At 34.8% G+C, this 72,089-nt stretch overlaps 1 long non-coding RNA gene across 1 annotated transcript; it reads left to right on the forward strand.

Moving 5' to 3' along the window:
* The first annotated feature begins 29,041 nt into the window (after nucleotides 1-29,041).
* LOC125612496 lies at nucleotides 29,042-53,602 on the forward strand. Its single transcript, XR_007342855.1, has 3 exons — nucleotides 29,042-29,055; nucleotides 38,212-38,218; nucleotides 53,454-53,602. It is a non-coding gene; the product is annotated as an uncharacterized LOC125612496 (long non-coding RNA).
* Nucleotides 53,603-72,089: the final 18,487 nt, after the last annotated feature.

Below are 72,089 nucleotides of genomic sequence, written 5' to 3' on the forward strand. Positions count from 1 at the left end.
TAAAAGGGAAACTTTTAAGGAAACTAAGGTATTTAAAAATAGTTATGTGTACCGGCTAATTGGGGGGAAATAGCACAACCACAGGAGCAAGGAAAATATGTACTCAGGATATACCTTAGAAGACATTAAAATCCCTAGAGATATTCTCTTGCAAAGATCCAGATTGCAAAGATTGAGAGAAGTGACAACTTCTTTTATTTGAAAGTTCAGTTTTCAACAAAAGATCACATGGCATACAAAAAATGGAAATATATGGCGGGGGGAGGTAAAATAACTTCAGAAACCATCCTTGAAGAAATGCAGCCTTTGGTCTTACTAAACAAGCACTTTAAACAAAATATCTCAAATATCCTTAAAGACCTAAAGGAAAACACAGATGAAGAACTCATGAAAATCGGGAAAACTATATTTTTAAAAGTACCCTAAAAATAACATCAGAAAGGCAGAAATTACTACAATGAACCAAGCTTAAAAGTACTGTGACTGAACTGAAAAATTCACTAGAGATATTCAAGAGTATGCTCAGACAGACAGAATACATCAGTAAAGGAACTTATGGGATACCATCAAGTGGCCCATTTATGCACAATGGGAAGAGAAAGGGGTTGGGGAGAGAGGGAGGAAGGACAGAGCTTATCTTAAGAATAATGGCAAAAATATTCCCCAATTTAAAACAAAAATCATGTAGTATAGAAAAGTACAAGAAGCTGAATGAATTCTTTATAGTATAAATCCAAATAAGCTCAAACTGAAACACATCATTATCAAACTGTCAAATAACAAAGACAAAGAGAATTTTCAAAGCAGTGAGACTAAAGTAACTTGTCATATACAAAGGATCATCAATAAGATTATCAGCAGAATTCTTAGCAGAAACCTTGTAGGCCAGAAGGTAGTAGAAAGATATTCTAAGAGAAAAATAAATCTGTCATGTAAGCATGCTATATCTCACAAAATTTTCCTTCAGGAATAAAGGAGAAATTAACATATTCCCAGGTAAACAAAAACCTAGGGAGTTTGTTACCACTAGACTGACCCTACATGAGATATTAGAGAATTCGTTGATGTGAAATTAAAAGAAACTGGGTAGCAATTTGAGGCCATATTCTGGTAAAGATAAATGCATAGACAAATATAAGAATATGTGAGATTATAATTTTTTATAAGATTTAAAAGTCAAAAGCATTAAAATATAACTCTATTCTAATGAATACATTATAGATATTTCACTGGTGACAGAATAGCATATAATTGGCTGGAGTACAGCTATAAAGTAGTAATTTCAGATCTAGTTGAAATTACATGGTTAATAGCTTAAAATAATTCTTATAACTTTAGAACATTTTATGTAGTTCCCTTGATAATCACTCACAAAAATGTGTCCCTGAAAATAATCAAACACAAAGGAAGTCAATCATATAGGAGATAAATGACAAAAACTTTTAAGACATACATGAAGTAAATCAATAACAAAATGTATATAGAAAATCCTTTCCAATCAATTATTACTTTAAATGTAAATCGGTGAATTTCCCCAAACAAAATATAAATATTGACATAATGCATAAACAAGAAGAACAGGAACATGGTTCAACAACATTCTGTCTGCAAAAAACTTTCTTTAGATACATGAACACAAGTAAGTTAAAAATGAAAGAATGGGCAGGATATGGTGGTATATGCCTGTAATCCCAGCAGCTTGGGAGGCTGAGGCAGGAGAATCACTAGTTCAAAGCCAGCCTCAGCAATTTAGCCAGGTCCTAAGCAACTCAGTGAGATCATGTCTCTAAATAAAATACAAAACAGGGCCAGGAACGTGGCTCAGTGGTCAAGTGCCCCTGAGTTCAATCCCTAGTACAAAAAAAAAAGTAACAGAATGGAAAACATTCTTTGAAAGTAGTCAACAAAAGACAGCAGGTGTGGTTTTTTTAATGTCAGACAAAATAGACTTTGATTAACCTATTTCAAGTGGCAAAGAAGGACTTTCTATGAGGATCAATTCACCAAGAAGAAATAACAATTATAAGCATACATGCACAACCCATGGAGTTTCTAAATATACAAAGCAAACACAAAAATAAAGGGATAAATAGACAGCTGTAATGATAGTAAAAGACTTCAATATCCCACTTTCCATTTGGTACTTGAGAATCATACAGGAAATCAATACAAGAAAAAAAAACTTCAACAACTGTAGACCAAGTGGACCTAATCCTCACAAGCTGATGCTATGTAAAAGCAGTGGAATACACACATTCTCAAGTGCACATGGCAAGGAGGTGGAAAAATTGGAGGTCTACTGCACTGTGGGTTGACATATCAAATAGTACAGTCACTCTAGAAAACAATATGATGCTTCCTCAAAATTAAATTATGATTTTAATTTTATTCAGCCATCCCACTTCTAGGTATATACCCCAAATAATTATAATACTTACTGAAAGAAATACTTGTGTGTTTATGGTCATACCACCAAATTGTGGAAGAATTCCCAGGGTTCACTGATGAATATATAAGCAAAATGTGATATGGAGGTATCTATCTCTTTACCTATCTACCTATCCATGATTGATGATTATGCAATCTTAAGTAGAAGGGAGATTCTGACACAAACTACCCCATTGATCAAACTTGAAATAAGCAAGTCACTGAGGGACAAATACAGTATGATTGCACAGAGATAAGTTATACAGAATAGTCAAGTCAGAGAGACAAAAGGTAGAATGGTGGTTCCTAGGGCCTGAAGTGAAAAGGGCAGAAATCCTTACTGTGTAATGTATATGGGTTTTAGTTAACAAGAGGAAAAGAGTTCTGGAGATGAATGATAGTGAAAGGTACACTTATGTAGCTTATTTTATAGAACTGTACACCTAAAAATGATTAAATGCTAAGTTTTATATTTTGCCACAAAATATCAAAATAACCATATAACTATGTAGCAATATACAAAAGTCCACTTTTTAATATGATAATTAAAAACAAGAGTAGATTTACATGCATATTCTTAAAAATGAACTGTCAGTAATATTAGTTCATAAATTAATGTCATTACAGGTTATATTTTTGAATTAGGAAAACAAGACTGAGATGGGCTTAAATGCTATTACTGTTTCCATTTCCTTGCTATTAAAATTATGAATATATTTTATTTTAAAACAAAAATTACTCATTAAAATATTCTACCCCATTCAAAACAAAATGTTGTGTTAGCAATGTGATTTCTTATTTACACTAGATAAGAAATGACTCAGTTGAACGCAATTATGAGAGTTTGCTTTGAAAACAATGAAACACTTTGGAATTTATTTTCTTATTTGATTTAGAGAAGAGAAAGTATTTGCCATTGGAAATGTATGAGATCATGATTTGTGTGTGTGTGTGTAAGTGTGTGTGTGTGCATGTGCGCGCACACACACATGGACATCCATGGGTTCATATTTGCTGTTCATGTGGGATTCCATATAACTATGGAAGCCAGCAATTATCAACTAGAAATTTGGGCTGGGGATGTGGCTCAAGTGATAGCGCACTCGCCTGGCATGCGTGCGGCCCAGGTTCGATCCTTAGCATCACATACAAACAAAGATGTTGTGTCCGCCGAAAACTAAAAAAATAAATAAATATTAAAATTCTGTCTCTCTCTTTCTCTCTTAAAAAAAAGAAATTTGAACACTAAAAAGTTTTACCTGTTACAAACATCAGTTAGCAAACTGAGAAAAGGGCAGAACTTAGATTGTGTCTACTCTGGTCTCTTTTTCAGGTCTTAAAAGTAATTTTCCAGCACCCTTAAGTCTTCACAACATTGGGTTATAACCACAGATTATTCTTATGGAGATCCCCACACCACATGGTAGAGTTCTAGGCTAACAAATCTCAAACTTGAGGAAAAGTACAGGTAAGGAAAAGGTAAAAGAATTTGAGATGAGGCTGGTTTGTGCTGGATGGGGTTTCTATGAAAGGTAAACGGAGATCTGTCTTACAGAGTGTATTAATAGAGGTTCCAGGAAAATTTGTTTAGAGATCAATGGGTAACGTGATAATGGTGTAGCAGTTTGAAGTCAGGCACACAGTCTATTTTGGAACAATATCATTTAATAGTGTTGGTGATCTTCTCGGGTATAAGTAGACCAGACATTGACAGCTTCACCAAGTTCAATGAGAAACAAAACTGCATCCAGTTACAAGAAGGACCCGTGATGCTCTAAGGAAATAGTATATGTGCTATGTGCATCTGTTGGACTGCTGAGTTGCTGCTTTCCAGTCCTCCCATTATCCAAGACAACCCCAATTCCTTAGGGGACTACAGGCTGTCTGGACATAGCTCACTGCCAAACACCCAAACTGCAGTGCTGAGAGCTGTGACTCCTGATTCTTCTCCAGGTTTGAGTGCATTGCTACTCCTACCTACCTGCCTAAAAGTGCTAGGATAGGGGCAATTAAGCTTTATTTTGTTCTATTCATATAAAATGAGCCTTTGTGCTTTTTAATTAGGAGGAAGAAATACTCTTCTCAATTCTGTTTTTGGAATAGGGAATTTAGTCTTTACCCAGTATAAAACTTAAAGGTTAAAAAGTTACTGCACTATCAGAAAAAGAGGACCCTTGAGACCAAGATAGCTACCCAGGACCTAAGGTGTCACATACTGCTCTTTTGCCATTGTCATTACTATTGTTTGGTTCACTATGAGGGATTGTCATTCTCCTGATTATTGACCACTTGACTTATGTCAAGAGTGATCTCATGGCCCAGACTGAATGCAGAGTTAAGATTTTCCTCTGAACACAGTACTGTGATTAATTGTGGTTATTTTTATTGATTCAGTCAGCATAAAGTTGGTTTATTATGTGTTAGGTACTTTTTCAAACATTTACAAATATTAACTAATTTAATACTTCATAGCAGAAAGTGGAGTTCAACCCAGATAGTAGAGGAGACTCTAACGAATGGATTATTCACTTACTCACTTGTGCACAGGGCTTAAGGACAAACCAGGAATATGATGCATCAAGGACCAGAGAGAATGAATAGCTTTTGCAATTTACAGGTCGAAAAGGTCATGAAAGAAATTGTGTTAATATAGCAAAGTAAGACCTAGAATCATGGAGAACACAGCCAGTGGCAGGAACATGGTCCACAGCAGGAAGGAAATGAGGCCAAAACACCACTATCTGTGTTCTTCCAGCCCTCCATTCTTCTCTCAAGACTTCCCAAGATCAAGCCCAACTGGAAACCCTAAGACAAGGTAACCAAGATCAGATGATCCATAGGGATTAACTTCCAAGGTCAGAAAGCTTATTAGAGTGGATTTGCAGTGGGTTAAATATAGAAAATAATCAGTAGAGAACAAATACCAAAATTATAAAGTAAATACAAATTATTTTTATTCTAATCCTGACTGTTCAAACTACCCACTTCCTCCTTGACCCTTATAAAAAATTGAAGTTATAAACTGTAGGTGAGTATCTAGCATCCCCAGTGTTAGGATTCAGCAGAGAATCCCAACATCCCAGAAACAAAGTCACACAGTCAGTTGATTAGGCAAAGATTTTGCATTTGCCACTTCCCTTTGCCAGATAATTCTAGGGTTAATCTAAAGCTCTTGCTTGCTCTCTCACCAGCTCAGCGTGTGATATTGACACTTAAGAAACACAGGGCTGTTTATATTTTGTTGGAGAGCTCATACTATCAATTTGCACATTAGTGAGTCCAGCTATTGCTCTCTTCTATCGGAATCTATTGAGTGGCGGCTAGAGATATCTGCTGCTCAAAAAAAAAAAAAAAANGTGATAAAATGCCACTCTTTTTTTCTTTAAATTTTAAACTTCTCAAAAACAAAGAGTCTTAGATTTTATTCTAAACTAAATTCCCATTTGAAGGGGCTTAAAAATACTTAGCTGTCTGATGAAATGTTTTAAATGCATAGGGTTCACCTTGGGGTTGGCTGCTGTTCAGATTTTATCCATTAATAACACACAGGGCTGCCTCTGTACTCTCCAGGGCTGATAGGAAAAATAGTACTACTTACAGGTCCTTGCTTTGCCTGAGGGAGGATATTCCAAATGCAGGCAGTGGTTCATGTACACACACGTACGTGTGCAAATTCAGTTCACTTGCATGCAATGGTGCTTCCTGACTTTTGAAAATGAAATGCCACATAGAGGATTTTTTCATTACATAATATTTTTTGAGCATGTCATGAAAGAAGAGAACAATGTATGTCAGTGTAGATACCTAAGCATATGTTTTACACTGATATACAGAGCTGGAAAACATCTTCAGTTGCTTCAAGCCATTTGACATCATGTTTGGAAACAGGAGGAGAAGGGAAACATTCAAACTGATCCTCTTTCACTTTGTATTTTATCTAATTGAAAGCTGATATTTGATTCTAAAATGGGATAATTAAAATTGCTTTAAGAAGCCAATATATACGTATTACCTTGCATTATTGGTTAGCATTTATGTTTATGACAAGCTATCCTCTTTATTGCATTTCGTTTTTTTATTTATTTTTTAAATATTGATTTTTTAGTTGTAGTTGGGCACAATATCTTTATTTTATTTATTTTTATATGGTGCTAAGGATTGAACTCAGGGCCTTGTACGTGCTAGGCAAGTACTCTACTGCTGAGCCACAACCCCAGCCCTATATCTCATTTTTTTCTTTTGGAAGCATTGAGAAAGTGGTTTAAACAAGAGTGTCTAGTTGATTAGATTTCTGCTACAAGTTGGTCTTCAGATGCAACCTGCAATGAAGAATTTGACATTATTTTTCTCAGAAAAGTATCTGTTATCGTTTGGATGTGAGATATCCCCCAGAAGCTCATGTGTGAAACAATGCAAGTTTAGAGGAGGAATGGTTGGGTTATGAGAGCCTTAACCCAGTGAATTAATACCTTGGTGGGGTTAACTGACTGGTAACTGAAGATGGGTAGGTTGTGGCTAGAAGTGATGGGTCATCGGAAGCATATCTTTGGGGTATATATTTTGTATCTAGTGAGTTAACTCTCTTTCTGGTCATCTAGTGAGCTGTTTCCCTCCACCAGACTTTTTCTCCATGATGTCCCGTCTCACTTTGAACCACAAAGAACAGAGTCAGCTGTCTATGGACTGAGACCTCTGAAACTGTGAGCCCCCAAATAAACTTTTTTATTCTCTAAAATTGTTATCAGGTCTTTTAGTGACAGCAGCAAAAAAACTGACTAAAACAGTGTCTATGCACAATTCTCTGAGCATTAATGATAGAAATATCTGACCTGTTTTAGCCAAATACCATTTTGATATGAAGAAAAGATTTTAAATATTATATAAGGTCATGAATCTTTAGTGTCAGAAAGCATATAAATGGAGGAGAATCCTTAAATTAAGGAGGAAAACAATCCCTGAATTGTCCTCCTCCCCCAGGATATTTTGCTACACAATTTCACAAACAAGAAGGGGGAGTGATGTTAGCACAGAACAAGTGAGAAATAATTTTCTAACTTTTTTGTTATATCTCAAACTCAATGGCTTCAACTTGATTAAAAACTTTTCATTGAATTATTCTGAACTGAATATTTATCTGAAGCTCTGCCACCAACTCTAAAAATATTGAGGGCTGAAGTTAAGCAAAGAGCTGCATCCCCTTCCTTCCCTGGGATGTAACTAACTGATTATCTCAGAGAAGTTACATTAGATACTAAGTAAGTTGTTCACCTTTGATAATGTTGGATTAAGCATTTTATTTCATCTCATCTACTCTAAAAGATTAGTCTCAAGCTAAATTGCCCCATTTTGCCCTGATTTAGCATGGGCCAGTAAGTGCTGACTTTGCAACTAGAATTGTTTGTGAATAAGGTTTATGAAACACCTAGTTACAAGTTAACTAAACCTGGTAGTAATTCTGAATGGCTATAATGCCTTAGTAATTATTTCTATATTTACCACATGTCTCTTTTAAAATGTTATTTATATATTTTTTTTCCAATAAATTGGAGAAGCACAGCTGAATTCTTGACTTTAACTGTGGGTGACCTTGGCAAACCACATCCCATTTTAACTGTCAGCTTTTTATTGTAGTTATTGTTGTTGATTTATCCAGTGATCACATTAAGTGTCTCATAGGGATATATGGGGATCAACAAGTGAGCTAAAATATATCATCTATAAAAAGCTTTTGATAAACTGTCCAAGAATAATTGGTTTGCAATGTGAAAGAACATGACCATATTAAAAATGAACTAGTTTGAGGTTAAAAAAAAAGTTCATTTCCTTGTATGGTCTTTCAATGTAAAATATCATTGGAACCATGAGTAAAGACAGGAGCCCGGTGGTGAAGTGATTAAAGTTCAGTTCAAATCAGAGAAAGCTGAAGATAATGGAGGCAGCCTGGCTGCTTATTGCCTTATTACACTACAAAACAAGACAAAACAACACAGAAAGGAAAAAAAAAATTAAATAAAACCATACTCAGCATAACATTTAAAAAGGCCATACATAACCTTCCAAATCACTGTGATGAAAAAAACAAATTTCCAGCTTAAGATCTCTTACACTCTTGCCATGTCCCTACCCAATGTAAGGGTCTACTGTGGGGAAAGACAGAAGATGCAATTTGGCTAAGGAACCTAAATTTGATCTTAGACTATTTTATATTCAAGAGTATGCCAGTGTAGTACTGGGAGTTTTCCGAGTATGTGCAATTAACCTTATTTAATCACAGATCATCATAACAAAACATCTCCTCATAATCCACAAATGATATATCAGTTAAAAGTAATGTGTATTGATATTTTAAAATTAAAATGTCCAATTAAATTTAACAGGACAGTTGAAATTCAAAGTGACAGGTATAAATTAATAGCATAGTTTAGGAGAGAAAAAAGAGAAAAGCACTTTTTGGCAACTGGTATTAAAAAAATAAAATGAGAATATTTAAAAAGGGATTTATGAAATACAAAATTGAAAGTTGAAAGAGAGCTATAAAATAACAATTTCTATTGTACTCCAACCACGGGTGGGGGGTAGGGGAAGAAGAGCCAAAATATCTGGGATTTGCCATGTTGATTAAACTATGTGAGTGTTATTAAACTATGAATCATATTAAGTGTCCAGACACCATAAAAGTGGGCAAATGTAAAATAAAATCTATACAAAGTTATTGTAGAAAATCAGGAAACAAAATCTAGTATGTATCAACTCAAGAGCATTTCGTTAGGGTGGGGCAGGTGATGTTGAAATTGAAGAAAATCCTCTAATGAGTACTGTAAGCCCATAAAGAATACTCAAGCAAGCAGTAAGTATATGAAAATCCACCACACACCAGAAATTTAAAAAATAAAAACAAAATGGACAAAACAAGAAGAAATTTGATTTAATTTAGAAAATAAACAGGAGAAAAATTTTTAAAATGTCTCCCAAATTAATAATACATCACCAGTAGTAGAGGAAGAATAGACTTAAATAATAATAAGAGACATGAAAGAAAGACAAGAAAACAATCAAGGGAATGAAAATAAAAGGTCGGAAAGAAAACATTAGAGTGGGATGTTGGGAGAAGTGGAAGAGAAACAGAGAAGGGATAATATTTATTTTACAGAAATCTTTGAAGAAGAAAAAGGAAATAATGGAACTGAGATCATGTTTTAAACTATAATACAAGAAAACTTCCCAGAAGTAGAAATAGCAAGTTCAAAGTTCATATAAGTGTTTGCTGAACATCTGGAGAAATTAATCCAAAAATCATATTTATAGCTTGCTATTAGAAGGGACAGTTGACTTTATAGAAAAGTACTATTTCTCCCTATTTTCATTGAGTTTCCTTTTTTGAAATGTTGCTCATTATTGTCATACTTTGTATTTGGCTTAGAAAAAAATCACCTGATGCTCATTTATTTTTTTTTTTATGATTTATGTGATTTCTTTGGTGTGGAAACCTTAGAAATTGTTATCTTTATCTTTGAAGTTCATACTTTCTTTAGTAATTGATTATTTTTAGATTGATTATTTCTCCACTTTTGAGTGAAAAGAGAAATATAAACTAAAAATACACATAAGAATAATTACATATTATAAAAAACAACAAATTCACTTCATGTCAGAATTCATGTAATATATATATATATANCTTCAGACCTGCTATAAATAAAGAGGAGCATTTTTATTCCTCAACTGGAAATCATCCCATTATAAAATCTGGGCTTTTTAATCAAATGTTATACTCTTAGTAGAGAAAAAGAAAAACTAAAAAAGAATCATAAACTTAAATATGGAGATCCTTTTTATTAACTGACAATACTTTTTATAATTAGGATTGTTATTAAATTTAGCACTAGTTTGTAAATAGGCAAACAAGAAGAGACAAAGATAATAGACATTTTAAAAATAACTAACCCAATGATGAAAAATAAGAAGCTGGCATACTATGTAATTCCATGGATTCTAATACTTGAGCCTACTGAATTGAACAAGCTTAGAGTGAAAACAGCATAAAAGGACTCACAACTAATTCACAAGTCATTTTAAATTTAAATTATTTAGAATGAATCTAAAACAACAAAAAGAGTTTCTGAGAAATGTTAGGCAGGAAAAAGGTACAGACTTCCACAGTACAGTGTCCGGGAATGACCCTTAGAGGATTTTTGCATTCTGAGTCTCTATAGTAAATTCTCAAGATGAACAAACAATGTGAAATTAACATATTAACTGATCATTTCAAAACTCATGATTTTGCGGTTTGACAGAGTGAACCATGGGATTATGAATTTCCTTGTCATTCTGATGGTGAAATACCAAATTCAGTTTACTCAGCCTTGATCACTCTCAAAATAGTATGGATATTCTACTTTGCTCTTTGGTGACCAATTAATTCTTGATTGTCAACAGGCACTGACTAGTTAACTAGAGTGACTGAAAACAGTGGTAAGTAAATGAGAGGTGTGAGGCATGATGGGACAGCCAGAGAGGAGGTAGGAGAGGATCATGGGAGGTGAGGCAGTGGCCCAGAAAGCCATTAGCACACCTCCGAACAATCCCGCTGGATCATTGTGCATTATTGGCTGAATTTAACTTAAATTCTCTGTATTAGCATTTTACTTAGTATTTTTGTTTTGTTGTATGTGGGGAAATATTCACCTTGGTTTTCTTTTTGTATTCCATTTATAAGATTTATATATCAGTCTTATATTTGCTTAAAATTAATTATTATAATTTTTTTTCTTCCTTTTCAGTCTTTTGACGCCATTTATAAAACAACATTCTGGTCGTTGAATATGTGGTAGCCATCTGGACTTGGTGTTTGTTATTCTTTTAATAAATGTTTTGTTTGTTATTTATTTGGATATAATTATAGTATCTGTAGAACAAATTATTAAACATAACTTCAGGAATTACTATATTTTCAGTGTAAATTTTAGAATGTAATCCATTTATAATTTGATTTGAGTTAAAGAGGCAATAGTAATAAAGCTTTATTATTATTACCTCTATTATTCTATAAGCATCAATGCCAAGATTGTAGTAGGAGAATATTTTTCTAGAAGATTTAAAGGAAAAGGTGTTTTCTGATCTGTAATTTGTACTAATTAAACAGGCTTATAAACCTCCCTTCCTTTCATTCCCCTTTGTCTAATCTGCTGAACTTTTCTTCTTCTCCTCCCCTCCATTATTATGGTTTAGCTTCCACATATCATCAAAAAATTTAACCTTTGGATTTTGGAATTGGCCTATTTCATTTAGCATTATATTCTCCAGATCCATTTATTGACTGGGAAATGACTTAACGTCATTCTTCTTTATGGCAAAGTAACCCTCTGTTCTGAATATATATACCGTAATTTCTGTATTCATTCATCTGTTGATGGGCATCTAGGTTGGCTGTATAACTTAAGATATTGAAAATTGTGCTGCTATAAACATTGATGTGGCTGGTCCATTTCTTAAATAGCATTTTCTACACTTTCTATAGAAATTGATCTTTTTAAAATTTCCAAATGTATGATGGGGTAAATTTCAGTTGAAGCTATTTTCATAGGTAATTATTTTTTTTATTGAAATTTGCATAGAAATATGCAAGGTAGTCTCTTATGACTTCTAAAAAACTTTCTTTCCTGGGCTTATTTCCTCCTTCTTATTTCCTATTTGATATTTCCCTGTTCTTCTGGATAAATTTAACTAGAATTTCATCTATTTTGTAAATTTTTCTTAAATCCATAGCTCAGACTTATAATTATATAGACTGTTTTTTCTATCATTGACCTCATTGATGTCATCTTTATCTGTATTATTTTTATTCTTCTATATTTTCATTGTTTATTTTTGTTCTAGTTTTTCAACTGGACATTTAATTTGTAATTTTCATTCTTTCATTTTTTACTGATGTTTAGTATTAGGAATTCTCTTCTAGCCATTGATATATATATATATCAATGGCTAGAAGAGAATTCCTAATACTAAACATCAGTAAAAAATGAAAGAATGAAAATTACAAATTAAATGTCCAGTTGAAAAACTAGAACAAAAATAAACAATGAAAATATAGAAGAATAAAAATAATACAGATAAAGATGACATCAATGAGGTCAATGATAGAAAAAACAGTCTATATAATTATAAGTCTGAGCTATGGATTTAAGAAAAATTTACAAAATAGATGAAATTCTAGTTAAATTTATCCAGAAGAACAGGGAAATATCAAATAGGAAATAAGAAGGAGGAAATAAGCCCAGGAAAGAAAGTTTTTTAGAAGTCATAAGAGACTACCTTGCATATTTCTATGCAAATTTCAATAAAAAAAATAATTACCTATGAAAATAGCTTCAACTGAAATTTACCCCATCATACATTTGGAAATTTTAAAAAGATCAATTTCTATAGAAAGTGTAGAAAATGCTATTTAAGAAATGGACCAGCCACATCAATGTTTATAGCAGCACAATTTTCAATATCTTAAGTTATACAGCCAACCTAGATGCCCATCAACAGATGAATGAATACAGAAATTACGGTATATATATTCAGAACAGAGGGTTACTTTGCCATAAAGAAGAATGACGTTAAGTCATTTCCCAGTCAATAAATGGATCTGGAGAATATAATGCTAAATGAAATAGGCCAATTCCAAAATCCAAAGGTTAAATTTTTTGATGATATGTGGAAGCTAAACCATAATAATGGAGGGGAGGAGAAGAAGAAAAGTTCAGCAGATTAGACAAAGGGGAATGAAAGGAAGGGAGGTTTATAAGCCTGTTTAATTAGTACAAATTACAGATCAGAAAACACCTTTTCCTTTAAATCTTCTAGAAAAATATTCTCCTACTACAATCTTGGCATTGATGCTTATAGAATAATAGAGGTAATAATAATAAAGCTTTATTACTATTGCCTCTTTAACTCAAATCAAATTATAAATGGATTACATTCTAAAATTTACACTGAAAATATAGTAATTCCTGAAGTTATGTTTAATAATTTGTTCTACAGATACTATAATTATATCCAAATAAATAACAAACAAAACATTTATTAAAAGAATAACAAACACCAAGTCCAGATGGCTACCACATATTCAACGACCAGAATGTTGTTTTATAAATGGCGTCAAAAGACTGAAAAGGAAGAAAAAAAATTATAATAATTAATTTTAAGCAAATATAAGACTGATATATAAATCTTATAAATGGAATACAAAAAGAAAACCAAGGTGAATATTTCCCCACATACAACAAAACAAAAATACTAAGTAAAATGCTAATACAGAGAATTTAAGTTAAATTCAGCCAATAATGCACAATGATCCAGCGGGATTGTTCGGAGGTGTGCTAATGGCTTTCTGGGCCACTGCCTCACCTCCCATGATCCTCTCCTACCTCCTCTCTGGCTGTCCCATCATGCCTCACACCTCTCATTTACTTACCACTGTTTTCAGTCACTCTAGTTAACTAGTCAGTGCCTGTTGACAATCAAGAATTAATTGGTCACCAAAGAGCAAAGTAGAATATCCATACTATTTTGAGAGTGATCAAGGCTGAGTAAACTGAATTTGGTATTTCACCATCAGAATGACAAGGAAATTCATAATCCCATGGTTCACTCTGTCAAACCGCAAAATCATGAGTTTTGAAATGATCAGTTAATATGTTAATTTCACATTGTTTGTTCATCTTGAGAATTTACTATAGAGACTCAGAATGCAAAAATCCTCTAAGGGTCATTCCCGGACACTGTACTGTGGAAGTCTGTACCTTTTTCCTGCCTAACATTTCTCAGAAACTCTTTTTGTTGTTTTAGATTCATTCTAAATAATTTAAATTTAAAATGACTTGTGAATTAGTTGTGAGTCCTTTTATGCTGTTTTCACTCTAAGCTTGTTCAATTCAGTAGGCTCAAGTATTAGAATCCATGGAATTACATAGTATGCCAGCTTCTTATTTTTCATCATTGGGTTAGTTATTTTTAAAATGTCTATTATCTTTGTCTCTTCTTGTTTGCCTATTTACAAACTAGTGCTAAATTTAATAACAATCCTAATTATAAAAAGTATTGTCAGTTAATAAAAAGGATCTCCATATTTAAGTTTATGATTCTTTTTTAGTTTTTCTTTTTCTCTACTAAGAGTATAACATTTGATTAAAAAGCCCAGATTTTATAATGGGATGATTTCCAGTTGAGGAATAAAAATGCTCCTCTTTATTTATAGCAGGTCTGAAGTGAGAAATTTCTTTGAGAATTTCTTGCCAGGAAAATCTCTGTTTCCCTAAGAATTCCAGTACACTTTTTTTTTTCTTTTTGATGGTGAGACTATGTAAATTACTGTGTCACACATTTTTCCTTTACTCCTGAGAAAATACTGACTCTTATTTGATTCTTACTAATGGCAAAAATATTAATTCATAAGGTGGGAATATTATTTTCTTTTTCTTAATTTTTCTTTCTCTCCATATTATTTTATTGAATCCAGTCAACACTCTATATTAAATTAATTTAATTGAGCATGTATTTATGAAACATATTGCATAGGTTAGTTAAGAGCCAAGCCCTAAATGGTGTTTTGGTTAATTGGACATTTAACATATGGTTTAGAAAGCTAAAGGGGGAAAAAAAAGGTGTCAGCTAGATAATATTCAAACTGACCCCAGCAGTAAATAAATGTACTGCTGTTTTGCATGGCAAGCCATGGCCCTGATCTTGCCCATTTCCACAGCAGTAGAGACAATCAGCCTTCAGTATCCGTGGGTCCTACATCTCAAGATTGAACCAGCCGCAAATCAAAGATACTTATAAAACATCTGCATCTGTACAGAACATGTCAAGACTTCTTTTCTTGTCATAGTCCCTAAATAATACAGTGTAAGAACTACTTACATAACAGCGTATTAACTATCATAAGTAGTCTAGAGATATCTGGGGCAGCAATATCTTCCTAAGTCATGATTTTACACTTGGGGGAATAGGAAGAGGACAGTGAGGTGGGACAACAGAGGAATGGGAGGTCACAGCCACAGGACAGGCTATGTAGACCCTTTTCTACTTCCTCTTTTAAAAACTCTCACATTACAGAGCAGTTGTGTGCACAGCACTTGCATAAACTGTTGTGGAGACCTCATCCGCTTCCCTTGTTGTTGAAATGGTCATCAGTTTATTTGTTGTTGCAGTGCACCATGAGCACCACAGAGTGCACTGAGACACTGAGGCAGGGACACCTGAAGCTGGCAACTCTGACTGCATGGCCTAGAGAGGAAAGGACAGGGTTGCCATTGTCTGCATTGCTTGGCTCAATTTCCCTGCCTACTATGGACAGAGTCAGGGTCCAGCACAGGGATGCTTTTCCTCATGCAAGAAAGTTAAGATGATGAGGGACACTCACTTGCTTTGAAACACTGAAGAAACATATAGATTTCTTGATAGGATTTATTAAGTGTACAATGAGGGAGATGTCAGGAGGATTTACTCTTCAAATGTACAAAAATTGGGAGGGAAAAGTATGAATTTTCTTTCCTGTTATCTACAAAAACTTTATCTCATTCATATCCTGGGATCTGATGGGGCATTGCCAGTACCTCATTCATTTATTCATTCACTCACTCATTCAAATGTTTATTGACAATATGCCAGATGGGGTTTGGGAATTCAAGTTCAGAAATCCTCAGAGATCATGATAAACAAGAATAGTGACTGCAAACTGACACTACAAAGTCAGAGATGAGAGCTAGGATCCTGGAGCTGGCAGGGGATTTGTGTCAGCAACCCAGAATGATGGGGCCTGAGCTATCTTGTAGGAGCTGAGAGTCTTGCATTGTCTTACTACTGTAATGGTGGAACATTTCAGTTGTCTTTCAAGTGGAGAAGGCCTATTTTCCTGACTTATTAATAGAAAAGACATTTTGTGGTGGGTTTTGAGAGCTTTGGAGAAACTGGAATGAACTTGAAGAGAAGTATCAGAATGCCAGGGCACAGCATCTCTCATCAAATCAGCCAAATAAAGACTGAAACCCAAAAGCTGAAGTTCATGAGATAGACTATGGGAAAGAGTTTTCATTCTTTCTAATATTCACTCACATTTGACAACTCTGTATAGTTATAAAACATAGTAACTAGTTTCATAACTATTTTAGTAAGAAAAAAATATTAACATTTTGTGGGACAAGAGACTACTGAATCAGCCCATAGCACCATCATGATAACTTAAGCAACGCTAGTATTGACAAATTCAGAATAGCTACAACCACATCTTCATTAGTTCAACTCAGTGCTTATAATATCTATAGAGGGCTCTTTTTTTAAGAATAAAAATTTGAATTTCTTTGGCAGGAAAATAATTGTGAAATGTTTAAGTAAATGAAATGAGCTCTCTTTGCATTGAAATGTAAAGCTCCCGTTTCTTCTCTTTAAATGTTTAAAGGATATTTTTTGTCAGTTTCAGCATGAAGAAACATTAAAATTCATCTCACCCGAAACCTATAGTGGATTGAAAAAACAGGAGAAAGTGATGCTAAATATCAGCAAATTGATCTGATAATCTGCAGAGTATTTCTGCTGTCGGAGAAGGACTGTGGAATAAAAAACACATGTTCCAGATTTGACAACCCTTGGCATCTTGTAAATAGCCTATAAGAATCCACACCTTAAAACTGCCAACACCAGCAGAATTGTGCCCAAGTTTCTAGTAAGTTAAGCAAGCATAGCAGAGAAAGGAAATGTGGCTAGATTGCATATAAAAACCTAAGGACCCTGAAAACTGACCTCAAACTCATTTTGCCCAAAGATAATTCCCTGTACTTTTGCAGCCTTGTCCTTTTATTTATAAATCAGAGAGCATTTTGATATATATGATTGTATGAGTATGTAAGATTATAGAGAATAAACACATTAGGTGGGGCAGGGGAAGGTTAGTAGGAAGAATTTTTGTGTAAAAATTTGCTGAATAATAGAAAAATAAGCTTTTCTCATTATTAAAGTTTCCTGCTTCAAGAGAATATTAAAGTGATTCTTTGGGCTGGATTTCTCACATTTATATACCATCTTCCTGAAAGGGGAGAGGGAGTATATTTGTCAGTGGTTTTCACATTCAAAACCTAAAAAAAAAAAAAAATGTGTTTACTGCTAGAGTTTGAAGGTGCTTTCTAATTTCATGTCCAAATTTCAAGTGTGCTGGTCACAGAAGACTAAGCATCTGCCCCGTAACTGGGCTAAGCAAAGTTTGTAGTAACAATCTCCACAAACCAATATCCTTGTTTCTTCATGTTGTAGTCCTCTTTGTTGATGTATCAAGGGCTTGAGGTTGGTAATTTATAATGAGCAGTTCTCATGGTTTTGAAGGCTAGTTAGTCCAAGATCAAGATACAGTCATCTTCAGGGGGACTTCTTGCTGCATCATCCATGGCGGAAGGTGAAAGGTCCGGAGAAGATGAGAGAAAGAGAGAGAATGAACTTGCCCTGTTTTAACAAACCAATTCCTGAAAGAACAGCATTTATCTGTTCAGGAAAATGGTGACCTCATGGATAAATTACCTCTTTTTAGATCCTATCACCTGTTGCTGTGGGGACTGAGTTTCCAACACATGCTGTTTGGCATACACATTCAAACCATAGCACTCTTCAGCACTCAAACTTTTCAGAGATTTTTGCCACTGAAAATTTCTATTAGATAGTTCAATTCTTTCCCTAAATTATTAATCAAAGAAATTGGAAGTTAGGGCTTCTAAATATGTTGACATTACCTACTATGAGTTGTTATTTCACTAAAAACCAAAAAATAAAAAAATTTTTTTTTTTAAAAAAACTCTGAAATTTTATTGGAATAAATGAGCATTTCCATAGGGGGATATAGGGGTAGGAAGGAGGAAGGAATAAATCAGACATTAATTCCTTAGGTATATATATATGATGAAATGACTAGTGTGATTCTACAACATGTACAACTAGAAGAATAAGTTATACTGCATTTGTGTATGATGTGTCAAAATGCATTCTATTGTCATGTATAAATAATTAGAACTTTTTTTTCTAAAAAACTGATGATGGAATGTCTTAATAATGCATTGTATATTAGGTGATTTATACATATGATTTTATTTAATTTATATGGCAACTTTACAAGTCAGGAATTAAGGAAGATTAAGGTCCATAAAATAAAATTTTACAAATTTCATATACTCAGTGAGTTGCAAAACTAGATTTTGAACTCTGATCTGTAGATGCTAAAATTCATGACTTTTTTTACCCATCTTTAATAATTTTTTGACAACAGCTCAGTCAACCATACTGAACCACAAAGTTCAGCTTAGACGCATCTACTTTTCTGACATCCATGGAACATAGACATAGACATGATAAAAAAAATACACATAGACATATTCCACTACCATTTCCAGTAAAAACAAATTAACATACAATATTTTAAAAACATTTAAAAATAGAATTAAAATAAAACATTTTTTTCCATTTGCCTTTTCTGTTAGTAGATATAAATCAATCTCATTTTTTTAAAAAAATTTTTGGCAGTACTGGAGATTGAACGTAGAATCTTGCATATGCTAGGCAAGGGCTCTACCATTGAACTGCATCCCCAATCTCATTTTATTTTATGTTTTATTTTGAGGCAGGGTCTCACTGGGCTGCTGGCGCTGGCCTGAAATTTGTCTTTTTCCTTCCTGAGCCTCTAGAGTAACTGGGATTTCAGGTGTGTGCCATCACACCCAGCTCAAACTCATTCTTTTTAAAGACTGTTTATTATTACACAATATCTTAATTTATTAAATATTTCTTTATTGGCAAACATTTGGATTATTTTCCAGTTTTCTGCTGTGCAATGATTCTGCAATAAATACACATTTTTGTTTAGATTTGTACTAAAGTTTCTGATCCCTACCACAAAAATTATGTTCAGATGTATATCTTTTGTGTGTGTGTGTGTGTGTGTGTGTGTGTGGTGCCAAGGATTGAACCCAGGGCCTTGTGCACACAAGGCAAGCACTCTACCAACTGAGATATATCCACAACCCCCTATATATACATCTTATAATTTAACAGACTGCTAAATAGCCCTTCAAAAAGTCACAGTGATTTTACTCACATAAACACTTAAGGAGAGCCTGTTTCCTAACCTAGTAGCCAACCTGGGAATTTTTAGACTTTTAAAGGTTTAACAATTTTATAGGAAAAAAATATGATTTTGTTTTAATTGCATTTTTGTGATTTTTTAAATGCTTATTGCATTTGCATAGATCTTTTTGGACTCATTATATACTTTTGAGAGTTGTCTGTTCCTACCCTTTAATCACTTGCTTTCCTTGATCTTTTGGAATAAATTATATGACATGAATAGTTATGCTTTGTACATCTGTCTTTATTTGTATTTAAACTCTGGTTAAATGCCTCTTAGTATATAATTAGAAAGAAATAGAAGTTCAGCCATAGGTGATTGTCTCTTCATCTAATGAGATGTGCTCTATTTTTATACCTGATGTATGGATGAGGACACTAAAGCACACAGAGGCACCCAGCTGGAAAGTTGCTAAATCAGGATTGGAATTCAAGTATTCTGATGCCATGGTGACTTGAAATATGGTTGTTTCGGTTGATTTTTCTGTCTTAATGGAAATATTTCAAAGATAGGTGATTAGAGGAATGAAGTTCTAAGTTTTCCAGGATAAGAAAGGAGATGTTGGTATACTTAATTTCTCACAAGAGAATTGGACTAAAATTTAAGTGTGTGGCCTTTAACTATAGCTGTGTTTTGATCTTCCTACGACAATGGCTAAATAATCAAAGGCGTAGATCAGAGATTCAAATTATGTTCTGTGAGCATAAGCTTGTGATGGATTAGCAATCTTTTTAAAAACACAATCTTGCCCTCCCACACACTCACATGGTCTCCTATAAAAGGTTAGTGAGGATGAACCTGGCCAGGTAGAAATGGGTCCAACAGGAAGCACAGGCCACCACAGAGGATCTGATGGGGCTGCTCTGGGTTAAAATGGGGTTTGGTCACCATGTTGCTGGGTGTGAAGCTGACAGGTCTGTTTCAGGAGCTTTGTTTGGCCCAGGCTCACTCACTCAAAGCTCTGAAATAAACTCCCTGACTCCTACCCCATCCTTGTTCCTAAGCTGCTTGACCTTCACACTCCACTGTCTTTCTCCATTTTCTGTGGGAAATAAGGTTTCAGCTCATATGGCATCCTCTTGCATTCAGTCATCTCTGTTCATGGAACTTGAGGTCCTTCTTGTCCCTTTCTGAAACTCCCTTAGAAATTTTTATGGGGTTCTTCCCCTTTATCCTGACAATATCCCCAAGCTTATTTCAAAGGGTCTTTTGAGCCTGAACCCCCAGACTGTGCCTGAATAGCGCTCCTATTTTATTTTAGATAGGACTGTGATTCCTTTCTCTGTTCTGTATTCCTGCCTTGGAAAGCTCTCTTCTGATTCTACAATTCTAAAGCTTGTATCCTTATCTTGCTCATTAACTGCAAGGAAGTAAGCTCAGCAAAAAACAGTGGCTCTCTCCAGTGACACCTGATGCCTCAAATATTGCCCTAGTCAGTGCGATTTCATTAAAACACTGCTACCTGCTGTGTCTAATCAGCTAATCTGCACAATACGATAATTGGAGACAATGGATTAACATTATTTTGTTCTCCCAGGGAACAGAGAGGGGCTCAACAGGCCCCTCCATGAGATACTGCCTTCATCCCAAAAAGTGACTCAAATGATGAGAAGTGTACTCTTCCCCCAGGTGGGCATTTCAGTGCTCATTAAGTTACACTGGATAGGGTGGCCACCCACTCAGTCTCTGCCTAGGGCTAGGTCTAAACCTAATATTTATGTAGGTCAGGGATTTTTTTTTTCCTCTTTTATTTCAAAGATGAGAACTGCTCTTCCTTTTTGTGTTGAATAAGTGGATGCCAGAAAAATGTCCATAATTCTCTGCTCCGCATAGCTTGTTACACAACTCTTCAACACGGAATTTGATATGTGAAAATTGGTTCTTTTAAAATTTTTATTTGTATTTTTTTGGCAGGCTTTGGGGAAGGCCTATTTCCTGGCACTAAAACTAGCCACTCTTGGCATGAACAGCCCCTGACAATCCCCAGCATATGGTAAGAGAAGACGCTTCTGCCCACCCATCAGGTAAGTGCCATCTTTCTGACTGTAGCAATGATAGATGTTGTGCTTGGAGAGCAATGACTGCTGGGAAAGCTGCCAAGCAGCTGACTGGCCAAAACTAGTGAGTAGGTCATAATGTACCAGGCCTCAGGGTGAGGCAGGACCACTCATGCTCTGCCACACCAAGGGCACATCCGGGATCAAAGTACACATAGACAGGTCTTAACTTTGGCTGCAGATTTCAGTATTATTATTTGTTTTGCTAAAGTAGGTGTAGAGTTTCCTCTGAGAATTGTACCTTGGCACATAAAATACACATGCTGCGAGCTTCAGCTTTTAGGCCTATGGCACCATGAGTCGGCCTTCTCATGTATGAAATGAACCTAGGTGTCTCAAAGAGGAGGGACCTAACAGTCAAACTTGCTCCCATGCAGTTTATCAAAGTGTATAACCTTCAGCTCTAACTGTCAGTATCAGTCATTGACCATTTTGATTCTTTTGGAAACCACTTTGTTGTTTTTTTTTTAAAAAAATATGCATGCTCAATGTAGAAAAGTCAAATGATCTAGAAAGTATGAAAAGGAACATAGAGATGATTCAAATACCACTATCCTGAGGTAATCATAGGTGATACTTTGAAAAATAACCTAACAGAAATCTTTCTGTTCACATATGATATTTTATGAATGAGATTACACAATGCAAACTTGCTTATAAATTGCATTATTCACTCATTAAAATATACCATGAATGTTATTATTTTTTAATGTGGTATCAGAGGCCATTGTATATGTGCACAAATATTTACTTAGGCAGACCACGAGGGAGGATGGTTAGATGATTTCCAATTTTCTAATATTATAACAGTGCTGCTGATTACCTTTTGCCCTTGTGCAGTTATTACTTTAGGAAAATTCCCAGGAAATGGATTGTCCAGTCAATGGTGGGAACATTGTTTCCTTTGATATATGTTGCCAAACTTTCCCCCAAGATACTTTATTAACTTATATGTTCTCAACAGTATTGAGTTTCATAAAACTTTTTAATATTAATTTTTATTTGCACACTGAGATTTGATAGCAAGTAGTAGTTTTCATATAACTGAAATAAAGGTGCACACTAAGGACAGGAATTACAAATCCATTTGGGGTTATTAGTAGAGTCATTGGTAAGAAACTGGACAAAATCTCTTCTGACATTTTTAGGCAATGAAGATATAAAGGTTTCATGATCAGGGACCTCAGCCAGGACTAATACAGTCCCTAATAATGCTGTTCTGTCTTTTTAGTATTGTCTCCCATTCTTTCAAATATTCATCTTTATGCTTTCTTCCTTCTCAGACATCCCTTTCTTATTTTTCCCCTCCTCCTTTAATTGAGGGAATGACTTCTCTAAGACTTTATCAAAATAAAATACAAGACATCAAAATGGGATTTTTGTGTTGTGAACAACTTTAGAGCAACAAATAGTGGTAGGTTTGTATGCACTGCAAGTCTTTTTCCTATTTTATTGTATTGAATCAGCCATCTACACTATAGTTGAGAAGCTAAGTCAGATAGATATTAATGGGAAGAGTTTTAACATTCCACTTAAGTCTAAGGCTTTTACTTGGGTCCTGGTGTGCAGCATGGCTCAGTGTTTCTCACCCATGACACTGTTGCCGTCATCAATGTGGAGATATTTGGCAATGTCTGGAGAAGTTTGCTACTGGCATCTAGTGGGTAGAGGCCTGTAACACTGTTGGACATCCTACTATAAACAGGACAGACTTCCTACAACAATTATTTGACCTTGAATATCAATAGTGTCATGGTTGAAAGTCTCTGCATTAGCCAGTGGCAAAGCTCAGTCTGTATAGGACTGGACTCAAGAGACAGTCTGCTTGAGTTTAAATTCTGAACTTCCCACTTTGAAACAATTGGGTTTGACCAAATGAGGTTAAGATCTAAATAAGTCCTGAATTGTGAATATGTAGCCCTTCTTTGCTTTGGGAGATCCCTACATATGCTAATAAAATCATAATGGAAAAATATCATATGTACAATCAGTAAAATTCGAAGATGGAGTTATTTGTTTTGTCTTGATTCATGTTAGAAAATACTTTTTGGGATTTGGAAGAGTTAATTTCATAGGAAACAAAGTCATGAGGAAAAATAATCCAAACCTACATACAATAGTTAAATTTAACAAGAGTGGAGAACTTCTAGATGTTGACCTCTTCTACTCTTTTCTCACCCTGGCACCAAAGCCAGTACAGATAATTAATCATGTTGGTTACATGTCTATGTTGTTGTGCTTCCTCAATCCATTAGCATCTTTGTCTAGAAGGTACCCTGAAGTGATAAAAATTGGGTCTTGTTGACCCAGTGTAAGTTTGCTTGGGATAAGAGAAATGCAACAGCTTGCTGTCTATTTTTTTTCCCTACACCAATATAAACCAGGAGGGCTTGACTGATCCCTCCTTGAAAGAGACTTAGGAAATACCATAGTTTGAACCTTAAATATCCTCTAAAGGCCCTTTTGTTTTAAATGTCTGGTCTCCCAGGTGGTGTAATGAAAAGGTGTTGGAACCTTTAAGAGGGATATCCTAGAGGCAGGTCTTTAGGTCACAGGGATGGGTGTCCTTGAAGAGAACTGTGGGAATGCAACGCCCTTCCTTACTCATTTTTGCTTTCTATCCTTGCAATGAGTGATTTTGCTCCACCACACGTTCATGCCATGATAGACTGCCTCACCATGGGCCCAAAGCAATAGGGCCAACTGATAATGAATGGCAACTTCTAAAACTATGAACAAAATTACATCTTTTTTTCATTAAAAAAGTTGATTATCCCAGGCATTTTGTTAGACTGATGGAGAACTAAGACAGGAAACATTATTACCAGTAACTTTCTTCCATGTTGCTATCTTTTTTTTTCATTTTTCTCCCCTCCTTTTATCTGTGTCTTGGATGAATTTCTTTGGTTTTCAATTGTTTATCATCTGTGTCCAGTCTTTTTATCTCATCTGTTAAACTTCCCACTAGTTAGGTTTAAGCTTTTTATTTTGACCGTTAGTTTTATTTTTCAAAATCTAATTATATATACTTTAATTATATTTTATTTATATCATAATTATATATCATAACATTTCATAATATATTATGTAATTATAAATATATAATCCATTTATAAATTATATATAAATTTTATATATATATATATATATATATATATATATATATATATATATATAAATTCCATGTATATACTTTTTATAAAATCTAACATTAAAGTTATTGATTCTGCTTCACATTTCCATAACGATATTGTCATCTTTTCAACCATATGCACGTGGTGGGTGTTGCATTTGTGAATGTGTGTATGTTCATCTGTATCCACATGGTAAGTGTGTGTATTTATGCATGCATATGCACACTAGATTCCTAGACTCCTGCACTCTTAACTCCTATCTCCTTCCTCAATTATTGCAATGGCCTCCTAATCTGATCCTCTACTCTTTATTTGTGAGCATGGGACAAAATCAATTCTTTTTGCCTGATGATGATCACAATCCCACCAGTGTTTGAACAGCTCTTGACTCCTAATCAAATGAATTTTCCTCAGCATTTCATATTCACCATCCTCTTTTTCACCTTTTAGATCTTAATCTTTGGGCTTCCTCCCCTATTTTTGCCTAGCCTGCTTCCTTTTTCCTCTTTACATTCATGGTTTAAATGGCTTTTCTGAGGAAATTCCTTTGCATCTTCACTTTTAATCATGATCTCATTAGTATAACAATATCACTATCTGTTTTTCTAGCTTGTGATTTACAGTAAATGGAAAAAATATCATATGTATTTTATGATGAAGGTCAATATCTACCTTGCTCTTGGAGGTATGTCTATCGGGGCAGAACTGTGTAGACAGGTACACTGTTTTATCTTGAGCACCTAGCTTAGGTCTGTCTCCTCAGATGCTTTGAGGAAGTCTGTGATGAATGAGTGAATAAAGAAAGGGTCATGTTGAGTGTTCCACCCCAGAGTCTCCTTGTGGGGTTCACTCAATCTCCCTGAAAACACATCCTGGTCTCCTTTCCTCCCCAGAGCTCAAAGACTTTCATTTTCATATTGTGGTGGAGTATGTTTGCTTGCACTTTGCTTCTTAAACTCTGATGAAATTAAAAAGAAAGAGTTTGGGTTTCCTTTTGATCATCTTCAGGTGTGGGATCCATTCAGGACAACCTGCTGGGACAGCATGATACACTGCACTTCTTATCTGCAGGAGGCAGCAAACACAGAGGACAGGAACACAGTGTCCCCAGTACCCACACTTATTGCCACAGGGGGACTGTGGTTAGCAGGAGAAAGACATCTGTTCTGAGGCCCCTTCCAAGCTCCTGCAAACCTTGTCAGCAGAAGCACCAATTAGTGCCCATTAGAAAGGTGTTTGGGGTTTTTAATTTATTTCATTTTCCTGATGTAGATACCAGGCCTGGAAAGACTGGCCTGAGAAACGAAGGTGTTTCAGGAAAGGACATGTTTCTGGGGAGAGGGCTGCTTTCCAGACTCTGCAGAGCAGGGCTACCATGGGCCTTAATGAGGACTATGCCATGCAGACGCCTTCCACAAAGAAAAGGCACTGGCGGTAAGGCCCAAACCCCTTTGTCCCAGGGACCTGGTGCACTCAAGCTGTGCTGAGCATTCTGCCACAGATCGTTGTCACTTCATGGGCTCCACTTTAGCCCATGCTAAGAAACAGTTGATGATGCATTGTGGTTACAGATTGTTAAACCACTTCTCCTTTGTGAGTCCTGGAGGATGGGATCTCAACAGTTTCCTACCTGGGGTTCCTTCTGCCTTATGGATCCTCAGGGAAAGTAGGTGGGATATGTTGTTCTGGAATGATGAGCAATTTTGTTTCTTTAATACTTTTTCCCATATCTTTTCCCCTACTTTTTCCATCTATAGTATTTTGCAGAATGCACCCCACTTTTCCTCTTCTATTTATTTTGCCTAAAATAACACTATGTGGAGCTGAACTTCAAAACAAAGAATACAGGCTTGGGAGACAGATGACAAGATTACTGTTTAAGCTATCCAATTCCTAACAGAGTCCATTTGAACTAGTTATTAGCCACAGTTTTCTTAATAGTGGAGCAGAGGTAGTCATCCTGCCTGCTCATACAACAACTATTGTGCATACCAGCGGGTATTCTATGTGAAATTTCTCTATAGAAGACTTACTGCAAGAACAATCATTTATTATTGAATTCTTTACAATAACAGACACCCAAACAGCATAGGCATTTTCCTGATACCAAAACCAAGCAATATAATAAAAGAGAAACACAGATTAGTATCTTTCACAAAGATGCAAAAATTAACAAAATGTTAGCAGATGTAAATATCATTCCCTTATGAGGTACACTGCTGAGTTACACTGACATGTAAGTGATTGATAGCTAATTATGTTGAAGAGATTTGGAGGTGTGGCTAAGGAGATAAAAAGAGGAGGTACTAGGCATGGAAAATTTGCCCCAGATGAGAAAATCTAGCTCAAAAATATGGACCACATATGTGCAAGTTTTGTTTCTGATAGACACTAATAATAATTGTTTAACTACCAAATATGAAATTATCAACATCTGAATTATCACATTTTCATTCATTCATGTGCTCATACACCAACTAGTTTTATTATATAGGTTTTATATTTGCAGTATTGTGATAGAGGATATAGCAAACACACAGATATGTAAACCATACTTCTGCCTCAAGAAATTTGTTATCTAGTAAAGAAGAAAGGACAAATTATAAAAATAATATATTGTAATGTAGATCAGTATAATATTTATAACATTATAATACATGTAGTATAATATTATAGTATAATCTAGAGTAGTGAGAGAGAAGCAAAACAAAACAAGATCTTGAATTATGGATTTCAGAGGAAGGAAAATGTGCCTTGAGAGATGGGTCTAGATTGGGTTCATGAAGATGTTTGGTTAGCTTATTCCAAAGGGAGGGACTGATATGCAGGCTATAGTATGTGCTCTGGTTCCAGATGAGGAATTTAATGGGACACTTCACTCTCTGTTCAATAAGTCCTTTCAACTTCATTGAGAAAGCCTTCCTTCTTGCTTCTCTGTCCAGAAGAAACCTGGCCTGCATCCATAGGACAGCTGGTGGCTTGTGCTCTGGAGAGCATGGCTGTGGCCTTCCTCCTCTCTGTCCACCAGTAAGGGTAACTGAAGTCCAGGTGTTTTCACTTCAGGGACTCCAATGGCCACAATACGCTCAGCACTTGGAAGGTAACAAATTTGCTATGTCACAATTGATAATCAACTCTAGTAAAAGAATGTCCAAATCAATTGAGCTTTAGCAAGGGCAAACCGGCTGGACACAGGCAGGCTCCCAGCTCAAGCTGGCTGGGCTTGATAAATTTGCCCTTATTATGGCTATTGATGTTTAAATTTCTTCAGGGATGTTGTTACATGGGTGCCTGGTGGTGACAGAGGTATGGTGACCTCCTTCGATCCTTAATCTACACCTGTTAGTTGGCTCCCTGGTTGCCTTTGAGTATACTCAGGCTTAAAGGTTAACAAAAGAAAAACAGGCCAAGTTTACGCGACGGCGGCAGCGGATCAATGCAAGTAAATAACCTTCTCTGTCTTATTTCCCCAAGCATTATTGATCCAAGTTCTTTGTTCTTTGTCATGTTTCTGTCTTCTATTCCCAGGGGACACTCAACGATCAGCTCGTATTGGACATGTTAACTGGCACATTATGACAGCTACCATTTTGTCACACAATGTGGTGAAATATATGTGTGTGTGTGTGTGTGTGTGTGTGTGTGTTTTACACTCTACACTGGGAAGTGAATCTTAAAGATAAACTTCCAGTGCTCCAATTTTATTTCTTTTCCTTCCTTCTGTAGCAAATATAAGTCCATGAACCTTTATCATATTAACAAGTTTGTTTGGAACACCTATCAAGATAAACAATGACCTGACAGTTTAAAGAAATTCCTAAACTGCTGAATCTTAGGTAAATTGTGCATGCTGATGTCTGTTCTAACCACCAGAACTTATTTGTATCTTTAGAAATAAGGTCCTTTTTATTTTCCCCTGTATTTTTAAAAAGCTATTGTCATCTTCTCTTGGTTTTCTCTTTGGAACACTAAAGGGTGTTAGAGTAATTGCTTTGGCCATCTGAATCATCTTTTTACCAGATCACCAGATCTATTCCCTACATGGTGACTGCTAATATAACCATGTCTAGCTTCCTTACCAAATTAATTATATTCCATCCATATGTATATTATGTATAAATATTAATTACAAAATAGACTTTTTTCATAATTCTAAAAAGAAAGTTCTACAAAGGCAAGAAAGGTCTTTCTGCTAAAATACATTATATTTTATGTTATCTTTGTTTAATCCAAAATAAAAAAAAACAAAGTTCTTTTTGGGTTATAAAATAAAGCTAGGGGAATGGTAAAATCATACTTACAAATATGGTATCATTTATTTTGGATCCTTTCAATGAGGATATATTATTTAATTTTGATAAAATACTCTTGGTATTTTCAGGATAATATGAAGTGCTTTCGTGCCTGGTGGCCTACAAAACAAGAATGTTACTGCTAAAAATTAATTAAAATGGAAAAGAAAATATTTGAGTCCAGCATCCATAATTGTCACTCTTGAACTAAATGCATGTTGTGTCAAACAAAATAAAGGCAATACTACTTATTTTGCCAAGGAAACATTAGACAGTTATCAACAAGTTAAGTACAATATTTCCTCTGTAGACAATTTTAAAAATGTAAGCCAATATTGATGACCTAATGTGGTGAAATAGACCATGATAATCCGAAGTCTTTATGGTCAAATGGCATAAAACCTTCTTTCTTAAATTATTTGAACCAATTTCACTCAGTAAGTGGTACATGTTCATTTTGTGCTTCTCTCTTTCCTTTACCAGTCATTACATGGCCTCATGTATACATTAGTAACATTGCAAATTCCCTTTTCCTCTAGTTCCCAATTTTGTATACTGTTTAATCCACTGAAGAATCAGTCACCTATGAAGTGATGTGTTAATGCAGTATGAAACTCTATTTCTATGAATTCTACACGTAGTAACCACTAGGGGTATTGCTGTAGAAAGTAAAATTGGTCATCATTAATGTTTAGAGCTTTGCATCTTTGTTGTGTTTTGCACCTACCCATACCTATTGTACCCATAAGAATACTGGCACTTTGATCTGACCTACTGTGTGTGTGTGTGTGTGTGTGTGTGTGGTAGTACTGGGGATTGAACTCAGATCCTTACGTATGCTCATATGCTAGGCAAGTGTCCTACCACTAAACTACATCCCCTGCTCTTATTTTAAATTCTAATTTGGGATAGGTCTTGCTAAGGTGCACAGGCTGGCTTGAAACATGGAATCCTCCTGCCTCAACTTCCTGAGTAACTGGGATTACAGCCTTGAGTGACTGCTCTTGGCCTATGGATAAGAACCTTTAGCTGTTGATTTGGTCTGCCTATTTCTGAGTGCTGGCAGGACAGGTGACAGACACAGGATGTGCTTGTAGTTCTAAGTGTAGCATGTTGGGTGCTTTCTGACGTATCAAATGTGTTTTCTTCTCAGACATTCTCACCTTACATCACCCCCTCTTGTCCTGCTTGTTATTGTATCTTCTCTGTTTCATACATCTACAGCCTTAAAAAGCCATTAATAACATTTTGTTCACCTGCTATTCAGGGAATTGAGTCATATGTTGTAGACAACATTTTAGAATTATTAGCCTTTATTCCTGCCTTAAAATTTTTTCAAATATTGGCCTTCTCATAAAGGTCAGTGCAGTTTTTTTTTTTTTTGAGAAAACATATTCAAACTTTGAACAGAAATAAACATGAAGTCAACTGAAAAATATTCCAACTTTTGGATTTCTGCCAAATAACCTCTTCTTTTCTATCCCCCAAGCCATCATTGGATGTTAAAGGAGAATAAAGAACTATTTTCAAAAGCTTTAAAAGTATTTGGTTTTATAGGAAGAGTCTGTTTGGGAATTGTTTATGCCCCAAATGAGAATTTTGTCAGTTTGTGTCATACTTTTAAGAGTCAAGAATTTTCCACAAATGTTATTTGAAAATACCTTTAGTGCAGAGAATTGAAAACACAATCATTGCCACTTTTACAATTGCTGCAAGGCTTCTATTTGTTTATTTTTTATCATTTTCAAGATATGTTTTTCTTGTAGAAGTTTTTACTGATAAAAATCCACCCTGTGAAGTGTTTAGATATTCCCTGGGTTTACCCCAGTCCAGAAAAGACACATTGTGGCTTTACATGGGGACTGTGGTGATATTTGAAATGACAAAACCCCATACAGTACAATCTCACATATCCACATCAAGTGAAACAATTTTTAGATTAAAAAAATTCTCCAAGACATCTCAGTACTTGTTTTATGTACTTACATATGATGCAATAAGATAGATATTATAAATAAATCTTTGCAGCAGATCCAACACAGGTAGGTACCCCTGAATTCTCACTGCTACTTTTTACATGAGAGGTCAGGATAAAGCATCCCCCAGATCCAAGGTGCTGTACTGTATGTAAGTAGAGTACATATGCCTATGTCAATTGTGCTCCTAAAGAAAATGAGTCTACAAAAACCAGACATTCTGTTCAATGGATCCACATAAGCATGGTCCCACAATTTATCTGCACAAGTTCCATAGTAGATGATAATTATCATAGACATTCCTACTGAGCATGACATTATTAAAAATGTACGTCATTTAGTTCCTTTCATTTCTGTAAGTTAAAGGCAAATAAGAGCCTATTTACTTATTTTCTGTATCAGGCAACACCTCTAAAATGATTTGTGATCTTCTTGAGGACAGAGGCTATGTCTTGATCAGTTTTGTATCTCTCCTGCCTTGCCTGTTGTCTGGACACAGAAAGGATTTAGTAAATGGGTGTTGAATGGAGACTTGTACTCTAAGTTATGAGTATTTAATTACTTTAATGCTTTCCTGCTTTCTGGCAGTTATTGTAAATGCTGTTGGAACACTAGGAACATATTAAGCCACTGGACTAGATTAGAAAGAGCCTTGATTCACATTTATGAGGGTAGCTCTAGGAATGACTGAGGTATGGCTAAGATCCTCAAGGCCTGGGCCGGAGTTCACCTCGTTCCCTGGAGAGATTTCAGAATTGGTATGGACTTGAGATTCTGTATTTCTAATAAGCTATTGGATAAATTTAATGCCAGCCATCCAAAGAATATGCTTTGGGTAGCAAGAGTATAAGAAAGCAATCGAGGAACAAGACAAGGATGCCTTCTTCTATTCATCATAGTCCTTGAAACTCTAGCCAGAGCTAGAAATTAAAGGGAAATTAAAGAAATTAAAGGGAAACATATAGGAAAAGAAAAACTAAAACTATCATTATTTGCTGACAACATGATTCTATACTTATAGGATCCAAAAAACTCCACCAGAAAACTTCTAGAATTAATGAATGAATTCAGCAAAGTAGGAGGATAGAAAACCAATACCCATAAATCAAATGCAATTCTATACATCAGTGATGAATCCTCTAAAAGAGAAATTAGGAAAACTACTCCATGCACAATAGCCTCAAAAAAATAAAATACTTGGGAATCGACTTTAAAAAAGAAGTGAACGACCTCTACAATGAAAACTACAGAACACTAAAGAAAGAAATTGAAGAAGACCTTAGAAGTTGAAAAGATCTCCCATGCTATTAGATAGGCAAAATTAATATTGTCAAAATGGCCATACTACCCAAACCTCTATACAGATTCAATGCAAGTCCAATTAAAATTCCAACATAATTCTTTACAGAAATAGAAAAGGCGATCATGAAATTCATTTGGAAAAATAAGAGACCCAGAATAGCTAAAGAAATCCTTAGCAAGAAGAGAGAAGCAGGAGGCATCACAATACCAGACCTAAAACTCTGCTACAAAACTATAGTAACAAAAACAATCATGGTATTTGCACCAAAATAGACATGTAGACTAATGGTACAGAATAGAAAACATAGACACAAACCCATGTAAATACTGTTATCTCCTATTAGACAAAGACGCCAAACACATACATTGGAGAAAAGACAGCCTCTTAAAAAATAGTCCTGGGAAAACTGGAAATTCATATGCAGAAAAATGAAATTAAACCCCTATCTCTCACCATGCACAAACTTAACTCAAAGTGGATCAAGGACCTATGAATTAGACCAGAGACCCTGCATCTAACAGAGGAAAAAATAGACTCAAATCTTTGTCATGTTGGATTAGGCACCAACTTCCGTAACAAGACTCGTAAAGTGCAAGAAATAAAATCAAGAATCAATAAATGGGATAGATTCAAACTAAAAAGCTTCTTAGCAATAGAAACAATCAATGGGGTGAAGACAGAGCCCGGATTTGGGGAGCAAATTTTTGCCACACGCACATCAGATAGAGCACTTATCTCCAGGATATATAAAGAACTCAAAAAGCTTAACACCAAAAAAACAAACAACCCAATCAATAAATGGGCTAAAGAACTGAAGAGACACTTCTCAGAAGATGATATACAATCAATCAACAATTATATGAAAAAATGTTAAACATCTCTGGTAATTAGAGAAATGCAAATCAAAACTACTCTAAGATTTCATCTTACACCAGTTAGAATGGCAGTTATCAAGAATACAGACATCAATAATTGTTGGGTGTATGTGGGAGAAAATGCACACTTTTATATTGCTGGTAGGAATGCAAACTGGTGCAACCAACCTGGAAAGCAGTGTGGAGATTTATTAGAAAACTTGGAATGAAACCACTATTTGACCCAGCTATCCCTTACTCTTTGGTCTATACCCAAAGGTCTTAAAATCAGCATACTATAGTAACACAGACACATCATTGTTTATAGCAGCTTAATTCACAATAGTTAAACTGTGGAACCAACCTAGATGCTCTTCAATAGATGAATGGATAAAGAAGTTGTGTTATATATACACAAAGGAATATTAATCAACGTTAAAAGAGAACAAAATCATGGCATTTGCAGGTAAATGAATGAAATTTAGGAATATCATGCTAAGCAAAGTAAACCAATTCCAAAAAATGGAAGTCCAAATGTTCTCTTTGATAAATGGATGCTGATCCATAATGAGGGTGGGGGTGGGAAAAATGGAGGAATTGTGATTGGGCAAAGGGGAGAGGGGGGACAGAAGGAAGCATGGGAGCAGGAAAGATGGTGGAATGAGATGGACATCATTACCCTAGGTACATGTATGACTGCACATATTGTGTTACACTATATCATGTACAACTAGAGAAATGAAAACATTGTGCTACAGTTGTGTACAATGAGTCAAAATGCATTCTGCTTTCATATATACTTAATTAGAATAAATATATAAATCTTTCTCTTTTTTAAAAAGAAAGCAATGGAGATTTTGGAAATAGTGAGAGCTCCTAGGAAGAGAGTCGGGGCTAGAGCTCTTGTCCTGCAAGTGTCTGTGCTACTTACCAGAAATAGGATTTGGTACAAAATTTGAATTTTTTCAGAATTTCGGTCTTCTCAGTTGTTAAATGGCAGCAACAACGTTTATCCCACGTATTTGGGTTAAATGAAATGTGGCATAGCATAGGCTTTAATAGTTCTCTTGAGAACAGAATGCATCTCCCTTGATACTTTGAAAGATTAACATATCTCTGACTTGTGAATTCTCTAAGGTTAGGTGTTTTCACCTGTAAAAGGAAGATTCATTTCCCGAATAACTGAAATCATGCAAAATCTCTAATATTTCCTGAAGCAAAATGGGCATGCAGAAAATATTATGATTCTTTCTCCCTCTGCATATGCACAACCTAATTAAACCTCTACATATCTAGATTTTCACCATGCTTAAATGACTACTGAAACACTGCCCCTAATTGTGCACGTAGGAATATGTAGCCCCAAAGTTGGCATTTTTAAATGTATGAGCATCATATAAAAAGCAAAATTAGTTCAAAAATCTTCTTTGCAACACTTTGCATACATATATTTTTAGAGAAGTTTCTGTATTTTGAATCAGTGGCATTGCTACTTTATGTTTTGCTTTTTATTTTGCAACTGGGAAACAAATGCACTTAAATAAGGTTGAAGGCATATGTGATACTTGGAGTCTCTATTCATAGTTTAACTATTGTTCTCTACTCAGGTCTTATGCAAAATATATCTTTAGTCAGAATATGTTAGCTAATGATGCAATAACAAATTACTTAGAAATACTTATAGTTCAAAACTACAAGTTTTTGGTACTCACATATTATGCCTCTTCTTTCCAAGTCAGGATGGTGAAGTTATGGGACTTCTTGACAGTAATCATTTAGGAACACAGGCTGCAGAAGCAGCCACTATCTTGACTATTTCCCTTGCCATCTGCTAGAGTTTGGGTTTGGTTTGATGTGTTCCCTGAAGTTTGTATGTAGGAGGCTTGGTCCTCCGAGTGACAATATTTAGAGGAAATAGAACCTTTAATGGAAGGCGATTAGGTCATTGGGACTGTGCTTTCAGAAGAAATGACAGTTGTCCTCTTGGGACCATGAATTAATTCTGGTAAGATTAAGGTATTAAAAAATAAGCCTGATCTCTGAATCACTCTTTGGCTTCCTGTCTGGCAATGTGAACTCTCCCTCCTGAATAGAATACCTGAGGCTGGGTACCTTTATAACTAAAAGAGTTGCATTTAACTCAAGAGTTCTAGAGGTTCAAGGGCATAACACTTACATTAGCTCTAGTGAGGACTCCATGGGGGATGACATGTTAATAGCCTCAGGTATTTCATTATACTAACACAGTTAGACTGAGTGAAAGACAGAACTTTGGAAGGTCTTATACTGATAATTAAATTCTGGAGCAAACATGATTTCTCACAATTCTTTTATCAGAAGTAGACAGATGGCACCATCCAACCAACACAATGGACAAGAACTAAAACTCCACAGTGTCCCAGCAAGAGAAGTATCTAGAAATAGTTAAATAGTTCAGATGAACACCTAAGGAGTATTTTTTTAAATCAATTTCATGCTTGATATACTGTGCAGTAAATTTATTCAATTCTATCAATAACTGATAACTGATTTATTCATTATTAAAATCAATGTCTTAGCACTATTGATAGATAATTATTTGCTGTGAGAGGATAAATGTGTTTTGCAGCATCCCTTTCCTCTACACACTAGATTTTAGTAACACCTATAGTTTTGATTAACAAAAAGAATCTCTAGACATTTCCAAATATTCCCTGAAGGGCAAAAAGTAGTTTTGATTGAGTTATACGAACATTTTTGTTAGCATAATATTTCAAGATAATTACTTACTTGTAAGTCATGATTTAAAGATATTGTAAAGACCTTCCATATTTTATTTAACATGAGATAATATTTATATAAATAGGGGCTTTTCTAATAATATCTATTACATTTTTCCCTAAGTAATCAAATCCCATGAAAAAACATGGAAGGAGTCGCATTATAAATTAGTGAGTTTTGATAAGGTAGAAAGATATATAGACAGTGTATAGTAAGCATTTCAAACAGAAATTATGAATATACTTTAAGAACAGATAATATCTCTTCATTCCATCATCATATACTGTGTACATAAGAATAATGCTAATTTTTTTTCAAATTATTTGTTCTGTTGGGATTACTTTTTCTTCAATGGGAACTTTTTTTATTTCTAGGTCACAAAGAATAATATACCTTATTTAAATGGTCATGAAATGCAAATAAACAATGCTAAATTAATGAGGTTTTACTACTCTTGAACATATGCTGAGGACTGACATCAGATAATCTTAAAATTCTGAACCAATAACAATCATGCTTCTATCTTCAGTGGTATCAACCTGAAGGTAGAAATTGGCCAGCTTTATTCAGAATACCCCTAACAGACTTCTTAATTAATTTTAAGATACTATCAAATAATGTAGTTCACTGTAGCTTATAAAAATGATAACACAAAACACCTTTATTCTACTTACTTGATTACAAATTCAAGCACTTTTAATGTGGAAAATAATCATTGCTGGAACTAACTAAGCTATATCCAATGTGGGACATTTATGTTACAGTTCCTTTGTTTTAAAATATTTGTAATCCCTGTAGCCCATAATTGCTTCTTTACTGTTACATTTAATTATTCTAATCAATTGCATAATCTATGTTGTACCTATGTTTCTTTGACAGTGATACTGATGTTATGAAGCTTTTTAAAATTGATTCACTTTTTTGAGTTTCCATTGCATGTACATGGTCCCTACTTATGAATGGCTTCAAAATAAAATAGACAAATTATAAACATGTAAATGTACATAGAGATGTCTGAAGTAATGTTCTTTGAAAGACAGTTGTTCTCTCAGTGCTTGGACATTTTTATCTTTTACCTTTTTATTTTTCTACTTCAATCATTTACTTTCTATCATTTTCCTCCTCAAATTGTTTAATGCTCTTCAAAACATTTGTATTATTGCTAGATTTTAGTGTGCAATGTTTCCAAGGATATTATCAATTTTTAATGTTCATACAATTTCTGAAAATATCCATCCAGGAGTGATATATGGTATCTGATATTTGATAATACTATGTATTATCAAATAAAACAGTAATTGCTTCTCAGGTTTTTATTTAAATATTGCTGTTTAAACAAAATACTTTGGATCTCAACAGGAAAAAAAAAATGGAATGTTGCTACTTCTAACCATTTTTAAATTTACCACCATGGTTTTCTTTTTATATTTTTCTGCAAGTTTATTATTCCCTTCGATTAAGACTAATTTGTTACATATAAACCTATAAGCACAGTTCTATTTTGGAAACAAAAATAAGGATATATTCTTTCAGGAAATTTTAGAATTATATAGAGAGGATCCATTAAAAAGTGAGACTTCATGTGTTTATATATTGTATAACACACTCTTGTATACAAACATAAAATTAGGTATAGTATTTCAACATCAATGTTATTATTATAGATTTTGAATGTTGTATAACAATATATGTGCTATATATAAAATGGTTGCTCTAAAGCTCTATTTGCTACTCTGGAATTATTGAGCCTCATATTTTATCCAAACTCTGCACCTAAGCAATCTCAAAACATCAGTTTTAATGACTCTTTTGATATATTTGTAAGGCTTTCTTGTTCAGTGGGATGTAATGTTGGTGTTACTGCATTATTGATAACTGCATTAAATGGGCATCTAATTCAATTGTTGCTGAAACTGGAAAAGGAAGAATTCTTCATTGTCTTTTTAGCATTACACCTACTGCTATTGAAATGGTGCAGGCTGTTGTACATAAAAACAGGATCCACTCAATGCATCTGTCTCTAAGGTGAATATGGAGTTTATCTCTAACACGTGTTTGTGTAAGTAATGAACTCAGGTGCTGTTTGACTTCCATTTTAGTTTAATGCATCAGAAAAAAATGCAAATTACAGCACTGAAATTGAGTAGCAAAACTTAATTTCCATACCATCCAGAATATGCTTATGTTGATTTGTTTATAGAATCATTTTAAAAATTACAAAGTAATTGTAGAATTGTAGTGGGTGGGAGTTTCCAGAAAATGGGTCTGTAGAATTAGCCCTGGGTGAAAAAAAAATCTAGGTTAGCAAAATACATGAATTTAAAACTCAACTCCTTTTTATTCATCAATTCAAATTTTATATTGAGTGTCTCTTAGATCTTAGGCAGGTGCTGGTTGCTGGATAAATGGGACAGTCTGGTTCCAAGCCCTTCTGGAATTCACCATTCAATGAAATTAATGAGTGTAGACAATAGTGTAATGGGAGGGAAATTAGGCTCTGTCACTTACCATATGACCTTGGATAAGCTATTGCTTAAACCCTGAGCCTTGACTTGCTAAACTATCAGATGAGGGCAGGACCTACTTGATAATAGTTGAAAGCTTTAAAGTACCAAACAAAAGTAAAATATTATCCAGTCATATTTGCTTATGCCAAATTAAATCAAATTGAAGATAACTAGTGGTAAAACCATTTCCAAAAGAGCTCAACTTTCATCATAGTACAACCATTACAGTCAGAAATAGTAATAATTTTATAGTTATAATTCCCATTGAAACTAGCCTGTTTGAACCCTAAATCCAAAATAATGGTTCCAGTGACATTATTATGCCCATTATTGAAATCAGTCATGTCTGGAGTGTGACATGGCATCTGTCTAGCAGCTGTCTGAAGCACTACAAATAGATGGGAATGGAAACAGAAAGGCCACTTCTTCAGCTGAAATTCCAAGGGAACGTTCAAGAGAGGTAGCACATGGTTTCTTAGCTTGGAAAGCAGCCAGGATCATTAGAATTAACAACCGTCCTGCACTGGTGGAACTTGCCATGGGTGCTCTAACGATCATCTTGACCTTCCCATCTGAAAGACGTCATCTCTGACAGCCAAGGGTCTGCTGCTTACAGCACAACACGTGAGGAATTATCTGGGTAGTAAATCATGGCAAGGCTTTCTGAAAGAAGGGTTTGCTGTGGTCCTTCCTTGTGGAAAAGACCTTGAACTGCTCATGCCCTGAGCTTACTTCGACTCCAGAGGCACTTCCCCCACCATTAGTAAATTCGTGCTTAGGGAGTGCTAATTTTAATATTGGCTTAAGAAAAACATAATTAGAAAGGTAAATCTGCTGAGGGGGAAATCAAATTGTATTTTCTGTGTGTGTGTGTGTGTGTGTGTGCGCGCGCGCGCGCATGTGCATGCACCCATTTTAGCCAGAGATTTCAAATTATGTCTATTCTTCAAGCACAGTGATTAGCACATAGTAGGTTTACAACCAATAGCTGATGAATGTATCTAATACCAAGATAAGCAAAGTATGAGTTTTAAGCCCCCACATGGCTGAAATTTCCTGAATTAGGTTTTGGATCAAGGGTGTGTGTTTATGTGTGTGTGTGTGTGTGTGTGTTTAGTTTCAAATTATGTTCATTTTTAATCCATGTTAACAGCAAGATAAATTTTTCAAAGAAAAATTAAGCATACATAAAAAGTAACAATCAAGGGGATGAATATCTATCAATAATCTGTTTACCCATTGATGACAACATAGGACTAACAATTTGATGCATTTCCCTGTCCTCTATGTGCATATGTAATTTAAATCACAAGAATTTGTAGTAGTGATAGAAAGTTGTCAGTTATTGCACTAGTCTTTTTGTTGTTGCTTCTTCCCATGCGACCTAAATGGGAGTCTGGTATTATTGAGAATTAAGGAAAATATTTTCCAGGATAAGTCCCATACATACATTAAATTAAATTAAATGTTTAATATAAAAGCAAATTAACATGTTATGTCTTTAAGAAAATTCCACCAAGCCAATTTAGTCTTGGGTCAACACAATTAATCAAGAAAGGGCATTCAGGACTAAAAATGCCATAAAATGGTCCCCCCCACCAGCTTAGTGTAAATTATTACTCATTTATATCTCTTTTTATTCAATACCATTCTTCTGAGTTTGCAACATAAAGCAGATATGCCTGGAAACCTTATTTAAAAATTTGGAAAAATAAGTGGAGAAAACTGTAATGATATTAATGTGTTTCATTAATTGTAGGGAGTGTAACCTCATTTACTCAATTGCCCTTGGGATATTGTTGCTGCTTTAAATGGAGAGCAACTGGTAAATTGGGAACCCAAAGTCTTTAATGCTTAAAACAGAGCTTCTAGTTCAGAGAAAGAAAGTCATATTCCAAAGAAAGCAGAGTTTCTGCTTTGCCCATTTAAAGCTGAACAAAATGTAGTGCGATTGAAGAATGTAAGGAAACATGAAACAGCTGGAAAATCCTGGGGAAAAAAGAGGCTGAGTTAAAATGGAATTTTTGATAACCACATCAGCATTATCTTTCCCAGTTGTGATTGCCAAAACTGTGTTTGTTTATAGTTCCTTGAAGATAAAGAAGTAACTTTGGACAGAGGGAGACGTACTGAATTTCCCTGAGAAATAAAAGTGATTCAGATTCTCTTGCAATGTCTGGAGAGAATGTGAGACAGACCTGCCTGTGGGGTATTTTCTGCCTAATTTTTCAGTGTCAAGTGACCATATAGGTACCCAAAGCATTCATATTTAATTGTGTTATTAATTCGTGAAAAGTTTGGTGGTAACAATAATATAAACAAATGCAATAGGCCTAAGTAGAATTAAACCTATGAACCAGGGTGTTTTAACAGGCTGAATCTCTTCAAAGTAATTCTGTTGTTTGGGGGTAATAATAATGGCACCTGGTTTGTGAACCTGTAATTCATTTTCTTGTGAGATCTGAATATTCCAGCACTTTCTGTCACATTATATTACAGAACTTCACACATGAAAAAAAAAATACCCAACTCTTTCATGTGGTATACAGGACACTCCTGGGCCTGGCTTTTGCTGAACAACCACTTTTCCCTGTTCCTAACATATTCCTCATGAACCAGTATAACTTTGTGATTTATGCATGTGCTTTAAATGAACTGTATTCTTTGAGGTGTGCAGATTGAGCTTAGTGCTTTTTTTTTTAAGAGAGAGAGAGAGAGAATTTTTTAACATTTATTTTTCAGTTTTCAGTGGACACAACATCTTTATTTTATTTTATGTGGTGCTGAGGATCGAACCCAGCGCCCTGCGCATGCCAGGCGAACATGTTCCGCTTGAGCCACATCCCCAGTCCAAGCTTAGTGCTTTGTAATCCCTGAATTGAGCACAGAACTTTGCATTCAGCATACATCCAATACATGCTTATTTACCCATTGAACTTCCAGGTTATCACCATCAATGGCGAAGCACTCATTGCCTAATACATGTGCATTCCCTGAAAATAAACATGGCTTCATTGTTTTTTTTTTTCTTGTAATTATTTCAAAGTTCTTGATTTGCTTTCACAGAATTTGTGTGTAACACAAATCAAGGAGATGTTTATAATGATATTGAAACAAATAAACAACAACTACAACAAAAACCAACCTAGAGTTCATGATCAAGCCGCACATAGAAGAGATTCCAGCACTTTGAGTAAGTTCCTATTAAATGATACATACAATTAAATAAGGAGAATTACTTCCTTCACTTATGGAAGGAAATAGACATGGCCACCATAGACACATTATTATCATATAAATTGTAATAAGTACTGTGGAACTCTGAGATAGAGTGATTTACTTTTGCTGGTTTCATGAAAATGTGGCAGTAGATTAAGATCTTGAAGAGCAGGTAGATTTTGACAAAGACTAGAAAATTGGGGTAGAGAAGAATTAGAGTGGGCACTAATCTAGAAGTGTCAGAGCATATCTGTGACTAAGGGAATCAGGAGGTAAGGAAGATGGACACTATCAGGAAAAGACTGAAGAAAGCAGAGAATAGCTGTTTCTCCTGAGCATTGTTGGAATATTGCATGGATGCACAGAAATTATTGATGGAACTTAGGAAATGAGGTTGGCAAAGTTCATAGATGAGCAGAGAAGAAAAATTTTATCATTTTTTTTCTGTGCCTGGCTTACTTCACTTAGTAGAATATCCTCCAACTCCATCCATATTGTTGCAAATAATAGAATGCTCTTCGTTTAAAGTTATATAGTTTTCCCTAGTGTATAAGAAACATATTTTCTTTCCTAAATGTTCTTATTAGTATATAGTTATACATAATGGTGAGGTTCATTTTGATGTAAATGTATATGCAAAAAATACAGCTCCATTTCAGTCCCCAGTACTTCTTCTTTCTCTCCCCACTGCCATCTCCCTGTTCCTTTATCTCTATTCTACTAGTCTGCCTTTTATTTATTTTTTGTTTTTTTAATTGGTTATATATATATAATTCAATGTGATATATTCATATCTGTACATAGTATAACTTGATCCATTTCATTCCTTAGTTTCTCCCTTTTCCTGTCTCTCCTCCCTCCCCCCTCTATGCCCTTTCTGTATTCCACTAATCTCTCTTCTATTGTATGGGATCCCCCACTTTTTTCCCCTTATTTTTGCTCTAGTTTCCACATATGAGAAAAAAAACTTTTGAACCTTGATTTTCCAAGTCTGCCATATTTCATTTAGTATGATGTTCTTCAGTTCCATCCATTTACCAGCAAACAATATAATTTCATTCTCCTTTATGGCTGAGTAAAACTCCATTGTTTATATATACTACATTTTATTTTTCCATTCATCTGTGGATGGGCATATGAGCTGGTTGCTTGACTTAGCTATTGTGAATTGCTCTGCTATAAACATTAATGTTTATGCATCACCATAGTATGCTGATTTTATTTCTTGTGGATAAATGCCAAAAAGTAGGATAGCTAGATCATATGGTAGTTCCAATCCTAGTCTTTAGAGGTCCATTCATATTTAAGTAACAAAATTCAGATTTTAATCAGTCCTTACTATTTTCAAATCATGGGTCCAAGTTCCTTACCATGAGTATTACCATCCAATTTAGTTCCAACAACATCAGAATGTAAGGGTTTTAATTATCCCCCATTTTATATATGCATAGTCCAGTTAAATAACTTATCTGAAATCATAGAATTAGACAGTAGTACAGATAGCATTACTATCCAGATTTTTCTAATGTCAAAAGCAGGTTCTTCCCCACAACATTGCTTCCTAGAAGAATAATTATCCTCATAAAACAACAGCAACAAAATAGCTAAAACTTATCAAGTGAAATGTTCTTTCTCTGGAATCACTTATTCAATGCTCAAGCATTCTGTTTAAGACCAGAGTCCTTGTTAATGACTCTAAATGACAGAGAATCAAAGAAGCAAATAGTGTGAATGGCACACAGGGAAACAAAACCTTCCAGAAGACATAGATTAGGAATTGGCCTAGGCATCGTCTACAGGTTGGAAATAGGATGCATAGGGCTGTTCTCAGAATGGGAGGGGAAAAACTCTTGTTTTGAAAGAAATGATGCTTTCAATATTTCAAAAATCAATATTCTTTGTGTCTTTCAAAGTATGAGTGGTCCAATTTCTGCCCCCCTTGCATTCCTTCCATACTCAATTTGACTATAAAGTAGATTTCTCCCCCTATAGCTCTCACCAGGAAAGATGCCTCAGGTCCTGCTCCCAGTGGTGAAATGTCACCATGGCTGGAAATTTGCAATGTAAATGTGCAGGCTTTGGCATCTGAGATTGATGTCCCTGGTATGAATGTACTTAGTTGTGGAGCTGGAGCTGAGTGAAAATGACGCAGGTCTCTTCCTAGTCTCCAGTGGTTGTCAGAGGTAACAAAGCAGCGTCTGAGAGATAGGAGCCCTGTGCCCTTTTAGTACCCTCCAATTATCATAGGAGGTATAAATGCATCTAAATTTGGTTGGGGCCAGCAAGACTGAGCTGAGCGCAGGTGACATTCCTACCCAGGGTCAGAGGGCAAGGAGATGTTCCAGAGACTTTTCTGGAGCCCAGTGAAAAGGGATGGAGCCCAGTGAGGCAGAGCACCTGTCCAGTGGTCAGATTGCCTTTTGCATTCCAAGCGTTGTTTCTGGGCTACTCAGGACTGTGGCATTTAGTCTTTGTGCAGGATCACAGTTCCTGGGGAAATAGGGCCTGCTCCTGAGATGGAGCTGCATGTTCCCACGAAGTAGGGCAACTCAGAACTGGGCCAGGCCCTATAAGTGCAAGAAATTCATAGAAAAGCCTGAAAATCAGCTCTGGGGAAAATCATCTGAAACCCATCTTTTCCTTTAGGTGCTATTTGTTGAAATTTGAAAAACAATTTTTTTTAATTAAATCCATTATCATCTCTGGAGAGTTCAATTTTCTGGCAGTGATGTGGAAGGAAACTCTTCATTCAGGGACCTGAAGATCTCAATTATGTGACCATGTCTTGTCTCATTTTTTACTGAACTGGATTTTTCTTTAGACTTTTCTGAGTAACCGAAGAAAAAGAAAACTTAGTACCAATGAGGAGTAAGGTACAATCATATACCGCAGTTTTTAATTTATTAATTATAAAATCAGAAAAGAATGGTAGATATTTAAATACATAGAAGCAAAGGCTGTGAACATTTTGTATGTGGCTTTCCTACACACACACACACACACACACACACACACACACACACAGGTTTCTGCTATAGCATGAACATACTGTAATTATACCAAACAGAAAAGAGCAATTTTAGATCATTGCTTTTATTAGCTTCTGAGTGTTTGATTGGACATCGGCATTAGTGTGACTCATTCCCCAGACCTATGCACTTAGATTAATTATTTTTAAATACTGCCATAAATATTCTTGTGTTTTCATATTTAGACATTTCTGTGATTCAAAATTTCTATTTCTAAAGGCAAAATATTTGTAATTTTTATTTTACTTTGTGATTTTCTCTCAATGCTTTTTGTTTCCCTTCACAACCTCTAGGGCCCTCTTAAGTAACATGATTTGGAATAACTTTTTTGTTTAACATAAATTTGGCAGCATTTTTACCAAAATTCAAATTTGGGTCATCCTTGGAAATACATAGACAAAGAATGGTGCAAATAATAATATCTCAGCATTGTTTGTTAAACTTTCTGCAGGTCAAGTATTTAATACCTCTCTATTAGTGGAGGTAACAAACAGATTTTGTTGTCCCAAAATCTCATTTACAAACCAGACACTTGGAAATTGGGAAATATTTTTCTATATAAGTAATATAAGAAATTCACATTTGTCTCCCAGGAGAGTAAAACAAAGCTTACAAAACCCTTGCTATCATGATATTTACCATTATTGAGCACCTTCTATATGCCAGGCAATTTATATACATCCACTCTAATCCATATGGACTCTAAATTATTCATATTTGTAATTTTTCACCAAAGGCAACATGAGGCAGTTTTTTATTTTCATTTTAACATCATAAGAACATTTATTTCACCAATTTCATAATGTATTAAGAATATAAAATAATTTTGCAGTTAAAGCACTAAAAGTTAGTGGAATTACATAGAAAGTAGCCCTTATTTACTGTAAGAGTTGGTGTTTGAAGACAGCAAATGATCTTTTGAAGATTTAGAAGAGGCTCATGAAAATACTTTCTAGAACTTTACTGGAAGACAAGACTGAAGATAATACCAATCCTTTATTATGTTATATTTTCTTCACCAAATTAAGAAACATTTTTCCCTTCATTAAAAAAAATTAGTAGACATCATGTGAGCTTTCAGGTATTTATGGATTAAAGGGTGAAACTCTTTCACTCAAGGCTAAAATGTTTTATATGACAAGGCTATGAGAAGGCACTTAACAGTTTAATGGGAATAGCATCCCATTAAATGTTAGCTTTATTTGTGAATTTATGAAGGCATGTATATATAATTCTTAGTATCTTCGCCCCACAGCAAATTCTGCCTTTATTCTTCTTGAACACTTTATTTTTTTTTATTTCTCTTAATCTCTTCCAGTTTTCAACCCCAATTTCTCCTTTGTCTTCTTTCTTCAGATTCATGTTTTTGAGACTCTGTGATCCTGATCTCATAGCTTTCCTCCTCTGACCCGGCTTCCTGGCTCAGTGAGGAAGGCTGGGCAGAGAAGATGGAGGAGATATTCTGATGGGGCTCCAAGTCCATACTCCAGAGTATCACCCAAGTCTCTCTACTAGAGTAGAAGCCTTTTGTCTGACTCAGGAGTTAGGATTTGGTCTTTTCAAAGTCATGTAAACAAGTAATTATTAAAACATGAATGTATATGTAAAACAGTCTACACTTTATGTTCTCATAAACCAACAAAACTATCCAATGAATGAATAACACAAACCACACCTATAAAAGTATTATCATTGATATTCGGTTCTTATGGTCTCTTAAATGGTGCAATAACTTAAAATACTTGCTAAGTAAATTAATTAAACAGTCTAAATTTTAACAATTATTTTCAAATAGTTTTTTACTCATATTTAAATGCCAAAGAGACAACTTTTTAATAGTAATATAGGGTGCATAATTATCCTTCTACTCCAAATCCCAATGCTGTAACTTTAACCCCCAGTTGTGCAGTATTATGGTACAGGGTGTTTGGGAGGCTGCTAGGTCCAGCAAGGTGAGAAGTATGCAGCTTCCATTATGGAATTTTTGAACTCATAAGATGAGAAGCTAGAGTTCTCTTTATTCACCTGAGAAGAAACAAAGCAAGAAGTTCTCCCTCTTCAAACCAAAAAGAGGATACACAGTCAGCACCTTGATCTTAGACTTTCCAGCTTCCAGGATAGTAGGAAATACATGTTTGATTTTTATGCTATCTAATGTATAGTATTGATGCTATAGCATCCCAAACTGGCCAAGACATTTTTTTTTTACTTTTTTCTTATCTCTTCAAAGCTATCAATTCACTTTTTATAAAAGGAACTCACACTTATATTGCATCCATTTACATATTAATTAAAGCAAGTAATTATGATAATACTAAACCTGGTCTGAATATATTTTGAACATATATGACTGATTTGAACATATATAACTGGTCAATTGACTATTTAAAAGCATATTAAAAATTTGAAATTAAGCAGATGTGCGCTGACCCATTGAGAAGTCCCTTCTGCACAGGAATAAAAATATATACACATGATGATTGTGATAGAACTGGGAGTGTCAGAGATCCTGAAATTCTGTCATTGAAGGCTGATTCAAATCTTCCCTGCCCTTTAATCTTCGAGGAGTGAGAGAAGAGAAAGTCCTGTTCTCACAAGGGAAATTTTTAAGCAAGAAAATTGACTAAGCCAATCAGCAAGTGGTGGCACACATTTTTCCCACTTTTCATTGTAGAAATGGGTGTATCCCATGAGAGATTAAAAAACCCTAGAGAAGATCCAGGAGACAGAGTCATGGAGAGCCCAGTAGTGAAGTTAGTGGCTCTTACTTCCAGCCTCTGGTCAGGTGGAAGATAAACCTTTAGGAAAAAGAAGACAAGAGAAATCACTGAGAGAAAGCTTTACTGAGGAGTGATACTCACAAGAAATGGATTTGATGAGACCAGTTCTTCCATGCTGGGGGGTCAGAGAATTCCTAATATAGAACCTTATCACCAAAAGGGAGTTGAGCTTAACTTAAGAGACTTGAAAATGTTCAATGTCCAGGGAGGAAGGAGGGCAGTGGAAAAAGATGATTGGGAGGCTGAGAAAGTCAGACTACTTAATGAACAATTGTGATGAGTAAACTTGAATGCCCTGACTTTAGAACATTTAAAACTTCATTTTTCCTGAATATTCAATCATAATATAATAAAAGCAAACACATATAAATGGCTTATTACATGCCAAGTAGATAATTCTAATAGATCTATGAAGTGGATGCAATTATCATTCCGGTTATTTAATGAATGAATTTTCAGCATAGCATTTTAATAACCAATGGCAAATAGACTGAAATTCTGACCAAGGTCCCTGACTCAGAGCCTTTGCCAAGAACCTCTGCTTCACTTAGTACAGCCTATACTTACATGTACCTTGAAGGCTCTGCATTTGGTTTTCATGCTTAATTGGAATGCTGAGGGGAATGGAGGAGACTAGGGGGCAGAAAAACTGAAAGAAGCAGCAGCCCTGGGGCCCCTTGGTACACTGCCAAGGCCATTCGCCTTATTCTTGGCAGAAAGAGTGGATTCTACATTCCTCTCCACTCTGTCTGTGGTCTCCATTAGAGGTTCCGACAGTTACTAGATAAAGTTAAAGACTCATGTAGTGATCTTCACACTAATTGGACTGTAATGTATAGCCTAGGTCAAGCACATCTTTCCCAGCCCTCCTCTCCGCAGACGGCAATCAAGCCATTTACAGAAGATGCATTGGCTGCCAGGACCCTGGAGTAACCTTAAACTGCACTGGCCTTTTAGCGGAAAACACAATTAATTTTGATACTGAAGGGCAATTAAGACTGGGGTTAAAATAAAAATCTTTCAGAACATGGAATGTCAAAGATTGGGGAGGAACTATTTTTGCCTTATATATTTTAGAGGCCCACAATCATACCAATCCCTGGGTACTCCTCAAGTTGCCACATAACCATTTCATTTCAGTAAATGTGAATCAAAATGAATAGCTGTGCTAGCCATGTAGCTCTTCTGAAAGAAGATGGGTTACATCAACTATTTTACTAGCAGTAGCTTTGAAAAACACATGTGTACCCAGATACCTGATACATTCATAGATTTGTAGAAACACCTACAGATTTTTAAACTCAGGCACACAATGATAGATCACATGCCATGTGTTGCATGTTGCTCCAGCTAATTTCAGCTTGCTTTTATTTTAGTAAAATGACATTCAAAAACAAGGGAAAATATGATGATGTTATATATCAGAGAATGAGAAATTTCAGCAATGGCAAGAATAGTTGGAAAGAAGAAGACAGAGTATGGGGAAAGGCTAGATGTGGATTTGGGGCATGTGTACTCAAGTTACATTGGGCCATTTATAAAGTTTCCAACCATCAGTTAACCAATGAGCTTCTTTGAGTTTGTTGGTTACATGAGTTTATTTTTCAGTGAATTCTCTGTTCACATCTTTTAAAATATTTCTAGTGGGTTTTCTTTTTGATTTGTGGAAGGTTTTATTAAATGGGTATTTGGAACCAGATCATTTGCTGTATGTCTCCATGGCAAATATGTATTCCTAGGCCAGAGGTTGTCTACTGAAAATGCATCTTGATATTATAAATTTGAGCTGGATGTTATCAAGCTAAAATCCAGAAGAGAAGATGTGCCCTACACCATTGTTTGTTATAACAGCTAATTTTTGCCAAGGACTTACCAAGTTCTTGTTTTTCAAGAAGTTGCCTAAGTTTTACTTAATATAATAATAATAATCCTCAAAATTAATCCATGTGAAAAAATATTATATAGTCTATATTATTAAATCAAGAAACAGCAGTCAAATAATTTTCCAAAGGGGAAAAATAAAAACAACACCATAGGAATTGAAGTACAGGAACCACGGCTTCAGGGCTCACACTTGTAAACCACTATGCTGAATTCTCATTGATAGAAGAATAAATCAACAGTTTGCACTTAATCATTTAATGAAATGCCATTGTGTTAAACTGTAGATGTATGTGCAGCAGCATAGGTTGATCTCAAAATCATAATGCCAAGTGAAAAAAAAAATTAGCTTCAAATAGAAACATGTATGTGAGTATTTTAAAACACATTTATAATAAGGCATTTTAAAAAATATGCAAAACAATAATGTGTGTATGTGTATATCTGTACATATACATGTCTCTCTGTATATACATATATATAATATATTGTATTCATATGAAATTATAAATAAGATTCACATATGATAATTTCAAAAGAGAAATCTTTAGGGAGAAAGAAGGAACAATAATAAATATATTTCTTTCCTTAAAAATAAAATGCAATCTGGAGCAAATATTGCAAAATACTAACATCTGTTAAATCTGTGTAATGAGTATAAGGGTATCCAATATATTGCTTTTTTATGTTTAAATATTTCATGGATCAAATTTAAAAAGAAGCAAAGAGTTAATATGTGAGGACCCTCCATAAAAGATATTATTTTGTTCAAATCGGTATCATTTTTGTTATGATCACCTAAAATGAAGCAGAATGGCTTGATTTAAAAAGGGACTAAATAAGGAATTCTCAAAATTTCTCCAGAGAGCCACTGGTTTCAATCCTTTGAACCTTGCAGTGTTTTTCCCAGCCCTGATCCCTTCACGCTCCTCTCTGAAGCTACATAAAAGCCTTGAAAACAACAATATCATAATTTAGTAATGTGAAAGGAGCAGTCTAAATAGCCACTGAAGCGATCATGGCAATTTGTAGTTCCCTAAAATCTCAAAGACCTGTCCTCAGAAAACATTACTTGACATGTTTGCAGCTTATTAAAAAACCTTCTTTCATCCCTTATCTTTACATAACTCAAAACTCACTCTGCATGAACAACCTGACCTTCAGGGTGTTGGATGAAAACAATCAGCAGCAAATGTTTAGCAGCATAGTTGCTTGAACAAGGGATAAATAACAATAGACTGACCAAACAACTGACAAGGAGAAACTGGGGAATGATATCACAAAGGGATCTCTCAAGAGCTACCATATTCATTTGGATATCATTCATATTCATTTGTGATATCATTCCCCCATTTCTCCTTGTCAGTTGTTTGGTCAGTCTACTGTTATTCCCAGTCTCAGGGTTGTGCACTTGTTGAGGAAAGATCTGAGAATGCTCTACGTTTTTACTTCGGGTTGATCTTTATGCTTTGCAAAAGCAGGAGGTGAAGGCCAATAAAAAGTGGTTAGAAAAATATGGCATGAAAGGGTATCTGACTTGCATAGGTAACATATTACATTATTTTAAAAGTCGAGACATTTAAGGAAACGTAAGATACCCATACATGGAAGGAAAAGAAGTAATCAGTTGAAATTGATCCTAAGGAAACTCACAAGTTGAACTACTAGATAAAGACTTAAAATCAGCTAATTAAATGTGTTAAAAGGCTAAAATTAAAGAAAAGAATGACACCTATGTGTCATCAGATAAAGAATATCTATATAAAAAACAAAAAGAGTCTAAATAGAAAGTATTGATTTGGAAAGTAAAATAATTGACAAAAAGCATTCATTAGAGACATGATGGTGAATTAGTGAGAAGAGAAGGAATAATCCACAAAGGAAAAGCTCTATTTTAATTATTGTGTTTGAGATATGTATATATCTTTATCTTCACGTATATATGTGTGTGTGTGTGTATATATATATATATACACACACACATATATACATATATATGGAGAGAGACAGAGAGAGAGAGAGAATAAAAGAATAAAAGCAAGTATATCACAGAAAATTGTGATTAGTTCAACATTCTGAAGTCAATCATGGTAATATGCCATGTTAAAAACAAATAAAGGACAAAATCTACACAATCAGTTAAAGGCATGAAGAAAAGGCATGTGACAAAATTCAATGTATAGTCACAATAAAAACTCTTAAGGAACTAGCAATAGAATGAATCTTCCTCAAATAGATAATGAGCACTAGGAAAAGTTCATGTATTTAATGGTAAAAGACTGCATACTTTCCCTAAAGACAAGGAACAAAAGAGCGCAGTCCACTCCTATCACTTCTATTCAAAGTTGTGCTGACATTGTTTCTATCAAGGGTAATTAGGTAAATAAATGAATCAAAGGGATCCAGACTAAGAGGAAGAATTGAAACTATCTTCTCAGATGACATCATCTTACACATTGTTGGAAGATCTTACCCAATTCACCACACAACTATTATGGTTGGTAAATGAAGTCAGTTGCTCAACAAGATTGAGAGATACAGATCAATCCAAAACATTCAGTTCCAACAGTAAAATTAAAAAACATCAATCTACAAGAGCACAAATATTAAGAAATAAATTTAGCAGAGATACAATGCTAATACTTAGGAAACTGCAAAACATCATCATAAAAACATAAAGAACAAACAAATAAATATAATAAAAAACAAACACACCCCAGGTTCATGGACCAGAAGTCTTATTATAGTTATTATATCATTAATCCACAAATTGATCTAAGATGTCAATATGGTGCACATTGGCTTTGTATCTGACCTTATTGCAAAACTTTACAAACTTTGCATGGAAATTCAGGGAACTGAGAAGAGCTAAGCAATCAGGCAAAAAGAACAAATGAATAAATTTGGAGGACTCACATTTACTTACTACAGAATGGTAATGAGGAAAACATGGGCTGGTCTAAAGTAGATACATATGTAATTCAACAAAATAGAAGTGAGTGCTTAGAAATCAACCCTCACATTTATGGGGAATTCCTTTTTTGACAAGGGTTCCAAGAAAATTGAATGAAGAAAATTCTTTCAACAAATCAGACGACTGAACATCCATAACAAAATAAAGTTAGACCTTGACCATACAAAATGTGCAAGAGTTAACTAATGGAATTGGAAGCCAATGGAAGTACAAAAATTAGTTTCTAGAAAACGCCAAGAATAAGACTTTGTGACTTATGCAATTTTTCTTAGATATGACAGAAAGAAGCACTAAAAAGAAAAAAAAGGGATAAATTGAATTTTATTAAAAATGGTTATGTTTTATAGTGTACCATTAAGAAAGTAAAAAGACAATTCATGGAATATGAGAAAATATTTGCAAATCATATATCTGGTAAAAGCTAGTTTTCAATTCTTTAATGAATTGTTACAACTCAACAATAAAAACATAACCCAAATATAAATGAAACAAATGATCTAAGAAAACATTTCTCAAAAAAAGATTTAAAAAATTTGAATAAGTATACAAACTATTCCTCAATACCATGTATTGTTAGAGAAACGCAAATTAAATACACAGTGAGATACTGCTCACACCCAATATTTTGACCATAAAAATAATGTTAAAATATAAGCAATATCAAGTATTGAAGAAAATATGGAGAAATGACAACATACATACGTTGTTGATGGCAAGGAAAATGGTAGTGTCACATTGGGAAATGGTTGTACAATTCTTTCAGATGTTAAACACAGAGTCACCACATGACTTAGCAAGTCCACTCATAGGTATATACTAAAGAGTTATGAGAATGTGTGTACACAGGACGATTAAATACAAATGTTCATAGATGTATTATTTGTTATAGCCACAAATATAAACAGCCCAACTGCCCACCAACTGAGTTGATAAACAAAATGTATGTACTTATGTACACATACTGGAATATTGTGCAGCCATGAAATTAAAAAAGTCCTGATACATGCTACAACACAGTTGATCTTTTAGAATATGTTAAGTTAAAGAAGTCAGACACATTTTGGATTAGACAGAGGAGAGTGAAGGGAGGGGAGGGGGTATGGGTTAGGAAAGGTAGTAGAATGAATTAGACATTAACACTCTATGTGCATACATGATTACAAGAACAGTATAATTCTACATCATGTACAATCAGAAAAATGAGAATTTATACTCCATTTATATACAATATGTCAAAATGCATTCTACTGTCATGTATAACTACTTAGAACAAATTAAACAAATGAATCCAGACACAAAAAGTGACATATGTGTGAATTTGAACATATGAAATGTCTAGAATAGATAAGAATATAGAAATAGAAATTATATTGGTCTTTTCCATGTTTTCAGGACAGGAAGAATAAGGGACAACTGCTAATATACATGGGATTTCTTTTTGGAGGTGATGAAAATGTTCTAAAATCAGATAGTGGTCATCTTTACACAGCTTTGGGAACATACTGAACTTTGTGAATAAACTAAAAAACTCCAGAAAATACAGATGGAACTATTAAACAGTGTGTTATGAAATCATAGCTCAATAAACTTTCTATTGTCATAAGTGTAAAACATATTCTTCACTTTAAGATGGGATTCTTGCTTATACAGAAAATACTGAGCAAAGTCATCCAATAATATCCGATTCCTAAGCAAGTTCACACCATGAAGTCACAGCTAAGGTCAGATACCATAACAAAAGAATCCCATTTATTTGCAATGCCTTCTTGTGCACATGTAAGACACACGTGTCATAGAAGCCAAGCTACTTGGAATCTCATTGGTCTAGAAAATCTGAGTTGAAAAGCATTCTCTGAACTTCTGGGAAAACTCCATAATAATAAGGATGATCTCAAGAATAAGAGATTATAGTAATAGATTATAGTAGGAGATTAAGCTGGAATGGGAATCATCCATGTCTAAAGCCCCAGGCTTACCTGAGCCTGTGATAACAACTTTGAGTGAGGAGACAGAGATTCAAGGGCTCATTCCTCGCACACCAGGAGGTCTGAAATACAGGCTGTGCTTCATCAGAAAGCTGATGAGATTCATCACAAAAGCAGCTTCTACAAAACATGTTCTCATCAGTCTGATTACCATCTCACTCCAGTTTTTGATCTTAGAATTGCTGTCACCATAGCCATTAGTACCGACAGATATATGGACGCCTGCCTCTGAGTTTGTCTTTTTCATGTTCACACTAGATCTCTATATTAATTCTTTATCCTGACTAGCTTGCAAGATAAAACAAATGTATCTTTATCAAGATAATTGGAAGCCAGGCTAACTAAAAATGTCCTTGTACTAGAGGTCTTTGGCATTTAGACTATGGAAGAGCTACTTCTTGGAATCTTAAATCACTGACATTACAAGGTACGGTGGTGAGAATACATGACTGGTCCAGGAGGTTTTGGAATAGTGCTTTAAAATGATGCACAGTGAGAAACTGACTTCATTATTTATCATATGGCTCCTTTCTCTTCTTTCCCCTCAACAACAACATACCTGAAACTACAAGATGCAAGGAAAGAATTTCCCCTGGAAACTTTGGTGGGAGCATATCCCTCAAACATATTACGCTTTGAAGATCCCTTAATTTGGATTTTTGGTCTCCAGAATAATAAGAGAATAAATCTTTGTTGTTTTTAGATACCATTTTTATAAGAATTTGTTATGAGAGACATAGGAATCATAGACTTGCTTCAGTGCCTAATAAATAGCTTTCTGCATCTGGGATCTTTCCAATCCAGTGTCTTATCATTAACACAGAGATGAACAGCTTACCATCTGGTGACCCAGGGTGGCATATTTTCAAAATCTCTGGCTAAATTGCTGGAGTGTCAGGTCTGCATCCTGTCTAGACATGCTTCCTCTTCACAAGCCAATATGAGTTCACTTACCCACTAATGAGAGTTCTGAACCAAATGTTTAATCATCCCCTACTTAAGCAACAGAGCACTGATGTTAATCAGAATTATACTTTTTATGGTAGCAATAGTCTGTGTTGCATGAAGGTTTGAATTTGGACCAAAAGACCTTGGATCACTAATATAATCTCTTCAGGGCTCTGTTTACTCATCTATAAAATGGGGATATAGTTAATGTTTACTGTGCAAACTTCATGTCAGTTTCCTCAGGCTAGTTCTTGCAATGTCAATATCATCACTGCATTATCCCTGGAAAAACAAAACTGAAGAAAAGGGGAAAAATAAAACCACAGTCACATTTGCTTAACTACAGTAATGTAGTCTCAGAAATGAGTTGTTAGGCGATTCCACCCTGAACATCACAGAGTGTACTTACACAAATTTAGATGGTTCAAGTCAATCACTCCTCTGGGGCCTTGTAAGGCAATCAAGAGATGTGGTAAATATGAGATATATGAGGCTGGTGCCTCTGCATGATGGCATATTGTTTTATAGTAAACATTTTTTATAGGTAGAGAAGTACTCTCCAAAATGATGATAAAAGCCTAGTTAAAAAAATACATAATCCATTAACATAGCTGCTTATTATCATTTTCACATACTATGTACTGTACATAATTGTGCAAGCTTTACTTTCATAAGATTTGGAGCAAGGTTAGTTGTTTACACCAGCATCACCACTCATACATGAATAATGCATTGCACTAATGTTGCAACAACTACAGTATCATTGGGCAATGGGATTATTTTAGTTTTCTTCTAATTATAAGACATCACCATCTTATATGCTATCTGTCATGGACTGAAACTTATTATGCAGCATAAAACTGAATTTAGAACTAATTGATTTTGATCTAAGAGTTCATCTGATCCTCTTTCTGTCAGTATAAAACAACTCAGCCTAGGAGTTAGTTTTAAATAATAAAGAATAGATTAATTCTACTAACATCACCCTACCACTAAAACTAGCATGAGAACTGCCCCCCCAACATACACACTATCAATTGCATTGTCTTCTTTTGTCTTTGGTTCTAACCTGGTTACAATTCCTCAGATTTAAAATACAAATCTGATTATGTTTCTTGCATGCCCCCTAAGAACCCTCTATCTCTCTCCTTGGCATTAGAAGTGAAAGTCACTGCCAAGTCTCCATGTCTTTGCTCATGCTGGTCATTATGTCTGGATTTATGGGCTCTTTTCTTTTTTCTGGTGGACTCTAACTTTTTTTTTTTAATTTTAGGCTACTATTGCAATTAACACTCCAGTCTTGCTGGCTGGTAGACTGCATCTGCTCTTTTCATATTTATTTTTAAGTTGACATTATTTTTAGAATACTTTTATACTTATAGAAAAAATGAGCAGAGTACAGTGTCTCCATATAGTCACACCTAAGTCCTCCCTTATTAATATATTTCATTAGTATGAGATATTTTCCATGATGAATGAACCAACACTGCTACATCATAATTTACTAAAGCTCATATTTTGATCAGATTTCTTTTGTTTTTATGTCTGTTCTTCTTCTGGTCTCACCCAGGATAGCACACTATATTTAGACACCATTTCTCCATGAACTCCTCTTGGAGGTGACATTCTCTCACACTTTCCTTGCATTTCATGGCCTGATACTCTGTGGAGCACTGGTCAAGTGTTGGTAGGGTGCTGCTCTTTCAGAGTTTAGCTGATGTGTTTTGCATAATGAGAATGGAGTTATGAACTACTGGGGGGAAACACAAAGACATAATATCATCTTTATCACATCACATCAGGAAAACAAATTACTAACATGACTGTGACATTGATGTTCACCTTGATCACCTAGCTGTATTGGTGCATGTTAGGTTTAAATTACTTTTAATATTCAATTTAGATGCCACCATCTCTGTGCAGTTCTCCTGGATTCCTTCATCTCCTAGCAGGCTCTTTAATCCACTTATTAGTCAATAATATACATTTTTTCCTCTGTGTGGAAGGCGCAAGGTGCTCAGGGTACTGTGATTTAAACACATTAATATTTGATAAATGAATAACTTCATGAGTTGGTGGTTTAAAACAGCTGCATTTTTTGCTCACATTTATATATTGAGCTCATCTAGCCTACGTGGTACTATATTAGAAGTGTTAAAACACAAAACATCAATTTAAAATATGATCCTCATTCTAAAGCAAGGGTTGGCAAAATCTAATCCTCAGGGCTGATTTCTGCCTGCCCCTTGTTTTTGTAAATAAAGTTTTATTGGAACACAGACATGCCTATTTATTTAAGTATTATTTATCTATTTTTACCCACATATAGCAGTTAAGCAGTTGAGCCATTGCCACAGAGCCTGCGGAGCCTGCAAAGCTTAACATATTTACTCTTTGTTCCTTTGCACAAAAAAAATATGCTGGTTCCTGCTCTCAAGGATTAAATTCAACTGTATACATGGAAACTCATAACACTTGTTAGGTCCTTGTAAAAATAAAGTAGATTTAACTCTAAGTGGGAAAGCTAATATTAGAGCTTAATATGGTTTTCTAGGTGTTGTTTGGTTTAGCTATAAATCCAGAGTGTGAATTGATCACTAAGAATGGAAGTCAATAAACACATATTTATTAAACACACGTTACCGTCCAGCAAAATGTCCAGAACAAGGGATTTATTGATAAACAAGAAAGACACTTGTTACTAACAGAGATACATTTTAAGGGTAGTGCTGCACTATTTGATATGGTAGCCATTAACCAGAGGTGCTATACCACACTGGAAACCTGACGAGTTTGAATTGAGTTGTACTGAAAGCATAAAACACACGAGACAGCCAGGCACTGGAGTACAACCTATAATCCCAGCTACTCAGGAGGCTGACACAGGAGGATCACAAGTTTGAAGCCAGCCTCAGCAACTTAGCAGACAGTCTCAAAATAAAAATTATAAAGGGTAGGGTGTGTAGCTCAGTGGTAGAACACCCCTAAATTCAGCCCTGGTACCACAAAAATAAGAGAAAGTTTTCTAAATACTTAGTATACAAAAGTAAAACATATCTAATATTTTAATGTTAATTTATGTTTATTTTATTTTCATAAAATAAACATAATTAATCACAATATAAAATGCTATATATCGTTAAATAGCTTTCTAATATTAGCAACTAGAAATTTCAAGATTATATGCATGATTTATATTACATTTCCTATTGGATGGCTCTGATTTAAATTTTAGAAATGTACTACCTATATAGTAGCCACTAGCTAGCTACATGTCACAATTTAATTTAATTTAATCAAAATTTAGGTGAACTGTAGTTATAATTTCAGTTCCTCAAGTCAAACTGACCATATTTTGAGTGCTATCCTCTGTAGCCACAAGTGACTGGCAGCCACCATTTTGATCAACACAGAACAGATATAAGTAAATCTTTTCCATCATTACAGTGTTCTAGAGCAGCTCCTGTCAGGGATTCCTAAAAATCTTAACTGATGGTGGTAAACATTCTGTTAGGAAAGTAAAGTGCTAAATTTAAAGAAAGGATGGATTTCAGGCAAATGCATTTAGATTTTTAGAAATCAATTCCTTCAGGTCTGTGGATCTTTAAATGGCCCCATGGGTTTGCCTGCAGGGAAGGTACCAAGAACTTCCAGCAGATTTGTGGATTAAGAAGAAAGGGAAATAACCTCAGGACACCAAAAAAGAGACATAATGTAGCTACACATTTAGATTTAAAGTAATGTAGGGAAAAAGTATAAGAATCTAATTAGGTGTTGACATATGAACATATGATATTAATGTTGGCTCACCTCGGCACTCATAAGGATAATCCAATCTTTTTTGGGGGGTGGGTACCCGGGATTTAACTCAGTGGCATTCCACCACTGAGCCACATCTGCAGCCCTATTTCATATTTCATTTAGACACATGGTCCCTTTGAGTTGCTTAGCACCTTGTTTTGCGTGAGCACCTCGCTTTTGCATGAGGCTGGCTTTGAGCTCAGGATCCTCCTGCCTTAGCCTCCCGAGACATTTGGGTCATAGGCATGCACTACGGCATCTGGCAGATAATCCAATCTTGACATAATTTTTAAAACAATGGCATCTTCCTAAACAAAGCGATATATTTCTCTTGCTCAAGACATACAAAGTTCAAAGTTTCAGGTGACAGGTAGCCTGCTCCCACATGGTCATTTAGGGACCAGCTTTTTTGACATTTTCAGGTTTCCTACCATGGCTGAGTTCCAGCAAGTGGGAAAAGAGAAGAGACTGGGCAGAAGCCACACCTTCTGTCAGAAGGCTTACACCTGAAAATACTCAACCTCACTTGTGCTCAACACTACTTAGGAAAACTTGGATTGTTGCCAAATCTAACTGGAAGAATGACTGGGAAAGGAAGTCTTGCCATATGCCCAGCTCCAACTCAATAACCACAGAAGGAAGGACTGTCTTTAATATCTCAGATCATTTCTGTGAGTGTTTCACCTCACATTTATCTCAGTTCCCTTCTCTGCTGGCTTCTGGGCCTGCCCATTTGGGTAGGAGATCACTCCAGGTCTCATTAGGTCTAATGCTCTTACCTCACTCCAGGTTGATAACCAACTAGGTACGTGCAGATCCACCCTCCTGCACCCCTATACAACTCTTCATTGACTGAATTTCTAGGCCTTCCATGGTAGGTAGACATCAGAAGACTATTCCCGAGACTATTCAGATCTAGAGCCTCTGCCAATTCCACCTCTTTTGGTGATATTGGTAAAATTTCTTCATATCCGAGCTGAATTTTCTTCATCTGTAAAATAGGAATAATAAGGTTTATTCTTCTTTTCTTGAAAGAATTTCAAAGTATTTTGCAACACATAACACAATGTACTATTAAAATATTTATCAAAAAATAATAAAATAAAATGTGAAAATGACTATAAGTAAAATGTTAGTACTTTTGGGGTTATATATCAAGGTTGATTCTAATTTTCCTAATTACAAAATAGTCTACATAAATGTATGGATATATTAAATAAACTATTTCTATGTTTAACCTAAATTTTTTTAGAGGGCATAGAACATAGTTTAGGTTAAACGTCCCTTATCTGAAATTCTTGCGGTTAGAAGTACTTCCAATTTTGGATTATTTTTCAGTTTGGGAAATATTTGCATAAAGATAATGAGGTATATTATTATAAAAAAGTCTAAAACTAAAATACACTTGTTTCATATACACCTTATCCACAAAGCCTAAAGTTAATTTTATTTATTTACATGTCGATTTATTTTTATTGGTGCATAATAATTACATATAATAGTGGGATTCATTATGCCATATTCATATATGCACATAATTTTATACAATGTTTTTAGCACACCTGAACTTTGTATAGGACATGAGGTCAGTTGTAGAATTCTCCACTCAAGTCATCATTTTTTTTTTACAAAGAAAGTTTCTAATAATGAAACATTTGGGCTCTTAGACTAAAGATCTTCAACCAGCAGTGTATCTCTGGATTCAATGAATGAAGTTCTTTTAAACTTTTCTTAATGCAGTGATAGTTTGCTTTCAAAAGGATTGCTGCAAGTATGTAGCAAATGAAACCAGTGAATGAGAATTCTAACTGAATTTTACCCTTCCTTGAATAAAAATGGTCATTAATTTCTTATATATCTATTTTCACTTAATATCCATAATATGGCAAAAAAAACCCCACATTTCTTTGACCCACTTGAGGACATTCCAGTGCATTTCTTTATTATTTGTTCTTCCTCTCCTTTGAATTTCTTCATCTTCTTATTTTTATATACCAGCACTTTTGTTGTTTAGTTTGTGTTTTGAACTCATGAAAAATAAGATTCATGAATACTTTGACAAGTCAGGTAGTCTGATTTCCCTCTAACAGAGCAAAGTAAAGGGAAAGAAAGAATCAGAACCCCAGTGTTCCTGTCTCCAACAGCCTTGGGTTTTCTTCCTGGTTGCTCAGGGTCCTATTTACCTCAGCAGGTCTCTTTATGGGTTAGTTACTGCTTTCTCTTCAGAGAATTGTGTGATGCTCCTACAAGTTGTATGGGAAACTACTAACTGATGTTAGATTTGCACAGTGGTTAGTTTTTATAAATGTTTCTCTTAAAAAGCAACATCCCAGAGAAATCCCTGGGAGGCTTGTACAGCACGAGGCTCACTAGCAGCTGCCAGAATGTGCTGGAGGTTTCCAGGGTTGAATCTATTGCTCCCAGGGATTGATTCAATTTCTGTTCTGTCAGCCAGAGTAACTGCAGACTGCAACGTGCTTCGTGATTTCAGGCACAGAAGGGATATGGAAAAAACAGAAGCCAGGATAGGATCCCAGAGAAAAAAGTGAGCCAGTGCAACATCATGCAAATGCAACACATTGCCTCGTCATGTGAGCTCTTTTTACTGAAAAAGAAAAACAGAGCCCTGAGGCTCCACATTGTTAAAGCAAATGAATTATTTCTCCCCAATATTAAGAGAGTTGAAGCAAAATTGTGAAATTTCTTTTGCCTTTAAAATCAGAATTGCTGATTTGCCTCAGTCTCTGCATCATTCATCCTATAGACTGAGATCTGGGGAGGAGTGTTGAGTTGGTGGGATTCAGTGGTATGAAGAGCATTGTCCTTGGACAGGATGTGAGCTCTGAAGTCACTCTCAGCATTTCTACTTACCAGCTGTGTGACTGGAGCTCTCCCTTCACTACTTTGAGCCACCTTTACCATTGAAAGTGAGGGTTTTGCACCAGAGAGTCTCTGGTATCCTCTCCAAACTTCAAAATCTGTCACTGTTCTAGAGACATTTGGGCTACTATCTTCATATATATATATATATATATATATATATATATACACACACACACACACACACACATACATACACACAAGCACACATACATGTTATGTATGTATAATGTATATATGTTATATATATACACATATATACTGCAGATATTTTGTTAAATATACATTATATAGATAGATAGATTGATAGATAGATAGATAGATAGAGATAGAGATAGAAATTGCATATACACCAAAGGGTACATGGTTTTTAGCAGTTGATGTTGGGATTGATTGATGCTAATAACAATAGTAAAAGCAAAAATCAACCCTACCAGAGACATATTAAAAAACGCTGCTTGGACACTTCTGAAAACATGCTCAAGATGCCTATATAAGTCAAGATTTGTTATATGTTTTCTTATTTTCTTATTGCTTTCTAGCTCACAAAAGGTCAACATATTCTAGGAAAATAGTTGGAAATCAGAGGGTCCATATGTTCTAAGAGCAAGTAAGGAGGTGTTTGAGCTAGTGAAACATTTTAAAGAAACAAACAGAAAACATACATTCCCTTGTCAAGTTACAAAAAAAAATCTAAAAAAAAAATAAATAAATATCTGAAGCAAACTGCTTTGGGAGTGGACTCTACAGATTCAGTCAACAGTATTTGAATCTGACTGAATCTCATATTGATTATAAGTTCTAATGGACAGCTATGGAATCTTTTAAGTTAAAAAAAAAGGAAAGCTATAAAAATCCGTTTACAGGCCAAAATTTTTAGATGATTTTGGGACAGCCATTTATTTCAATGCCTCCTAGGGGAAGGGATAGAAAGACAGATCTATGAAAGAGGATCTCGACACAAGTTCTTTAATTAAGATTTGTGGTACTGATAAGTATTATAGATTTTCACTTTTCTTAGATCTCCCTAACTTCTTAGGGAATGGAAATTATAATACTAAGGAACTCAATCTTTTTATTATACTCGGAATTTAGAGTTGGAATCCTAATTATAGGCTTATTAATTGAGTCCCTTTTCTCATATTGGCAAGAAGTCATTCTTACTATATTTATGAAAATTCATAGAGCAACCTCTCTTGAATTGTTCCACATTTGGAGAACTCTATATGTCTGTAGAAGTGTTGTTTAGGGCAGCTTGACATGTGTATGGAAGGAAGGGGCCACAATGTGCCACAATGAATGAGGCCACACTCACTTCTATATGACATGACAGACTGCCAGATATTTGAAGATGACATCCTTGTTTTCTCTATATTCATTTTTCCTCCTGATTAAATACCTTAAATTACTTATGTATAACTTATTTGATTAAATATTTTGTCAATGTTCAGTGGAGACTTAGTAGGTTGATTTAGAATGACTTTTACCATTTCCAGCAAAAAAATAACAAATTCTTCTCATCTTCAGTATGCTATTTCAGATAATAGAAACAGGGCTTTAGGGGAAAGAGAATCAACAAAGCAATGAGAAAACCCACATATCTTTGCCCTCATCAGGTTTATAATTTTATAGTCTATATTAAACTTAAATGTAAATGCCATTAACAGTTAAATGGCAGCTAAAATGCTTTTTGAAAAACTTTTTCAAAAAGTTTTAATTTTTGATTGGGAGAAATGTATTTCATCTTCTTGACAATGAGCTTCTACAGTAATCATTCTTTACTTGTTCAATGTATATTTATTGATTGCCCACCAAGTGACAAGCATTATTTCAGCCATTGTGGATATGATAGAGAAAGAAAAAGCTAATTGAAAGAGTCCCAAAAAGTATTCTACTGGAGTGAATGCAGACAACAGAAAAACTAAATAGAAGATTCAAGAAGGACGACTTCATTCCCTGGCTCTGCCTTCCTGGCAGTGGGCACTTTTTGAAAAGTTACAAGGAGAAGACCAGGGTATATTTTATGAAGCATTTAGAAACTGATCAGGTGGATTTTTAGGGGCTACAAATCCAGAAGAGATGGGGACTAGCCCTGCAGTCTGCTTGTAGCTGCCTCGGGCCTTTAGATCAATATCAACCCTTACTATTTGGAAGACTAGAAATGTCAGGCTCCCCTGGCCCTGTACTGAGCAAGGATGTGGAAGTCATGGTGAAAATTGATGATTGTCTCAGGAATGTGTCTTAACATGGTGAAACAAAAAATATTAGAATCCATGAGAAACTCATCTGTGTTTCAGCTACCACACTTACTAAGACAGGGGCTTGGGCTCTGAGTAAAAGCTTGAAAGCTAAATAGGTTTTGATGCAAGTCAGTAAAACACAGCTTCTTCTCTCATCCTCTCCCATCCAAACCCTATTAATTTTTTCCAGCTCCTATTTGTTCCTAGGCACACTTCCTATTTTCCCTGAGTACTTCCCTTTCTGAGAATATACTTTTGTTCTTTTATTAATAAAACTAATCCTCCAAATAATAAAGTCTATACAATTTCCTGAACAAAAGTTGAAAAAATAAACTTACAGTAAGATATTTTTCTAACCCAATCAGTATTTTGCAAACTTCCCCCGCCTTTTATTCATCTGTATATAATATATAACGCAGAAAAAAACAATCTAAATACAAAATTTTATTTAAATATAAAATAAAATTTATTTAAAAGTTTTCTGGAACATTCACTTCTATGGCTATTAAGATTTTTTGTTTTTTAATGGAGTCATTCCTACTTTCTTTCCTGCTCAGCATATTATTACACTGGATTCATACTTTTGCTTTGTTACTCTTTTTGCTTCTGACTTCCAAGCATGATCATCATCCTGACTCTACCAGGCCAGGACTTATTACACTTAAAGGTGAGGGATTTTTTGTATGTAAGAAGTAGAGGAAAAGAGGATTTGTCATTTGTTCCCTGATTGTCTGTATAAGTAAAAGTATTTTGAGAAGCTAGTATCTTCTAAATTACATTTATAGTTTAATTCTGAGAAAGGAAAAAGGAGGCTGTGTATATGTATGTGGTCATCCAGTTAAGGATAGCAAAAGTAACCAAAGGAAGAGAAAGTAGTAATACAGGTATTTTATATATAATTTCAGGACCTGAGTTATTATTATTATTTTTTTAAAATTGTTATTGGTGGATTATAATTATAAATTATAGTTGTATTCATTAGGCTGCACATAACATGATTTGCTTAATTTCTTTCCCCAGTATCTTTCCTTTCCATTCCCCTCACCCTCCCCTCCACCTGCTCTTCTATTGATCCTCCTTCAACTATTACTGTTTTAATTAGTGCATTATCACTGTGGTTCATTTGTACATGGACATAGCATAATTTGGTAGATTCCATTTCCCAGAACTTCCCCATGCCCTCTCCTCCTCCCTTCCTCTTGATTCTCTCCCTCTACTCTATTAGTCTTTCTTCTGTTTTCATGAGATTCCTATTTTTATTCATTTTTTTCTTCCTTTCTTTAGCTTCTGCATATGAGAAAAAATATTTGACCCTTGACTTTCTGAGTCTGGCTTATTTCTCTTATCATGATGTTCTCTATTTTCATCAACTTACCAGCAAATGATATAATTTCATTCTTTTTTGGCTAAGTAAAACTCCATTGTGGTCAGGCGCAGTGTGCATGCCCTATAACCCCAGCAGCTCAGAAAGCTGAGGCAGGAGGATCACTAGTTCAAAGCCAGCTTTAGCAACTTATCAAGGCACTAAGTAACTCAGTGAGACCCTAACTCTAAATAAAATCCCCCCCACAAAAGGCTAAGGATGTGGCTCAGTGGATAAGTGCCCCTGAGTTTAGTCCCTGGAACCAAAACAATAACAGCAACAAAAGAAACTCCATTGTGCATCCATACCACATTTTCTTTATTCGTTTGTTGGTAGACTAAGATTGGTCCCATAACTAGGCTATTGTATGAGTGCACTTGATATATACACATATACATGGGGTTGAACCCAGGGGTACTTAACCATTGAACCAGATTCCCAGCCAGCCCTTTTTATTTTTAGGCAAGGTTTCACTGAGTTGCTTAGGGCCTTGTTGAGTTGTCTAGCTAGTCTTAGACTTGTGGTCCTCCTGCCTCAGCCTCCCAAGTCTCTAGGATTACAGGCATGCACCACCATGGCCAGTCTACTATTTGTTTTCTCAATAATTTATCCTGATTGTTAAGGATATTAAATAGTTTGTTCATATATCTGTTGGCCATTTGTATTTCTCCTTTGGAGAAATTAATTTGTTCACTTATTAATTGCTTTTCTTTTCTGGCTGTTGAACTTATTGAGTTCTTCATTTATTCTGGATATTAACCCCAGTCTGAAGAGGAGCTGACAAAGATTTTCTCCCATTCTATAGGCCTTCTCTCCATGTGATTATTTGTTTCCTTTGCTGTGCAGAAAGTTTTCAATTTAATGGTGTCCCATTTATTGATTCTTGGGTTTTCTTTCTTGAGCCTTAAGAGTCTTATTAAGAAAGTCAGTGTCTGTGCCAATATGTCAGAGTGCTGAGCCAGTTTCCTTTCAGCGGTTACAGGGATTGTGGTCTAATTCCTAAGTCTGTGATAATATTATGTATATTTTTTTGCAGAGTAAGAGATAGGATTAGTTTTATTTTTTCTACTTATGAATATCTAGTTCTCCTAGCAACATTTGTTAAGAAGGCTGTTTTTTCTCCAACATATGATTTTCCACCTTTGTCACGGATCAGTCAGATGAATGTATCTATGTAGATATGACTGTGTTTTCGACTTTATTCTATTTGTCTTAATATCTGTTTTCATGCCAATATCATACAGTTTTTGTTACTATAGCTCTTTAGTACAATTTGAGATAGGGTATTATGATGCTCCTAGCATCAGTGTTAATGCTCAGTGTTGCTTTGGCTATTCTGGATCTTTTATTCTTACCTATGAACTTTGGGACTTTTTTCTAGTTCTGTGAGAAATGTCATTGGTATTTTGAAGGGAATTTTATTGAATTTGTAGATTGTTTTTGGTAGTATGGCCATTTTGACAATAGTAATTCTTCCTATCCAGGTATAACTTTTAAGGTCTTTCCAACTTTTAAGGTTTTCTTCAAATTATTTTCAGTGTTCTATAATTTTGATTGCAGAAGTCTTTCAGCTCCTTAGTTAGATTTATTTTCAAGTATTTGGTTTTATATTTTTGGATGCTATTGAGAATGGAATTATTTTCCTGATCTCTTCTCAGAAGATTTTTGTATGTTAATCCTGTATCCTGCTACTTTGCTACTTTTATTTATCAGCTCTAGAAGTCTTCTGGTGGATTTCTTTTGTGATTGTAAGCATAGGATCATGTCATCAGCAAACAGAGATTAGTTGACTTCTTTTCCTATTTGTATCCCTTTAATATCCTTCTGTTGCCTAATTTCTCTGGATAGAGTTTTTAAAATGATATTGAATAGAAGTGCAGAGAGCAGACATCCTTGTCTTGTTAGAGGAAACCCATTCAGTTTTTCTCTCATCAAAGTATTAACCAGGCCTGACTCTGCTTGGCTTCTGAAATCAGAAGAGGTCAGTAGGTTTAAGTATGGCCATAGACTCAGTTTTTCTCCCTATAGTATGATATTGGCTTTAGTTTTCACATGGTTTTAATGATGTTGAGGTAATTTCTTTCTCTTCCTAGTTTCTTCAGCGTTTTTAACATGAATGGGTACTGAATTTTGTCATGGCTTTTTCTATATTAATTGAGATGATCACATGATTTTTTTCCTTAATTCTATTTATATGGCAAATTATATTTATTGATTTGTTAAACCAATTGCATTGCTGGAATGAATCCAACTTGATTATAGTGTACAATCTTCTTAATTTTTTTGAATGTGGATTGCTAATATTTCATTAAGGATTTTTTTCTTCTAAGTTCATCAGGAATATTGGTCTGTAATTTTCTTTCCTTGATGTATCTTTTTCTGGTCTTAATGTTAAGGTAATAATGGCATAATAGAATAAATTTGGAAGTGTTCTTTTCCTTTCTATTTCATGAGATAATTTGAGAAAGATTGCAAATAATTATTTTTAAAAGGTTTGGAAGAATTTAGCTAAGAATCTAACTGGTTTCAGGCTTTTTTTGGTTGGTAGAATTTTTATTACTAATCGAATCTCATTGCTTCCACCTTGGTGTGCATAGGTTCTATTATCTTGATTCAATGTGAGTATATATGTTGAGTTGAGTATATAGTGTATGTCTAGAAGTTTGCCTGTATCTTCTAGATTTTATACTTTTTAGAATACAAGGTTTCAGAACATTCCCTAATGATCCTCTGGATTTCAGAAATGTCTGTGTTGATATCTCTTTATCATCTCTAATTTTGTTGATTTAATTATTGTTGTGATCTTAATTATTTTCTGCCCTCTACTGGTTTTGGAATTAGTTTATTCCTACTTTTCTAGGCTCTTGAGATGTAGTATTATATTGTTTATTTGGGATCATTCTCCCTTTAAATGTAGGAATTTAATTCTTAGACTGTCCTCTTATGACTGTCCTCATAGTGTCCTGGAGACTTTGATACATTGCATCACTATTCTCTTTTGATTCTATGATTTTTTTCTCCTCTCATTTCTTCTGTGATCTAAGCCTCATTCAAAATAGAATTATTCAATTTCCATGTGTTTATGTGGTTTCTATTACTATTTTAGTCAGTTTCTAGTTTCCTTCTATTATAATCTGATAGGATTCATAGGTTTGTATCAATTATTTTGTATTTGCTAAGACTTACATTGTGACCTATAGGATGGTCTATATTAGAAAAAGTTTCTTTAGCTACTGCAAAGAAAATAAATTCAGCTGTGGTTGGATCAAATATTCTATAGATGTCTGTTAGGTCCTTTTGATTTATAGGATTATTTAGCCCAGAACTGTCTTTCATGACACTTTTGATCTCAGGTTTAAATGAACAGATTTTTGGTAAGAGAGGTGTTTTGAAATTACCCAATATCATTCTATTGGGTTCTATCTGATACTTAATTTTTAAGAGTGTTTTTTTTTAATTTAATTAGGTACAATAACATTTTGGACATAAATATTTACTATTATTATCTTTTCTTGTTGGATTGTTCCCTTTAACAGTATATAGTACATTTCCTTGTATCTTATAATTAAGTTTTACTTTAAATCTGCTTTTTTTTCAGATATGAGAAAGCTACTGTTATTTGTTTTGGGACTCTATTGGCATGGAGTGTTCTTAATTTCAGCCTGTCCTTGCTTATGAGTCTCTTGCAAAGAGCATATAGTTGGATCTTGTATTTAACTAGATTCTGACAGTTTGCACTTTTTTATTGGAGAGTTGAGACATTTACATTCAGAGTTACTATAGAAAGATGTTTATTATTTCTTGATATTTTAATTGTTTGAGACATTTAACTTGGTCTTAATTTTCATTTGCTTAACTAGTTTTCTAGTGATCTTCATTTATTTGAGAGTTCTGGGATTTGTTTTTGAGGTGTTTCTTCAAGTTTTTTCTGTAATGCTAATTTAATGGTAATGAATTCTTCTAGTTTACCTAGTCTATCTTTACCTTGAAATGCTTTTATTTTCTTTCTTTCTTTTCTTTTCTTTTTTTTTTTTTTTGTTGTTGTTACCAGGGATAGAACCAGGGAAGCTTAAACACTGAGCCACATCCCCAGCCCATTTTTGTATTTTATTTAGAGACAGGGTCTCACTGAGTTGCTTAGGGCCTGGATAAATTGCTGAAGCTGGTTTTGAACTAGCGATCTTCCTGCCTCAGAGTCCCAAGTTACTCAGATTACAGGCATGCACCACCACTCCTGGCTTCTCTCCAATTCTTAATGATAATTTTGCTGAATATAGCAATTATGGTGTACATTTTTTTTCTTTTTTAGAATTTGGATTATTTCACTCCATTTCCTCTAGGACTTAAGAATTTTGAGTCAAGCTTATTGGTTTACCAATAAATGTGACCTGACTTTCCCCCCCCCCCTGTGGCTTTTAATATTCTTTTCTTATTCTCTATTTTAGGTGTTTTGATTATGGCATATTTTGGATAAGTTCTTTTTTCATCTTGTCTCTTTGGGGCTCTAAAACCATCCTGTTTGTGGATGCCCATCTCATTCATAAGGTTTAGAAATTCTTTTGTTATTATTTCATTGACAAATCTCTTAATGTCATTAGCTTGTGTCTGCATGACCTCTTCACCCTCTTCAGTCCCAGTAACTTTCAAGTTTGGTCTCTTAATATCCCAGAGTTGCTGCATATTTTGATTAAAGCTTGTTTGTTTTTATCTTTGTTTCTTACTGACTGTTCAAGATTATATACCTTGTATTTGAGGATTATATATCCTGTCTCTGAACTTCTGTTTTCTATATAATCTAATGCATTGTTGATATTTCAAGTGCATTTTTTATTTGATTCATTGAGTCTTTTCATTTCCAGGATTTCTAATTGGCTTCTGTATTTGCTATCTTAGTTCATTCCTTAGATTGTTTTTTTAGCTCATTAATGATTTTAATAATCAACAGTTTGTAATATTTCTCTGGAATTCCATTTGCTTTGGTATCTGTGAGTTCCTCTGTTGAGGAACTATAAAATTTTGTGTGGGGAAGGGGTTTGTTTGCCTGTTCCTCCTGTGTTTCAAAGGTCTTGTATTTTTCTTCTGTGGAGATGGATTCTTCTTCCTCTTAAATGATGATGTGATCCTTTGGTGAGTAGTTTCATCTTTTGTAATAAGTTCTGGACTATCTCTGTATCTTAGCTTTAACACACAGACAGGATTGGCATAATACAAATGTTAATTTCCACCTGCAATGACTTAGTTTTCCACTGCAGAACTACTGGTTTAATTCACTCTTGGAGAGCTGCTACAACAATGTTGATTCCTCTGAACCTCCATCTGGAGACCTCTCTCTCTTGAGGCATGGTCACCAGTGTGGGATGTTTTTTCTCTCCCCTATTCTATATATTAAAGTATTGTTCACATTTAAGTATGATTAATTTATATATGAACTGTATTTCGGGTATTCATAGGGTAGAGAATCAGCAGCAGTCCCAGAACCCCACAGAAAGGGGGGAAATAATGAAAAAATTAGCACCAAACATATACAGTATTAAAATTAATACCTAATGCCAACTGTAACATCTATAACAATTAGAACAAAAAGAGGGATGGGAGGATCAGCAATTAACAACAGCAACAATAAGCAGTCATGTAATAGCTCTAGCCTTAAAGAACAGGTGTCAATTATGCCATCAAAAATACTAATGACTGCAACAACATAAATGAAAGTGGAAGGAATTGTATAAACTAAATAGATCTAAAACATGGTAAACTTGTGGTTCATTAGGGCAAAAGAAGACAGGGTAGGAAGACAAAAGAAAGTTTAGAACATTAAAAATGTAAAGAGAGAGTGGGCTGGCCATATGGCTGAAGCAGTAGCGCACTTGCCTGGCATGCGCAGGGCACTGGGTTCGATCCTCAGCACCACATAAAAATAAAATAAAGATGTTGTGTCCACCAAAAACTGAAAAATAAATATTAAAAAATTCTCTCTCTCTCTTTCTCTCAAAAAAAATGTAAATAGAGGAAAAAGAAGAATAGAGGTAGCAAGTGATGACTATAAAGGAGGAGAAAATAAATAAAATAAAGTGAGAGAAAGCATAGGAAAATGTATCTATTAAAGGGAGAAGAAATCAGAAAAAATGTAGCAAGTGAGACAAAAACAAACAAAAAATGCAAAAATTAAAAATCAAACTAAAAAAAAAACAACTCAGGTACCAAAAGACAAAAAAGCAAATGAATGAAAGACATGATAAAAATTAAAATAAAGAAAAATGTATATATGTATGTCACTGGACCAATAAACACAGCAAGATCACCATAAGAAAGAAAAAAAAAAGGGATAAAGGAAAAAAGAAGGGAAAAAGAGTTCTTAATGAGAAATGAAAGGATTGTTTCCACTGAGGTGGTCAAAACCATCATGAAGGATGGCTGTTCACTGACTCTTTTCATTTCTTCTTGGACGATGTGCTTTTTAGAAAGAGCAAGAGCTGGGGGTTATAAGAAACTTTCTTTTTTGTATCTTTGTTGCTCACCAAGCTGCCAGC

This window comes from Marmota marmota, unplaced genomic scaffold, assembly GCF_001458135.2.
Source record: "Marmota marmota marmota unplaced genomic scaffold, marMar, whole genome shotgun sequence".
NCBI classification, from domain to species: Eukaryota; Metazoa; Chordata; class Mammalia; order Rodentia; family Sciuridae; genus Marmota; species Marmota marmota.